General features: G+C 34.3%; 8 protein-coding genes and 1 long non-coding RNA gene across 14 annotated transcripts; 5 read left to right on the top strand and 4 right to left on the bottom strand.

The window, feature by feature from the left end:
• The first annotated feature begins 6905 nt into the window (after positions 1-6905).
• On the top strand, positions 6906-11027 carry LOC112049006 (uncharacterized). Its single transcript, XM_052887809.1, has 3 exons — positions 6906-7032; positions 8164-8347; positions 9841-11027. The coding sequence occupies exons 1-3, from the start codon at positions 7027-7029 to the stop codon at positions 10170-10172; spliced, it is 522 nt and encodes a 173-aa protein (XP_052743769.1). The 5' UTR covers positions 6906-7026; the 3' UTR covers positions 10173-11027.
• A 2804-nt stretch (positions 11028-13831) lies between these two features.
• On the top strand, positions 13832-17903 carry LOC112049039 (uncharacterized). The gene is made up of 4 exons (XM_024086774.2): positions 13832-14357; positions 15425-15460; positions 15538-15664; positions 17609-17903. Exons 1-4 carry the CDS (start codon positions 13914-13916, stop codon positions 17704-17706), a joined length of 705 nt encoding a protein of 234 aa, XP_023942542.2. The 5' UTR covers positions 13832-13913; the 3' UTR covers positions 17707-17903.
• Positions 17904-22465: 4562 nt separating this feature from the next.
• Positions 22466-24373, bottom strand: LOC112049025 (uncharacterized). Of its 2 annotated transcripts, XM_052887697.1 has the most exons (5): positions 24036-24373; positions 23766-23951; positions 23639-23665; positions 23218-23313; positions 22466-22718 (listed from the first exon to the last, which is right to left on the bottom strand). In XM_052887697.1, the coding sequence occupies exons 1-5, from the start codon at positions 24105-24107 to the stop codon at positions 22569-22571; spliced, it is 531 nt and encodes a 176-aa protein (XP_052743657.1). In that variant the 5' UTR covers positions 24108-24373; the 3' UTR covers positions 22466-22568. The 2 variants fall into 2 exon arrangements, with proteins under 2 accessions (XP_052743657.1, XP_023942526.2); XM_024086758.2 differs by lacking the exon at positions 23639-23665 and having other exon boundaries at positions 24036-24369.
• A 453-nt stretch (positions 24374-24826) lies between these two features.
• On the top strand, positions 24827-42064 carry LOC112049040 (solute carrier family 35 member F5). 2 transcript variants are annotated; one of them, XM_052887695.1, is made up of 11 exons: positions 24827-25441; positions 26605-26739; positions 27764-27829; positions 28244-28303; positions 29375-29467; positions 31197-31349; positions 31871-32053; positions 32935-33082; positions 33491-33650; positions 37604-37831; positions 38908-42064. In XM_052887695.1, the coding sequence occupies exons 1-11, from the start codon at positions 25286-25288 to the stop codon at positions 38975-38977; spliced, it is 1452 nt and encodes a 483-aa protein (XP_052743655.1). In that variant the 5' UTR covers positions 24827-25285; the 3' UTR covers positions 38978-42064. The 2 variants fall into 2 exon arrangements, with proteins under 2 accessions (XP_052743655.1, XP_052743656.1); XM_052887696.1 differs by lacking the exon at positions 28244-28303.
• LOC128199209 (uncharacterized) lies at positions 28152-32636 on the bottom strand. The gene is made up of 3 exons (XR_008251874.1): positions 32366-32636; positions 31155-31308; positions 28152-28300 (listed from the first exon to the last, which is right to left on the bottom strand). It is a non-coding gene; the product is annotated as an uncharacterized LOC128199209 (long non-coding RNA).
• A 4257-nt stretch (positions 42065-46321) lies between the features above and the next one.
• Positions 46322-47775, top strand: LOC112046712 (28S ribosomal protein S9, mitochondrial). The gene has a single exon (XM_024083461.2). It carries the CDS (start codon positions 46445-46447, stop codon positions 47681-47683), a length of 1239 nt encoding a protein of 412 aa, XP_023939229.2. The 5' UTR covers positions 46322-46444; the 3' UTR covers positions 47684-47775.
• On the bottom strand, positions 47742-53642 carry LOC112046711 (nucleolar protein 8). The gene is made up of 8 exons (XM_024083460.2): positions 53301-53642; positions 52594-52718; positions 51237-51614; positions 50739-50927; positions 49732-49946; positions 49048-49334; positions 48403-48627; positions 47742-47954 (listed from the first exon to the last, which is right to left on the bottom strand). The coding sequence occupies exons 1-8, from the start codon at positions 53491-53493 to the stop codon at positions 47785-47787; spliced, it is 1782 nt and encodes a 593-aa protein (XP_023939228.2). The 5' UTR covers positions 53494-53642; the 3' UTR covers positions 47742-47784.
• Positions 53643-56419: 2777 nt separating this feature from the next.
• LOC112046745 (ankyrin repeat domain-containing protein 12) lies at positions 56420-60284 on the top strand. Its single transcript, XM_024083511.2, has 5 exons — positions 56420-56558; positions 56948-57182; positions 57307-59004; positions 59097-59210; positions 59296-60284. Exons 1-5 carry the CDS (start codon positions 56496-56498, stop codon positions 59838-59840), a joined length of 2655 nt encoding a protein of 884 aa, XP_023939279.2. The 5' UTR covers positions 56420-56495; the 3' UTR covers positions 59841-60284.
• Positions 60285-61762: 1478 nt separating this feature from the next.
• LOC112046714 (microtubule-associated protein RP/EB family member 1) lies at positions 61763-70580 on the bottom strand. Of its 4 annotated transcripts, none has more exons than XM_024083469.2 (6): positions 70395-70580; positions 69767-70051; positions 69026-69260; positions 66369-66472; positions 64489-64653; positions 61763-64180 (listed from the first exon to the last, which is right to left on the bottom strand). In XM_024083469.2, the coding sequence occupies exons 2-6, from the start codon at positions 70031-70033 to the stop codon at positions 64112-64114; spliced, it is 840 nt and encodes a 279-aa protein (XP_023939237.1). In that variant the 5' UTR covers positions 70034-70051; positions 70395-70580; the 3' UTR covers positions 61763-64111. The 4 variants fall into 4 exon arrangements, with proteins under 4 accessions (XP_023939237.1, XP_023939239.1, XP_023939235.1 ...); XM_024083471.2 differs by having other exon boundaries at positions 64498-64653; positions 70395-70568; XM_024083467.2 differs by lacking the exon at positions 69026-69260 and adding an exon at positions 68362-68599 and having other exon boundaries at positions 70395-70552.
• Positions 70581-71292: the final 712 nt, after the last annotated feature.

Below are 71292 nucleotides of genomic sequence, written 5' to 3'. Positions count from 1 at the left end.
TTCAATTTGATAAGTTCAATGAACTTTTTATTTTCTGCATTTAATTTTGATGTTCCACGGTTATTCAGTAATGCTTTTTGTGTATATGACCAATGCCACGCTTTATAATTTGGTTCCATTATGGCCGTAGTTTGAGTTTTACCCGCTCGCATTCTAAATCGCTGTAGAACATCGTATTCGACAAAGATTAAGAATACATCAGTAACAATTTAATAAGTACATCTGTACTGTAGTACCGAAACCGAAAAGGGGTGTACTTTAGTACAGATGTACTTATCATAATTATATTTAAATTGATTGAACTGCTGAACCAGCTAACCACGGGACCAATGAGGAAGGTCCTGTAGTCAGCTGGTTCAGCTACGGACAATGAGGTTCAGGTTTCGAATCCCGGGTCAGGCCAACAAAAACAAAATAGGTTATTGGGATTTTTTTACAAGGAAAATCTTAATAGCAGCCTGGAGTTGGGAAGTTGGCGGTGTTAGTACACCCCTGTGCCTCGGAGAGCTCCTAAAGCCGTCGGTCCTGCGCCTGATCTCTCACCGATCGTATCGGTCTGCCGTCCTATCGAGACAGTGCACCTGTGCTTGCGCATACACTTGTGCACTATAATATCTTCTGCGTACATGGTTAATCTCACCATGAGATTAGCCGCCGTGAGCGAAAAGTCGGTCGGGAGCATATTATTTATATTGATGCATATATAATGGTTTTAATCGATGCCGAAATATATTACTCAGAAATGAAACTAACCTAAAAATTATATCGACTCTTACCAGACTCCAACACAGGCGCTATAGAATCCAGTTAACACGGCTTTAAAATCATTACTAACAGTTTTTGAAAGTTCTTTGATAAACGTTTTCATAATTATTGAACACCACGACTATTTTTATCAATAAGTTACTGCTAGTTGGATATCTCTCGCCTAAAACTTTAAGTTTAACTTGCTTATCATAATATGTAACAACAAATAGGTACCTTTGCAGTTACTATCTTGATATCATAAAAAAAAACTAAAGCAAATTGTTCTGTACTCAACTGAAAATAATGGAAAAAAAATCAACTAATAAGTAAGCCATTTTAAATGGCGCAAGAGTTAGAACGTGCCGTTGATGTTAAAAGAATAAATGAAATAGGCCGGTCTTTTTATATACATCAATACACACTTAGATACTCAGATAAATCAACAAGAAAACCCACAAAAATCCAAAGGACTCTTATACTTCTATGTAAGCAAATTGAACATATAAGTGTGTATATTAGCTAAAATTGATCTTACGCCAGGTTATTTACCTGACTACATAATTATACTATATACTTATTTTTTGTCAATTATTATGTGTCATCTATTAGTCACAACTCTTCAGCTAAGAGATGTACATAGCCAAAGACCTGTATAAATAGCTTGGAACTTCGAATCCAGCAACACTATTTTTGCTGCAATCATGAATTCAGTAAGTACATTCCATCATTAAAATTAAAATATCGATAAGAAATATACTACGTAGTCTTGTCACCATTTTATCCATTAATTCCATTTATTCATTTCGTTATCAACCCATATTCGGCTCACTGCTGAGCTCGAGTCTCCTCTCAGAATGAGAGGGTTAGGCCAATAGTCCACCACGCTGGCCCTATGCGGATTGGCAGAATTCACACACGCAGGGAATTAGGAAAATTCTCTGGTATGCAGGTTTCCTCACGATGTTTTCCTTCACCGTTTGAAACACGTGATATATAATTTCTTAAAATGCACACAACTGAAAAGTTGGAGGTGCATGCCCCTGACCGGATTCGTACCCGCACCCTCCGGAATCGGAGGCACAGGTCATATCCGCTGGGCTATCACGGCTATTTGCTTATTCATAAAGGCTTATCTATAAAATGACAATAACAATTAATTACCCACAGGTAAGGTGCCCAATATGTTGGTGTTATTACCCCTCTGGATGGCAAGGGTACCTATATATCAAATAGCACCAACTCTTGAGTCACCTGACGGATAGAAAAGTTTAACACATATAATATCAATAAATCATTATCATTGTTTATTATAAAATTTATAATCTTTATAAGTCATAAATAAAATTCTAATAACTTGAATAGATACTATATTATGTTGTTATGATAAACCTACTTCAGTGAAATCTGAATAACGTTTGAATTCATAATTGAAAGTATTTAGAATTTCACGAATATATACGTTGACGTCTACATTTGTTATTCTGTCCATCACAATCAAAGGATATTTTCTTTACTATCTTCTATAAGTAATGTAAAAATATATTTTTAAATTACAGTTACTGTACGTCTTTGGCGTTATTGCATGTGTGGCCTACGCCACAGCTCTCCCGTACCCTGAAGAGCAAGTACTAAGTACTAAGTTAAACACTGATCTAGCAACTGAGCAAGTACTAAGTACTAAGTTAAGCACTGATCCAGCAACAGAGCAAGTACTAAGTACCAAATTAAACACTGAGACAGAGAGCTTAGAACCCGCAGAGTCTAGATACGGTCATCGAGGTTGGGGCGGCGGCGGTGGATTTGGTGGTGGTGGCGGTTTTGGACGTCGCCCAGGTTTTGGAGGCGGGGGTGGATTTGGAGGCGGAGGTGGATTTGGCGGCGGTGGTGGTTTTGGAGGCGGCGGTGGTTTTGGCGGCGGCGGTGGATTTGGTGGTGGCTTCGGTGGCGGGTTTGGCAGAGGACGATGATCCTAAAACTTTTAAGTTTACATTGTTACTTTCAAGTTGCGCGTTTTGATTATTGTCCTATGAGATTGCTTTGAATTTGTGCAATAAACGTCTATACGTAAAACTTGTTATCTTATTTATTTACATCATTTACATCACTAACTTCGTTTAAGTAATGTCATTATTAAAAGTAAATTGGAGCCTATATAATCAATAGAGATGACGACAGTTTTTAAAATTGTATATAAAAATTAGGAGTATGCTAATAGTAAAGCAATTTTGTAAAAGTAACAGGGTATCTGTGATCATTACATTCGGAACTACAGGGATTTAAAGGGTCAGATTTGCGGCACTACCACGGATCCCTGGAGAAACGCCCCATACAAAATGGTACGATTTAATGACGTCGTAGGTCCCAATGATCGTTGGATTAGTATGGGCGTTTAAACCAAATTACTAATATCATTGTTATTTGTGCATTTATGTTTATAGTTAAATGTTAATATTTTAAGGAAGCTAAAACTGTATGAATTTTCATCTAATTACGATAAAAGATTTTTAATAGTCTTATTTATTTTGCAAATATCCAGACAATCTTTGTTTTTTATGTATAAATTAGTTAACATTGACCTTATTTACCCGAATATATCATAAAAATCTACATATTCAAACCTAGTCATCATCCTCATTATGGATTTATTATTCATTTGATAACGATTGCTTAATAGGGTTTTGTAAAACTCCAATTAAGCTTTATTTGTACTATACGGTAGTTTAGGTATTTTGCAATAAATATAAACTAGCATAGTTATTACGAGTATATAATATCATAAAAAAAATTTATTTACATTATGTATAGCTACACCTATTTAAATCACCAACCATCCATTATTAATCTATTTCAACGGTCTACTCTATAGTAGGCCGTTGAAAACCTGGTCTTGTGGCTAGTTTTCCTTCCTTATAGGAGAAGGGATATGGAGGGATATGGAGAGACACGGGCGTAAGTTAGTTATTTCTGCATATCGTCTCCAAAGAGTAAAAAATTTTTTTGTAGTTTTGGGTGTACTCTTCTATAACAAGATCCCCAAGACTGTGATGGACCTGCCAATGCATAGCTTTAAACAATGTGTTAAAAAAAATACTTAGTCGAGGTTACTACACCATTGTTGAGTTCCTTAATGATAAAGATCAGCTTCCTCCTTAACAGGTAGTAAAACTATAAGAAATTGTAATGTTGTCATCAATTGTAAATTATAAAATTGTATGATTTGCAATTGTTGAGTTTCTTGCCGGTTTCTTCTCAGCAGAACCTGCCTTCCGAACCGGTGATAGAATCTTTACAAATAGTCAAAATATTGTATCTACCTATAATAATTTGAAACCTTTCAAGTTTCAAAGGCGCAAGGCGTTCAGATCATACGAGTAAACTCGTGCTAGGCGCAAAAAATCTGCTATTTTTTGCTAACCAACGGATGTCTGTCCAAAAATATCAATTTTCTAAATAAATATATCGAGTTTAACATATTCATTTAAGCCACAATAATTTAAGAGCTGTCATTTATATGCTCGTTCGAATTACCAAACCATTTATGCTTATTATTCTGATTGTTTTACAACCGAGAAATCCTGGGTTCGATTCCCAAAGCTTCATTTAATTGCTAATTTATATATTTACTAGCGGACCCGGTCAAGCTTCGTTTTGACTTAATTATGTGCACTTCTTCCCTACCCTACTCCTATCCTATAGTGGATTTAATAATCTCATTAGTCACTCGTATAGTGGGATGCAATCTTTATGAAATAAGGTGCGGATGCCATTACGCGCATTTCATACAAAAATAAAGCCGCGTGAGGCGACTTCGGGTTAGTGGGAGGCGCGACCGGGGTTATGGCCTGCCGCTGCGCTCCTGCGTTACCGGTGATACCTAAAATATTTTATTGCGCAGCTTAACGCACGATTTTCGGAAATGTCAAAATCAAGATTTCATCCGACTATACCTACTACTTGTGACTAGTAAACTGTGTATAGCGTGAAAACAATACATTTTTTTGGACAGTCGTGTAGTATATATACTAAGTTTAGATACGAAATTTTCCATTATTTACCTGTTAAAAACCAATTTATAAACGATAGATATGAATGATAAAGGTGAAATATAAATAAACGTTGCATTGGTATGGCATCATTGGAAAAACATTGTAATAGATTGTAGAACATTATTTTTTTTAATGTTAGATTGAAATAAAACAATTACCTACCTTAATTTACCGATATCTTAATTATTATATGTAATTATGCCAATGAGTTTATATTATTAGATATGGCACTAGTGTGTTTAAACTGAGCGCGAACAATTAACTTAATATCATTTAGTCACATAGTAAAAAATTAAAGTTCTTAAGCATAATAAACGGAAATGTATGACGGCCTCCGTGGCGCAGTGGTATGCGCAATGGGCTTACAAGATGGAGGTCCTGGTTCGATCCCCGGCTGGACCGATTGAGGTTTTCTTAATTGGTCCAGGTCTGGCTGGTGGGAGGCTTTGGCCGTGGCTAGTTACTACCCTACCGGTTCCGGTACGACGTTGTGTAGAAACCGAAAAGGGTGTGGATTTCATCCTCCTCCTAACAAGTTAGCCTGATTCCATCATAGATTGCATCATCACTTACCATCAGGTGAAATTGTAGTCAAGGGCTAACTTGTAAAGAATAAAAAAATACCTTAGTATTGTCTTCAAAGTATACTCAAAGTTATAATGCACACCTTTTTTGTGGTTATTTTATATGTAACGTATCTAACAGTATAAAATCATTGACTTTGCATATTATTGTTCAGAGTTATTTTAGTTTGTATGGAATATAACGCATGATAATATATTTTAAAAATATATTATTTGTATACTTAATATACTCATATTATTTGATATGCAATTTTGAAGATTATTATTTGTCTCTCCAATGACAAAAACTAAAATACAAGTACTGTAAACGTCCTCAGTATTTCTGTTATCCAAGCTCTTTTTTTTTATTAGTTATCTTATCCCTTGGGCTCAACTTTGACAGGACTTGTGCGCTCGCATACACTACTGAGATTCTATTACAGAAACTACAACAAAAACACAACCCAAAAAGCTCCATGTGTGTAAGTCAAAACATACAAGACAAAAGTTAAGTCCGATGAGTTTTTACGGCACTGTAGTCTACTTTCCGAAGGTAGGTCGAAGGAATCTACTGCTGATTGATTTGTAAGACGATTAGCTTTAACAGTTCAGTTAACTTATTTTATTATCTTATTTCAGGTGGTGTACATTATTCTACTATGTATAAACTTTATGTACGTCTACTCTTTGGTAATTCTTAAACCTGAAACATATGTTTCAGGTTTAAGAATTACCAACCCAAATTATGAAGAACCCAAACGTGTTCGCAGTTGGGGAGACCTTTCTGGTATGTGGGGTTAAATCTGCGCTGTATCTATATTTAAAATCAGGGGCGTAGCTACCTTATCAATGATACGGGGCCGCCGCATTACAGGGGCCACTTACGTGTGAAAGCAGAAATTGGTAAAATGTAAGTCACAATTTCATTTTTTCGCTGGATGCAGGTGGCTCAGAATCGTGATGTTTGGAAGTCCCTACAAAAGGCCTATGTCCTGCAATGGACATCTATCGGCTGACATGATGATGATGATGATGAATCTCACTTAATCTGATGTTTGACGAAATAAAAACATATGAAAAACTGCCAGTATCACTTCAAATGACAAAAAGAAAAAGCAGTCTCTTTTTTTCTGGATTATGCGTGTGCCCAAAAGCTGGAAACATCTTACATAGATCACTACTAGTTATTTTAATCAACATTTTTTCTTTTATAAGTTTTTACCCTTCATTTGGAGCTCCAACTAATATTGACACAGGGTCCTTTCAAGGCAAGCTACGTCACTGTTTCAAATGAAAATATCGACGATGTCAATATCGTTGCGAATAACATCAAAAGGTCATAATATTAAATTAAATTTTGAGATTATGTACTGACACTTGAAAATAAATGTTATAATAAAATTTTTAAAAAAAAATTTACTTATAATAAAATACTTGCGTTTAATTTTCACCTCGTATCTAATAGAACCTTGTATCCATTGACCTTTGACTACCGTTTTTATGATAGCAAGGCGTCCTTGAATTACGTTGAAATACCAAACTGGAGAAAGTAGAAAGGGCATTCCTTCATCCCGAAACACATATGCCATAGGATTTGTGTTAGTATCGTTCCCCATTTGTATCGAATAACACGGTTTTTAAAAGTGAAGTGACTCGTGGTCTACCTCATTATGAACGTAAGTTTTTTTTTTTTAAATAGAAATAATTTTTTTGATTGTATAATTATTACACAAGGTGTTTATGTACTTCTTGTGTAATAATTATACAATCAAAACAAAAGAAAATCTTTATAAAATTTGGCATTTTTTGTATTCTATGTCAAGTTAGTTCTTGACTACTATTCAGCGATGAAATCAAAAAAATCAAAATCAAAAATCATTTATTTCAAGTAGGCTCAGTTTACAAGCACTTTTGACACGTCAGTTGACTATTTGTAAAGATTCTACCACCGGATTCTACCACGATGCAGTCTAGTCTCTGTGGCGCAGTGGCATGCACGGTGGATTTACAAGACGGAGGTCCTGGATTCGCTCCTCGGCTGGGTCAATTAATGTTTTGTTAATTATTGGTTGGCTAGTTACCACCCTACCGGCAAAAACGTACCGTCAAGCGAATTATTGTTCCGGTACTATGTCGTGTAGAAACCGAAATAGATGTATATTTTCATCCTACGCCTAAAAAATAGCCTGCTTCTATCTTAGATTGCATCATCACTCGCCATCGGGTGAGATTGAGTACCTAACTTGTAAACAAAAATAAAGAACGTTTTCATAATAAAAGTGTTTTGTATTAAACAAACATTGTTAAAAATTTTAAAAATAAATAAATAAGAGTAAAATACGGCATGGGCCTCATAAGAAGGCTCAGAGTCACACAGCGGGCGATGGAACGAGCTATGCTCGGAGAATCTCTGCGTGATTGAATCAGAAATGAGGAGATCCGCAGAAGTACCAAAGTCTCCGACATAGCTCAACGAGTCGCGAAGCTGAAGTGGCAATGGGCGGGGCACATAGTTCGAAAAGCCGCTAGACGTTGGGGTCCCAAGGTGCTGGAATGGCGACCCCGCACTACAAAGCGCAGTGTTGGTCGTCCCCCCACCAGGTGGACTGACGATATCAAGCGAGTCGCAGGTATTCGCTTAATGCAGATGGCTCAGTATCGTGATGTTTGGAAGTCCCTACAAAAGGCCTATGTCCTGCAGTGGACGTCCATCGGCTGACATGATGATGATGATGATGAAAATACGACAAGGTCCTAATGCAACTTACTTTACTTAACTCAAATTCGTACCCTATATTACTTTACAGATAATCTTGTGTTTAGTTGGAGTAATAAGTATTATCGAAGGAGTTGTACTCGATCCAGCTCTATACTTGTCCCCTAGTCCGCCGCTCACTACCACTCACAACAACAAAGCCGAGGAGATATGGTCACAAACTGTTCAATCAAAAATCCAAGAGGCGAAGAAAACGACGTCGTCCATCGAAGAGAGTATGTAACCAATAAGTAACGTATAATTTTTGGACCTTAACTAAATCGGCAGTTGTACGTTTATAAGACTGCCTAGAAGCTATATTTAATAAAAAATAATTGATTTTAATTAAATTATATTCATATAACACTACTTATTAAAAAAGTTCAGTCTATGTTTCGAAAGGCCATAAATATAGCTTTATATATCGGCTCAATTAATAAAAATATATCCAAATTGGTTTTGGAACTAAAGTTTCTTTCGTAGAAGAAAATTTTATTAATTATATTAAAAGTACAATAATAGTATAAAATGTCGTTGAATTACTATTGAAACCAGAGATCATCGACAGTGATACTTTGTATATCTATATACTATATCTATACAAAGATAATGATGAAAGATGTGTGCATTTTAAGAAATTAAATATTACGTGTCTCAAACGGTGAAGAAAAAACATTGTGAGGAAACCTGCACACCCGAAAATTTTCTTAATTCTCTGCGTGTGTGAAGTCTGCCAACCCGCATTGGGCCAGCGTGGTAGAATAATGGTCTAACCCCTTTGAATCTGAGAGGTAAGGTTTGCGGTATTTTACCCCCGTATTCTTACGGGAACAGAAACTATGCGGCTGAAACCGCAGAGCGTCGGCTAATCGATTATATAAACAATATATTCACTACCCATTGCAATAAATGTCTAATATTAAATTCAAATAAAATTGTCGTAATTATAAAAATTGACATAGATGTTGATGGATTACAATTTGTGTGTGATTGATGAGACCATGATTCTGAAATAAAAACACTATTAGCAGACAGGTTCTGTACCTTGCACGCGAATACAATAATCCAAGCGGAATAAAAAACCGTTCGTCGAGAGGGCATTACCTCGGTATAACACAAAGTAGTTGTTACAAAAAATGCGGTAGGTAAATAACACAAAACTTTACATGCTCTGTGGTTTAAAAAGAAACTGCCAGCAATTAATTAACCAATCGCATTAACATAACAAGTAAACAGAATAAAACTCGCCATGCGAAGCCAAAATCTAACTTCTAAGAATTTTTTAGAAGATATTTTAACAATCTTTGTGTCTTCAATGCAATGATACTCGCCACGGATCTTTATGTTTGTGAAGTTAGCTGCGGAATGAGCATGCGCATTCGTACAGACGCGAACACTCCCGTTTGTACCGTTATTGATTCATTGCTCAGTCATTTGTTGCTTACTTCACAAACACAATATCTCGTGGCGGGCACTGTACAATACAAATGATACAAAAAAAGACATACCGATCAACTTGATAACCTCCTTCTTTTTGAAGTCGGTTAATGGATCAATACAATCGTTGCTAAAATACTATTCTCTCGGCACATGTCATTTATCCTAATAATTCTTAACCCAGTTCCAATTTTAAAATTAAAACACAGTTTAATAAGAAATACACCGCTATTTCGGAGCCTGTATATTTTGAAATGCATTAAATGAATTTCATAATATAATATTTTTTCAGATACAGACAAAACTTCAACGGAACCATCTGAAGCTATGGAACCGGCCGAGACATTTTGGCGTAGCTATCGTCCGACAAGTCTAAAAGGAATCCATATACCCTTAACGTTTCATCTCACTGGGGCTTATGGGGGAAACTCTGGCACCGGAGTACTTACTAGTGGATATATGAGCTTAGCTGACAGTAACGGGAACCGTGGAAACGCAGGTCTAGCTGGCAGTGGTTACAGAAGCTATGGAACTCGCCCTGGGGTAAGGGTTTATGGCAATGATGCAAAACCAGCATGGGGCGGATGGGGTAATGGAAAATGGGGGCATTATGGTAAAGGATAAAAATAACCCATTCTATGAGATTTTAGCTTTGAAGTTGTGTAGTACTTCAAGGCGTAGGTACTGACATCAGGTTTGCCAATTTTAACCCTTTCATCGATAATGTTAACAGTTACAAATTAGGTACTCATAGGTGCTTAAGTGTATGTATAATCTGTATTAGCACCCTAGCAATGTTTGTTTTATTTTTTATTTTATTTATTTATTTGCTTCACCAGTGATTGTTACAGCATTTATACAATTACAATATAAAAAAAAACACAAACACAAGGCTCTGCACAATCAAATAAAGGTAGATACGGCATGCTATACATGTTTGTAATATAAGTTCTACTACTTTTTTTTTCAATAAAAATTTAAAATTGCTTGCAGAAAAAGCTTGCTTGAAGAAAATAGAATATATAATATCTCCATCAGCATTTTATTCCTCATCCATGCATTTTCATTCAATTCTAACGATTTATCTCAAGAATCTGATGTTTTTCATAGACTTAGTAGTACTGAAGTTTCTATTATTGTTAGGTTATATTATGCTTTTCTCTCCGAATATGCAAAATGACTGAAAAAAAAAGTTAATCTTGCATATTATTTTCAAATATAATTCAATAGAGTTTTGAATTGAAACATTTCTACTTGATCATGGTAACTACATGCATTTTTTATAGTGATACTTACCTAATTATAATGTGCCTATATCTATTCGTACTTGAAAATTAGGTACGTTTATTATTTTTTATATTTTCATTTATTAGTTCATATTATAATAATTATTAAGTGTTTATATATCCACCCGTACTCCAAAATTACGTTTAGTAACTATGCTGTATATTTTTAATAAAGACTAGTGGGAAGCGTGTATACTTTTTTTTATTACATTTGGTACACCTATATGATAAAAGTTTGTGCGTGAGTGTGACCTATACGTTTTTCCGGGATGGAAATAGCATATATTCTGCTGCATGATCCAATTTAATATTTATACAAAATTAATTTGTTAATTACGAGTATTTTAGAATTTGAACTATCGTGAGTGTTATTTATATTAATTGATTATGAAACACGGCTAAAACTCACGTGTTATTAAGTCGGAGTATGCCCGACTAGTTTCGAACACATACGGGACCCATAGTCATGAGCTGGTTTTTGCATCGCGGCACGATTCAAACTGATTCAAGAAGAGTATATCAAAATTCATTCAAATCGTTTTAGTGGTCTAGCCGTGAAAGGTAACAGACAGAAAGAACAACAAACTTTCGCATTTATAATATTAGTAGACGTACGATTGAGTATCAAGTTACTTCAGTAATCAAACCTGGGATCTCCCACTACAAAGGCCACATTACGCTAAAGAGGTCGTCAAACAACCTACTCGTGAGTGCAGACTTAATTTACTTTTAATGACTCATTTAACAATTTTATATTACTTAGCCGATTGATGACTTCAATTTGTACGGAAATTCCACACATTATGCACATACCACTAAGTACTTATATCATTGAGTTCATCCTATTACTTATGTAGGTACATAGATGGATAAATTCTTTGCTCAGACACAACAGTCAACAGTTTAACAGTCAGAACAAAAGAATGCGCCAAAATATTTTCGCTAAAAAGCGATCACCTCCATACAACCACAACAAGAATTATGTCCAGGTACATAACAGCTAATAGGTATTTGTATGTAACAAGACATGTCTGTTTTTGTTTATGGTACATACTAAAAATGCGGTTTTTAGTGTCTATTTTTAAGTAAGTATATTTATTTAAAATAAAAAAGTAAAACATCAATATAATTTTTAAATATTTTACCTATCATGAATCCATAAAAATATGTTACCACTGAGCCGAAGAGATTGTTATAAATATAAATCGTTTAAACGAATAGAAAAATCCTCCACAATTTAAAAGAAAGATCACTGTGTCACTTTATCATTCTTTCTGCTCTCGATTATCCTGATTCCTCCAACCTATACCTATTGGTCAAAGCTTCTGATCAAATGAAACCGTAACACAGAAAATTTTAGCAGACTCTGAATTGATTACAAAAATAAGAAAACTAATGTCGAACAAAGGTTATGATTCACAACATTTGTCAGGACAACTTAATTAACAAATAAAACTGTAACCAAAATAAGACCCTAGAATGGTAGAGAATGACCTTGAGTGAAGTCACGCACTTGTGAACGTTGTGTGTAGGGTTAAAGGTACCTTTGACTGGTAACAAACACTCCCCTTTTCCACTCAAGTCACTCTCCCCGCCTATCTTAAGTACCTAACCCATAAAGAGTTACACAACAAGAGATGTGGACGGCTCGAACGCCACAATCACACTGAAGCCGTACCGCAAGTTGTTGCAACGCGGCGATAACACTAATAAAAATATAACAGTAAGTAAAGATACTAAGTAACTCTCTAAATATTTTCCTCTAGTAAATAACAGGGGCGTAGTCCCTTACGTGTGACCACGGGCAAAAAAAAAACAAAAACATGCATAAGTGACAAAAGTAAAAAAAGCAATACATTGAGTTGAAAGACTTAGAGAGGCTTTTCGGGTTTTGCCGCTCGTGTATGGGTTCCCCTAACAAATTTTGATATAGGGCCCCTGTACGGCACGCTACGCCACTGGTAAAAAACTTGAATTATTGTATCGTCGACATCCATTCTTTTCCGATCTAGTATCTAGATTCCTTGAAGACTCAAATAATAAGTACCTACTCAATAACAAATTGCACCTACTTATTATTATTATAAGTTATTGTTGTGCAGTCTGCGTTGACAGAGGTCATCTACGAACACTTAGTAGTGATTAGTAACAATACCTAGTCAATTATTGTAACACGTGTTTTTATTTACGTAATTTAGTATTGTATTTTATGCACATTTTTAAGCAAATTATCATCGGTAGACTTTGAAGGTACCTACCTACTAATATCGATAATTTACTACAATCGACATAATAATATATCTACACGTATGTTGAGATTAGAACAAATTATAGTGACATCCATTGTACCGCCTCTACTACGTTCTATACTAGTATAATTATGTAGGTACCTACGGGAATTAAATGAAGGGATATACTGCAACCCAATGAGATGTAGCTAAATAAATAAACTTGATGTTAGTAAAACGTTATTTCAATTTTCGCAGTTTTAAGCCACATTGCTGATAATAATGTATTGCAGCTTCCCGCTATTTCTTAGCAAGTCCTTTCGTCAGGGGACACATGTACTAGTACAAGTACAGTAGTAGTTACTACAAGTAATCTCTACCAGGCGGTTGCCTGGTAGAGATTACTTGTAGTAAGTAATAAGGCCGCCTTTGCATGCTAAGCTAGCTAGCTAGCTAATGCTAATTTATTATGGTATTTTTGTGTGCAATTAAGTATTTCTTCTTCTTCTTCGATTCGAGGTCGAAAAATGGAATAGATGGTTCCGTTATTTATTTAATTTATTATTAAAGTAAATAAATAACGGTATTAGTCCAGCACAAAACTCAGAATAGACGACCTAATAGAGATAATAATCCGATCCATAAAAATTAAATAGCATCTCAATGTACTCTGTGGGAAATATATCTATAACAATCATAGAATACAGTTGCACTTGGCAGCGACTTAATTACCTAATTACATCAAATGCAATTCATATCCTGCCAACCTGTCAGCCTAAATAACCACGCATCCTGTTCGGTCCCAATTTAAGCACTGCCATGCCGTTTTTGACATCAATAGTATTGTAGATATGGCGGCAGTACTGCTTTTAGTTCTACCAGTTTTAGCGTCATGTTCAAACGATGGCAACATACATTTGTTGGAGGAAGATATAGCGATAGCCTTGCGTAATTGTTACTTGAACCACGAAGTGAAACAAACAAAGGAAGCAAAACGCCAGCGTAGAACAAGTGACGATTATGAAGACCCATTACCACGCATCGATTCTCAAATAAACCCAGAAATTAATCAATACGATCATGAAAGACGTAACACAACATATAAAATGCATGTTCTAAATAACTCATCTGGATACCCTGACTACGGAATCAGAGATGGCGAGGAAAAGCTTATCAATTTAAAACCTACTAGCCATGGAAATAAAATGCATAATGCAAGCACTTATAATAGGTATATAAATTCTACAAGAGTTAAAAGAAATGAACCTCTAATGAACAAGGATGATAATGATCAAGTTAGTAAATTATGTTTTGAAGGTCAACGTTAAAATATACTTCATACATATAGTATATGATGTATATACTCGTAGTAGTAGAAGTAAAGGAGCAAAATAATTTAATAAGCTATTTCTTTAGTGAGCAATAAACCGTATTAGTTACTAGCAGACTTTTGATAGGTAATTGGTAAACAAAAAAATACTGAAGCATCTCAACAATGATTGTAATTGAAAATTGTCATGAATTAAAAATGGACCACTACTATAGAAGTGGGTTTTGGATTTTCAGTCCACCACGCTAGCCCAGTGAGGGTTTGCGGGTTTAAGCTTTACGTTTGACTTTGTAGCTGTCACTGTCAGATGTTAATGAGAATGATTGATTTAAAGAGTAATCTCAGAAGCATGTCGAATCTCCACCAACTTCCTATCTGTCTAACAACAGAGATTTAGATGGAAAGACGACCAATCATCAATCAAAATGAATATTTCACAACCAAAGCCAGAACTCGACCCTAGAGTCTTAAGATCAACAACTTTAAGATCAAAACTAACCGCGAAACCAACGAGGCAGTAAAAGAAACACATTTACCAAGTAAATTATTTTTGAAGAAGAAATAGTTAAGAAGTTTTGTTTCAAAGTTCTTGTAAACGAAGCCTACTCATCAATTATCATATACGTTTTTTTTTATTCTTTACAAGTTAGCCCTTGATTACATTGTCGGTTTTTACACGACGTCGTACCGGAACGCTAACTCGCTAAGCGGTACGTCTTTGTCGGTAGGGTGGTAACTAGCCACGGCCAAAGCCTCTCACCAACCAGACCTGGACCAATTAAGAAAACCTCAATCGGTCCAGCCGGGGATCGAACCCAGGACCTCCGTCTTGTAAGTCCACTGCGCATGCAGTAAAATATGTTTGTCAATCTAGGTATGTAGGTAGGTACTAATTAAAAAACCTACCAATCGGACGTTACAGTGCATACTTAAATAGCTACAAAGTTATATATTCATAGATTGTTACAATCATAACACTTTTTTGCAAGTCCATCTATTTTGCAAGTTGGATAAAAATATAATTCGTTTCAGTGCCTCAGCCAGTGTGTGTTCGCCAATTTACAAGTGGTAAGTAAAAACTGTTATTGCGTATAAATAATCAAGTAGTTATTTGAGTAATAACCTATTATGGTAATTCCACACAGGTGGACTCGAGGGGTATTCCCCGAGAGGCGGAACTTTGGAACAAGATACAAACAGCGGTGACATCGCAGCAGTCTCGGACCTTGCTAAAAGATCAGATACATTCATGCTTTCAAGAACTACAATCTGGTAAATTAACCTGATAACTTTATTTTGTATATCTCTTTGGCATGGCAATGCTTTGGGGTTTTTTTTAAGTTTTTTTTTTTATTCTTTACAAGTTAGCCCTTGACTACAATCTCACTTGATGGTAAGATGATGCAGTCTAAGATGGAAGCGGGCTAACTTGTTAGGAGGAGGATGAAAATCCACACCCCTTTCGGTTTCTACACGGCATCGGAACGCTAAATCGCTTAGCGGTACGTCTTTGCCGGTAGGTTGGCCACGCCACGGCCGAAGCCTCCCACCAGCCAGACCTGGACAAATTAAGAAAATCTCAATCTGCCCAGCCGGGGATCGAACCCAGGACCTCCGTCTTGTAATTCCATCGCGCATACCACTGCGCCACGGAGGCCGTCAAATGTAATATAGGCCAGCGCTTGACTACAATTAAGCCTGATTAAGCATTAATGCGATCTAAGTTGGAGCGCGCTTACCTAGAAGATGCCTATTCACTCTTGGTTTCTATACAGACGTTCGTGGAAGCGATTTCCAGTTCGAGACAATTTAGTATTTTATATTTTCTAAGCCGTGATAGCCCAGTGGGTATGAGTATAACCTCTGCCTACGATGCCGGAGGGTGTGGGTTCGATCCGGTCCAGGGCATGCACCTCCAACTTTTCCTTAAAAATCACGTGTCTTAAACGATGAAGGAAAAACATCGTGAGGAAACCTACATACCAGAGAATTTTCTTAATTCTCTGCATGTGGGAAGTTTGCCAATCCGTATTGGGCCAGCGTGGTGGGCTATTGGCCTAATCCCTCTGATTATAAGAGGAGAGTCGAGCTCAGCAGTGAGCCGAATATGGGTTGATATTGATGATTATGATATTTTCTAAATTCGATCCAGATCTTGTCAATTTCACCCACTTGAGGTATCAATTGTATAGTCGGGAGCATGCAGAATACGTCAAGTGCTCGTCTACCTACCAGCGGCGAAATGTTCATACAGGCCGATTACCGCCTATTAAAAATCCATACATCATCATCATCATCATCATCATCATCATCATCATCATCATCATCATCATCATCATCATCATCATCATCATCATCATTGTAATGAATATGTATCGATGATTGAGAAACCGGAGTTTGTATCAAGCGTATTAATTTCCTTTTGTTTGGGACGGCTTACCTTCGTCAATTCCATCCTTCGCCACTAGTAAGCCACCCCTGATGATCTGTTAGCGTGAAAATATAGGTAAGTATCAAACATCAAATTCAAATAATAAGTACGAGTTATTAAGTACGAGGGTACGAGTAATTGAATTATTAATTTACTAGCGGACGCCCTCGACTTCGTCCGCTTGGAAATCAATGTAAACTTTTAAGCCCTATTTCTACTTTAGGGGTTGAATTTTAAAAATTTTTGAATTACATTGTATTTCGTATTTTTTTGTGATTTATGAACAAATGGAGAAATTTTTAAAACTGTAATTCTAAAAATGAAGGACTTTCCATACAAACTTTCAACCCCTATTTCACCCCCTTCTCATTTTATTTTCGCCATAAAAAGTATCCTAAAACCTTTTCCGTATTATGATCTTAAACCGTGCCAAGTTTCATTTGAATTCATTCAGCAGTTGGCATGATGCCCGAATAACAAAAATATACGGACAGACAGACAGACGGACGGACAAAAAATCGAATAAAAATATTTTTAGCTTCAGTATAGATTATATAATGCCCCCAACAAAGATTTTCAAAATAACTTCAATTTACAGAATTCGTATTAAAAGTATAGATTCTAGATGGCGCTAGTAGTACTCTATGCCACGGACCACGGTAACGTTTGATGTTACAAATGGTATAAGTAAAATCTCATAAATGTATAGAATTCGATCAGTTTTATTATGAGTATAGATTACTAAGTTAATAAAGTAAATTAAGCTTTTATTTTATTTATTTCAGAATCTGAAGACAACGGTTGCTACTACTCAAGCAAACTGGAGAGTTGTCTAATGCTACGATTTTCAGATAGAATTAGAAACACAGAACCGCGTTCCTAATAGGAACAAAAAATAATGAACCGAGCTCGTATTAACTAATAGATAAGCATCGTTTGCGTTTTTCTCGCTCTATAAAAACGTTTATTTTATCTTTAGTTTGATTTTATGCAAAACAGAATAAAGTCTGTAATATTGTATACGCAGTTTCTTTTTATTATCCCTGAAAATGTAGAGATATCCATAAAATAATATTTTAGATATCCAGTAAATAAATTATTATTTTGCGATCGTCGGTTCAGTGGTTATCCTATGTGGTATGTGGTGTTGGATTACGGGTCTTGGGTTCGTTCCTAGATCCGCTTACGAGTAGATGAGATAATGAGTTTTTCTTCCTTCTAAGAAATTTTCAATTAAAAATTCGTAAAAATTTCACGATACGAGTTTATACTACAAAGAAGGTCTTATATATTTACGATATTACTTAGTCGTAGTATGCTTTTCTGAGTCCCAAACCAAAACTGTAAACAGAATGTGGTCCTGGATTTTTGTATACTCACTTCCTCGCAGAACCACATTTGACGACCTCCATGGCGCAGATTTACAAGACGGAGGTCCTGGGTTCGATCCACAGCTGGGCTGGTTAAGGTTTTCTTAATAGGTCTGGTTCTGGCTGGTTGGAAGTTTTGGCCGTGGCAAGTTACCATCTACCGCCACGCAATTTAGCGTTCCGGTACGATGTCGTGTAGAAACCGAAAGGGGTGTGGTTATTCATCCTACTCCTTACTAGTTAGTCCGCTTCCATCTTATATTGCATCATCACTTACCATCAGATGAGATTGTAGTCAAGAGCTAGCTTTTAGCAAGAATAAAAAACAAAAACATTTCCAAAATTGTGGACTAACCTCTCTTATAATGGCCAGACCTTTTTTCTATCTATACCTACTTATAATAAATCTGTAGAGAGTTCAATTCTTTACATGAAATATATTTCCAAAATAACTATCAGCGGGTGATTAGTGATCGATACTGGTGCCAAAAATGCAATCAGTAAAATTTTTGTCTGTCTGTATGATCGTCATAGAAACAAAAACTACTCCCGTCGAGTAGTTTTTGTTTTAACGAAACTTGGTACAATTATTCTTCATACTCCTGGGCAGGTTAAAGTATACTTTTCATCACGCTACGATCAATAGGAGCAGAGCAGTCAAGGGAAACGTCGGGAAAACGGGAAAAGTTACTCCATGTTTACAGCGATACTACCTTCTGTAAGGGATGGATACTGGTATTAGTTAGGTCTAAGGGCTGACGAAGTCGCGAGCGTCCGCTAGTTAAAAATAAAAGCTTGAGAAAATCTATTATAAATATATATTTTTTTATTATTTCAGTAGGTACATACTGTTTCAGCTACAAATATAAAATAACTGGGTATCCAGGAAATGAGAACGGTTGTGGAAAATACACGACTGGTTTGCTCAAGTCGACATTTTTCAGCTCGTGGGGGTACAGTTGTTTGGGTAATGGTTCCTTTCCCCATGGCGGTACAGGGTTCGATGCCTGAAATAAATGACTGCATTATTGACTGCTCCGTTGGTGTCGTGGTTAGCCTTTGTGACTTCAGATCACGAGGTACTGGGTTCGAATCCCAGGTTGTGTATTTTTTTTCTTTATTCCGAAGGTTTGCACACCCGCTCCTTAATGAGCATTGAGCATGTTAAGCCTCCGGTGTTATTAACTCTTGAAGGTGATCATATAGCCACTCATCATCCGATAAAACTGATCGTGTGTTGCTCGCGACCACACGATCAGTTTTATCGGACGTCAAGCTGTTAACGCTGCAGGCATGTGGACTTTATCGGATGATGGGTGGTTAGCATTACAGAAATTAACATTATCGCCCACCAACTAGCATTCAAACAACGTGGCTTCGTAACTTTTTCTATAAAAATCCTTTCTTATAGCCTGGCCTGTTAGTGGTCCATTAAGCTGATAATGATGGTAAGTTTTTATATCTTAAGCGACTTGCGTAATGTAGTACCTAAGCTTTAGGTACGATGCTGATTTAGGCTCGATTTCCAGCATGAAACTTTCGAATTTATATTGTCTAAATTGCTCAGGTCTGGAAGAAACCATGATAACTACTGTGATTCTGCGTTTGATTAGCGAAGCTATAAGATGATGCCTACCCTACTAGTTGAAAAACCTTATGCATGCCATTTTCGACGACCTCCGTGGCGCAGTGGTATGCGCGGTGGATTTACAAGACGGAGATCCTGGGTTCGATCCCCGGCTGGACCGATTGAGTTTTACTTAATTGTTCCAGGTCTGACTGGTGGGAGGCTTCGGCCGTGGCTAGTTACCACCCTACCGATAAAGACGTACCGCTAAGCAATTTAGCGTTCCGGTACGATGTCGTGTAGAAACCGAATGGGGTTTAGATTTTCGTCTTCCCCCTAACAAGTTAGCCCGCTTCCATCTTAGATTGCATCATCGCTTACCATAAGGTGAGATTGCAGTCAAGGGCTAACTTAAAAAAATAAAAAAAAAATTGGTCAGGTTTCTTTAAATCTTAAAAACCCCCTAACACTTTGATCTAAAACTGAGGCATCTATTCCATACACAAAGTTGTAGATCGGGTTAGAACCAGTCGTAATAAAATTAAGATGAACTCGAACAAAGGCAGGTTTAACAACTGATTTTAACTTAAACTTTAGAGGATAATCAAAAACCAGTTCTATAGTACTCGTAAGTCAGTAAGTTTGTGCTATACCATTTTTTGTTGTCAATAAAAACGAATTATGTTGTAGCTCAACGTATTTATTTCCACATATTTAGTGTCTTGAGTTTTTTTTTGAGTGAAATATACCTATATTAGGTACCTATACATGCATAATTTCATATTGTGTTTATAAATCTCGCTAGGTACCTACCAACTATAACTATAAACATTTCCCTTAGATTAAACTAATCTGCCACTTCTTGTTTAATTTCTTCAAATTCAATGAAGTGGCAATGGGCAGGCCACATAGTTCGAAGAGCCGATAGACGTTGGGGTCCCAAGGTGCTGGAATGGCGACCCCGCACCGGAAAGTGCAGCGTTGGTCGAGCCCCCACAAGGACCGACAGGGAGCCGCTGGATGCTCGCGGCTCGAGACCGTTTGTTTGAACGTCCATGAAAAAGGCCTATGTCCAGCACAGGACGCGCATCGGCTGATAATGATGATGATGTATGATGATGAAACTTATCTGTCTTTAGACTAAGTATAAGAACGTACTTATACTACAGGCTGTCTGGCTACCTAATTATAATCGGGTAGGTATGTATAATCATCATTATCAACCCATATTCGGCTCACTGCTGAGCTCGAGTCTCCTCTCAGAATAAAAGGGGTTAGGCCAATAGTCCACCACGCTGGCCCAATGCGAGCCACCAGAGAATTAAGAAAATTCTCAGGTGTGCAGGTTTCCTCACGATGTTTTTCCTTCACCGTTTGAGACAAGTGATATTTATTTTTTTAAAATGCACACAACTGAAAAGTTGGAGGTGCATGCCCCGGAATGGGTTTTTTAATCAGTAGAGAGAACTAATTGAACTAGTTTCTTTTTCTACTTCTGAAACTTCTAGATACTAAGTAGATACCAGCTAGCTTGTGAAACTAATGCGAGCGTCAGTGAAGTAATATGAGAGTAATTAAGCAACGGTTTTTTGGTAAACGGGTGTCGATTGCATACGCCTTTCCCGTGTTTTCATTCGTTTTCACTATAAATAACTAGATAATTTTTTTGACAACCTCTGGCGCAGTTACCTGTGCAGCGGTTATCTACGGAGAGGTAATGGAAACGAATGGATGAACTTTTTCCCTGATCACACGTTTTTTTTTTCAATCTTCAGAGTTAACACTGATTTGAGTGGTATTACATCGTGATAACGGCCCCTAAATTATTTCTTGTTTCTTTTTCTCTTCCTTTTCCCTGTCTTTCCTTCTCATCATTATATTCCGGAGCGTTCGTCCGTATGGCTGGCAATTCCAATTGAGTGCGATAAGATAAGAGATGATGATGATGATTGCTATTTATTTTTACTAGGCGTTTTTATTCACTGCGCCACCAACCACCAACTGAGAGCGGCAAATGATGATAAACCTTAATATCTCAACAGTTAAGGCATCCAACTCAAACGTATTTATTTATATATTTATAGCATTCATGCACTTATATACTAATACACTCTTATTTTTTTTTTATTCTTTACTAATTGGCAATCTCACAATCTCACCTGGTGGTAAGTGATGATGCATAATGTTAATAGTACGGTTGTTACATGAGGACCTGACGTATGGTCTAGAGTTCGATCTCTGCCTCTTAAACTGTTGTTGTACACAATCATAGCATAGCTTTTTTGCTTAATATGTGTAAAAAGAGAATATTGAGTCAAGTTTCAAAAAGTCTAATTTAATGAAAAAAGTATTGATTTTGATTACTGAATACAGCAAAACCAAAAAAAAACCATTTTAGCATTCTATTGATGTATGTTTGTATTCCCAATTTACATATCTCCATACAGCCTAAACCATTGATTTCCAGTATGGTCAAAGGGATACATCATGAAAAACTTTCTATGGAAATATAGAAATAAAATGTGGTTTCTACCTTCATTTTATATTTTTTGTTGATAAACATTCCACATCAAGTTTGGCTTTAGTTTAGCAGTATAGTTCCTAACAAAGAATCAAATTGTACTTACACACATAGCAACACAGGTCACTAATATGAAAAGTACTGAAAATGACAATTTGGACAACAATTGAAACATCTGTAAAAATAAAGTGAAAATTACTAAATAAAAAGTTTATTGTTTTCAATATTAGTTCAATAATAATTAAGTAACAAATAGGTAATTAAAATCAGTAGTTAATTTATTATGATTAATGCAATGCTGGTGCCAGAATTGATAAGTTTAATGTATTTAACGATAATGGAGTTTTCTTGCCACACACTCTGGGCTGGGATTGGACGTGCTTCATCCACCTACAAACATGTACTAGAGATTCTTGCTCCAAAAATGAAAGACGTTCCTGAAATAAAGTTACATTTTATTCATTTTATAAAAACAAACATGTAGAATTGTAGATATTTAAGAATATTATAAAGGGAACTTAATATTATTTTAAACACAAAAGAATTTGTGGATGTTTATTACTGTTTATCATTGCAAATGATGAACAGATTCTGCTGAAATTTTGAATAGAGATAGGTAATATCCTGGATTATATAGGTTCCTGCGAGATTTGCGAAAAACTGATTGTATGATGGAATGACCTCTATAACTCAAAAACTATTGACTGAATTTGGCAGTTATTTAGAAAAGAATTTGTGAAAACTCTAATTTTACATAGACAAAGTCACAGGTAACAGCTAGTAGTTATATATTGTAGATTTGTTACGATAAAAGATTTTTCAAATTGGTCCAGTAGTTTTTGAGTCTATTCATTACATACAAAAATACATATATCTTTCCTCTTTAGTTATCTTTTATATTTAAATGTTTATAAAACTTAGATTAAATTTACATACCATCATAGGATAAATAGTGTGATATGCTGCAACGTCAGCTATTGTCATGTGATTTCCTGTCAAAAAAGTATTTGTCTGCAAACTTCTGTTTAATCCCTGTAAAAAAAATGCCTTATACTTTAAATTTTTAATAAAATAGTCAATCATCTAGGAAGAAGACTAAACCTCCTTGATTAGAGTTCAGTGCTTAAACCATGGAATTATTAAGGCTGAGCTAATTGTTATAAACAGTCTAGCCACCATGCAATAGTGCCCCCTTGAAAATGTCCCAAGCCCAAGTCTCAGAGGAGACACACTTAGAGAGATGTTTCGCCGATCTGGACTGTTTCTGCCTTTAAACCCCATCAGGTGACGCTTCTACATTCACTCATAGCCCCTAGTGACGCCGCTGAGGTCCCATTAAGGAACCTATGGCACTTACTACTTGAAAAACAATGGTGCAGTCTTTCTGAAAGTAATTTTAGTAATTACCTACTAATTAATTATTAGATGTATAAAATATAGACAAGATTTATTATGCTGATAACAGAAATGAAAATCTTAAATACCTGGAGAAATGTTTTGGCAAATATTGGGTTTGTATGTGTCTGGTTTGCATACATGGATAAATGTTCTAACCATTGGTAACTGAGTAAAGTTTGTAATTGACTCATAGATCCAATCTTCGCTGCCAGTCTTAATATGATGGTGGCGAAACCTTCGACATTTTCTTTATCTAACACTGTTGTTAAGACCTGTAAATGTAAAAAGGTTTAATAATTATAATAGAAATGTATTGTATATTCAAGATAGCTAATACATTTTATTGGCATACGTACTCTATCGGTGTTATAGCACACGGTACCAATAGGTGTGTTTAAATATTCACCAATAACTTTAACTACATCCATTATAGATTGTATTCAATTATTTGATTGCTTTGAAATAAGTTCGTCTAGGTTATGTTATGAATTATGATTTAGAAACGTAGTATCCTTTAAGTGAGAGCACTATGAGCAAATGAGTTAAATACAATGAACACAGTTAAATGCTCGGTTTTTAATGAAACATTTCAATCACATCTCATTTCATTGTTTTGAAAAGTTGAAAACTTAGAATTTTTATTTTAATCGACGACGGCTGACGTCAGCATATTTTTAAAGGGCTAAAACTAGAACTCAGAGCCATAAAACCAGTTTAAAAAAAAAACCAAAGTTCAAAAGAGAAGAACTTTCCCCTCAGACCAATTATAGAAGGACCTATATCGCACTCATAGTCACAAACAAAATTGTCTGTCATTTTCTGAGGAAAACGAGCTTGAATTTAGTATATATTGTACACTAAACTAGAAGTTTTTGTCCGTTTTTTTCTCCATTCAACTACACAAAAAGGTTTTTTTCGGAGCTCTGTAACCAACGAACACGATTACAACTATTTAACATCGATTCTATAAGGACAGCTTTTAAAATCGCATTAGATCGTCGATCATTTACTTTCACAGAAAAGTAACACCTAGCGAGGCAGGTCCTATACAATAGTTGGTCTGAGACTTTCCCCGGCCTAGTTTGGACTACTTTAGTATTTTAGTCGAATACGAACAATTTTAACGCCCGAAAATAATTCGTACTCGACTAAAATACTAAAGTAGTCCGAACTAGGCCTTAGTTCTAGTCTTTTTGACTATAGGTCCTTTTTATTTGACATCTGTGGTCGCGTTCACGTCGGAGCACAGATTATTTAAAAGAATAAATGACAAAGTCAGTAGTTGATTTTTCAAGTAAGAATTTATCTCGGTGATTTATTGTGTTTCGAGTTTCGGATTCCGATTTTGTTTTCGGCAAACAAATTGCTAAATGCTAATAAAACTGATCATCCGTGTCGGTATACCAAAACTATTGCAGATACATCTATAATTCTACAATTCGATTTTGAAAACTTGCAAGGATAATGCGTTTCCGTGTGTGGATATTTTAAAGATTAAGCTAGCTAAAAGCTAGTCTTTCCAGCAAAATAAAATCTCTAATGGGCTCAAGCTGGCACTGCTAACCAACTATTATTCATAACATTAATGTTAAATAACTAAGTCTTAATGTTGACTTTATGCCATAACTATTTTCGAGTGACATCAAATAACAAAAACCCTAAAGATGAAGTGCAGAACTTTAGTAAAAGGAAATTTGCCTTTGGATTGTTTATTTTATTTCTCGTCAGTGTGCTGTGGGTAGTTTCATCAGAACTAACAAAGGTAAAGCATTTTTACAACTTGTGTAGGATGCCTAAGTTGTTAAATTGAAGATCATGTAGCATTAACATAATGTACACACATATTTACACACCATGTCCATACTTATGGATAGTGAAACTAACGTTGGAAAGCTGCTCAAATTATGTGCTCAAACAACACTCAAATTTTCATCATCAATAACAGCTCATATTCAACTCACTGTTAAACATTTTTTTTTTTTATTTAATTTCTATTGTGCAATCAGCTGCATCAGCTATAAGCAAATTGCTTGAGAGTACTTTATGGCATGTGCAGCTGACCTTCCATTGAGGGTCATGCTGGCTAATAAACATGAGTCTCCTTTCAGAATGAGAGGTGTTAGGCTAATAGTACACTACACTGACTTAGTGAGGATTAGCAGACTTCTCTCACATATAGAATTCAAAAAACTCAGGCATGCAGTTTTCCTCATTATGATTTCCTTCGCCGTTATAAGACATATTGTAATATTAAACTTCTTAAACTGCACTTAACTGAAAAGTTTGAGGTCCAAGCATTGGACCGAATTCAAACCTACAACCTCTAAACTAAAGGCAGAGTTTATATCCACTAGGGTATCAAGTTTTCTTATCAAGTATAAATATGTCAGGACATGGAATTTTATAATATCTAAATTGGCTCAGGTCTGCAGGCTTATTCACTATCTTTGATGTATGCTAGTTGACATATTCAAAACTGAAATGCTATGTAAAGATGTCATCCGGTGCTTACTAGATATCACACAGTGGGTAAATGATATTTTGTCAATTGATTTGATTGCTAATAAAGACCAAAATAGTGAATAGGCCAGCTGGTCTGGCAGTAGACATTGTCCATGACTAGTTACCATCCATAATAACAAAGATGTACTGCCAAGCAATTTATAATTAGATTTAGCATTAAAAGTGTATCTCTTTCAAATAAACATCACAACCTAATTTTATTACTAGACTAAAGTCCAGCCCCTCAGAGCCTGTGTTTCTGACAAGTTGTGATTGAATGGGACAAACATATATTCAATTACAATTGCCTTGTTATTTTGTCTCATCACTACAAATACAAACAGTTGGCATAACCTGTCAGAAACACAATTTCTGAGCGGCCAAACTTCAGTATTTTGCTACATTTACTGTGATCATTTTCAGTATATTTATGTAGAGAAGAAGCTGGAAAGGCCATTCCTAGTGACATATGTCAGGAGTTCATTGCTCTTTGTCTATCTACTAGTATTATGCTTCACTCCGCCTACAAGAGACCCATGTCAGCCAGCAGACTACACAGTAAGTTTCATTTATATTACTACTGCAGTAAGCTTGAGATGAGCATCACATCATATGTCAACACTAAAGAAAGACAAATGTGGCCCAATACATAGACTTATAAAATAGGCAGACAGTATCTGGCTTTTTAATAGTGAGTGTGAATTGTACTGCCAGATATAGGAAATTAATCGTGGTCTGGCTTAATATGTGCATGTGCCAGCGTGTATGTATATGTGAGAACTGCCAGAATTGGGGTGCTTCTTTTTTTAGTTCCAGACTTTTATTACGTCTATGACCCAATAGCAGTCTAATAAAAAATATTGCTCTCTTGCGGAGATAACAATATTTCAACTCGACCACTTTTAGTTGACAATATGTATTTTTCTCTTCACAGGAGTTGAGGATGCATGCTAGGCCTGTATGTGTGTGTGTGTGTGCTCTTTTAAATATTAAAATATGAAATCTATAGTGCATGTTATATGCTGTCTTGTGTGCATAAAAAAGGCTTGCTAAATGCTTCCATTAATCTCTGTAATCAGTCATAACTATAGAAAATATATATATTTAATCATAAAACAAAATGAAAATCTATTATATATATATTAGACTAGCTAACGCCGCGCGGTTACACTCGCGTGGTTCCCTTTCCTGTAGGAACACAGGGATAATATATAGCCTATAGCCTTCCTCGAGGCTATCTAACACTGAAAGAATTTTTCAAATTGGACCAGTAGTTCCTGAGATTAGCGCATTCAATCAAACAAACAAACTCTTCAGCTTTATAATATTAGTATAGATTAACAAAAATTTATACTAATATTATAAAGACGAAAGATTTGATTGTTTGTTTGTTTGCATTAAATAGGCTACAAACTACTGAACCAATTTGAAAAAATCTTTCACAGTTGGGAAGCTACACTATATTGCAGTGCTATAGGCTATATTTTATCCCCATATTCCTATGGTAACAGGAACCACTTGAGTAAAACCGCGCGGCGTCTGCCAGTTATCTACAAAAGTAAATGGTATTTTTGTTTTTCAGCAACTTAAAGAACCTACAGCAGAAACAGACGATGAAAACTTCTACACAGAAGCTAACAATAGCTTGGTAAGTAGTACTAATATCTGTAAAGATAATAAAACATGCTCTGATAATAGAAAACCTAAAAATGTATTGATAATAGAAAACTACATTACCTGTACTTGTGTTGCTATGAAAATGGGCATTTCTCAAACATAACGCTACGTTTAGACTAACCCAGTGCTGGCTTTTACTGTTCTTTATACAGTTTTTAACCGACTTCAAAAAGGAGAAGGTTCTCTATTTGATTTCAAGACAACTAAACTGTTAGTTTAGTTTTAAATAATTTGAGATTTTTTAATTATTTGAATACAACTGTTTTTTTTTAGTTGACTATTAAAACACATAAAAGTGTACTTGAATGTCCATTAGTTCAGAATGCAAAATTGAGATAGAAGAAAATAGAACTACTATCACTCTATATAACTTAAATATTTTTAGGAGTCTTCCAGTCAAGCAGGTTATTCATCCCAAGTAGAAGGCCAAACAGCGCGCGATCTGGTACATAAGAATATTTTTACTCAATTAATAATTAAAAAATAAAACCTATATCATTTAATATCTAATAATACTAATATTAAGTATTATCTAATAATACTTAATAGATAGATCCATTATGCTTCACTGAGAGATACAGTATGACTGGTATTAATAAATAACTAAGCATGTCATTAGTTTTCTTTACCATGAAATTGTCATGTTAAATGAGTTTGATGAAAAACTGTAAAGTAAAATCACTCCCAATTCAAGCATTAATTTTTAAGTTATTTACTTGTAGAATGATCTTACATACTGTAATTAATTAAGTATTGATTGCTTTCGTTGGAATAGTAATAAAGCTTTGAGCAAAACAAGCTAGCTTGAGGCTACCGGTGGCTCATTTGGGTAGAGCCTAAAACTAGACTTGTCCTTCAAAATCATAGAAATAGTAATAACAAGGCTATAGACACAGCATGTACTTGACAAATTAGATCTATTCTACAGCCTTTCATGATGAATACTGGTTACCAACAAATAAATTAAATGATGAAGATAGAAAACGCATGTCATTTCATAAATTATATATTTTAAATTATGTATGGTTTGTTTATAAAATGTTATATGAAATATATTAACCATATCTAACTGTTCTAAGCTTATTAATCTAATTTATATTCAATAATTTAAGAACAAGTTCATTATAATTGTTATTAGGTGTGAAATTACTAGTGATTTATACCCTCATTTCTAATTTATTTGTTGGTAAACAGTATTCATCAAGAAAGGCTGTAACATAGAGAGTCGAGTGTCTAAACACTACACAGTGGGAGACACATTTCTTTATATGCAATGACACACTCCAAATGTCCAATGTACAAGTAAGATGCAAACTAGCTAAAAGTTACAATACAGTCTGTTAAAGTTATTGCATTTTTCTTGATTATTATTTGAGGAGAGGTACTGTTAACTCAAATACCGTTGAGTTTACCTATGCAGTGACAAATTCCTTCACATTGATTTTATTGCCTTGTTATTATGATTTCTATGGTTGAAAGTGTTTATATACATTTAGTGGTTTTCTATCTGTTTTAGGGTGATTCAACATTCATCCCCGTGCGTGCTGGAGAAACTACAGACAGTGATGATGCTACACCCAGGGCTGTGCGCTTTAATAAAGTGGCCGAGGTATTTGTTTCAAGCCATATAGACTAATGAATCAGCCATTAAGCTATGATGAGACTTAAACATGTAATTATTAGCACAGGTTAGGCCAGCGTCGTGGACTACTGGCCTAACCCCTCTTATACTGAGAGAAGACTCGAGCTCAGCGGTGAGCCGAATATGGGTTGATAATGATGAAAATATTAAAATCTTTTCTATTTATAAATCTGTAAGTTAACAGCAGTTACTACATGCTTATGTTTAAATTCTAATCAATAATATTTAAGAAGCAATAGTCTTAACAAAGACAATTAATAAATATTATTCAACAAAGCTGTTAAAGATAAAACATCACAAATGTATGAAATAGGTAAAGAGCAAAAGATAAACCAATATTTGTATTGTCCTTATCTACCCATAATAATCAATACATTCAGAATTTACCTACCTAACTGATTAGCTCACAATAATTTGTATAATACAGTTTGAAACTGATAACTTTTTTCAATTAAATTCATACATTGAAAGTTATAGGATATAACATACTTTATTCTATTTGGACAAGAGTAGTGGGGCAGGGATCGAACCACCACCAATAATGATAAGTCAGGTCACTTTATTGTTGGACTGTTGAGGCTCTTATAAAAATGTTTTAATACATATTGTACAGTACATATTGTTCAGGGCCAAAAATTCCATAACTTTATTGTAATAATAAATTGAATATTCAACCTTTCGGCGATGCTCTAAATTTGTAGTTTAGTGTTCGTTGTTAACGTTTGTTTTTATTTTCTCCAAACTACCAAAGCAAGCTTCGTCGATCCGTTGGTTAGTCTCTAAGGCTTCAGATCACAAGGTCCTGAATAGAGTAGAGAGTGCCTTGGAGAGCACTTTAAGCTGTCACTCCCAGTTATTATCATTAACATCTGTATTCGTTAAACAACTTAGCATAAGCCCGCCAATCCGCAATGGAGCATGGTGGGTCTAAGCTCCATATTCCCCCTCATATGAGAGAGAGAGAGGCCAGACTCTATAGTGAAAGAAAGAAAATAAATTTATTGAAAGGGGAATATCCACCGGCCCATCCAACGTCGGCACAGAAAATTTAGGTATAATCCCGTATAAAAGTATATGGAGGTGATGGTTGGTGGAAATAAGGTGATGATTTTATGTATGTAATAAAAGTATGTTTCTTGAAGAAAATACATTTTTTTATCACTCTTCTAGGGCAAAATGTTCGCTGGTGTACCAAATCGGCGAACTAACACTTAAAGCTGTATTTTTTTTTCTTTTACCAACAAGCTTAACAAACTACCAAACGTCTAGAAGGTAGGAGGGGTTTTTAGCCGGGTAAGAGTCCGGCACTACCCAACATGGGTGTCCATGAGGATTTTCCCCCCTACGAAAAAAGAAAAAAAAAAAAAAAAAGCTTAACAAACTAGAAAACGAACAAAAACACCAATCATAGGTCTACAAAAAATGTCGTAAAACTCAGGCTGTTTGGTCAACGGTCTTAGCTTGTCCCGGTTTTGGACAAAATGGTGTTTTCGTTACTAAAGTAGAATTACCAAGATTTTTTTAGATATAAGTTAATTGCTGTGTGGTTAGGGTAGGCCTGGGGCGGGGATGGCCAATTCCTTTAAAGCGTTACAAACAATCTTACACTAAAGACAGCATAGTGTGCTATCGAAATAGGGTAACAATGATCTACTGCTAAAGCGTGCCATGTTCACTCCTTTTGGACTGTTTGCAGGTGCGGGTGATGTCTGCGGCGATGGCCGGCGAGGCGTTGCTGGCGCGTCTGTCGTGGTCCGCCTCGCTGCGGGCGACCGAGTACGCACAACGCCGCGCAGCCGCCGCTGCAACTAGGAGACATCTCAAGCTTGCGCTAGTGTTTTGTATACCAGTAAGTGTGTTTATCCTTTACTAGCCGACGCCTTGCGGTTTCAACCGCATAGTTCCCGTTCCCGTGGGAATATGGTGATAAAATATAGCCCATGACTCACAAGTAACGGCTTTATATTGGTAAAAGAATTTTTGAAATTGGTTTACTAGATCCAGAGAGGATCTAGTAAACCAATTTCAAACATTACCGCCTACAATATCACGAACTTTACCTCTTTATATATTAGTATAGACAAGTATGTTCCATCTTTCATAAAATGTACATTTGGCTGGTGGGAGGCTTCGGCCGTGGCTAGTTACCACCCTACCGGCAAAGACGTACCGCCAAGCGATTTAGCGGTCCGGTACGATGCCGTGTAGAAACCGTGTGATGTGAACCAAGAGAGGTGTGGATTTTCATCCTCCTACCAAGTTAGCCCGCTTCCATCTTAGACTGCATCATCACTTACCATCAGGTGAGATTGTAGTCAAGGGCTAACTTGTACAGAATTTTAAAAAAAAAAAACATTATTTCATTTCCAGTGGTTCGTGTCAAACTATCTGTATCGGCTGAGCCTATTGCACACGACGCCGTGTTCGGCCACTCTGTACACGTCGACCACGGGGGCCTTCGCTCTGTCCATCGGAGCTATATTCGCTCAGGTGCCGCACGACCGGTTCTCGCTCTCCAAATGTGTTGCCATCCTGCTCACTACCGCTGGACTGGTGAGTGTTAGAAAGAGAGCAATCTACTTTGATAAATAACTTTTTTTAAGAAACTAAAATGATGCTTGCATCAAACAAATATCTGGGGAATATTTAAATTATAATGGCTTCTGAGTGATTAAATATTATACAATCAAATGAAAGATATAAGCGAAAGGCATTTTACCTACTATTTGAGTAGATTAGTGAAGTAACTATAGGGTGGCAGGGATGGCAAAATGTCACAGGCCCATGGAAGGACCCTCGCCCCCCAAGGTCTGTTAACTGAGTTGTAATCTAACATTAACAAAAAAATACTTAATACTTACTTACTTTTCTAGGGCCTCATCCAATGAATTTGTATATTTACACCTCTGTAGACCTAATACGCTCGCCATCCACGACATATATCTCGAGAAGATAAATAGACCAATAGCGAAAACCAAACTAGGATATATACTATATTGCTCTCTCTTTCGTCCGACTAGGACAACTACACATTGGGACATTTGTCTTTTGTTCTGTATGTTTTTGACGTGACAACGTCTTATAATTCGATGAAGCCAGATGCAAACTCGAAAAAAGATGACGTCATGCGCCGTTCCCTCACTCTAGGGTTGCCAACTTTTTTTTTATAAGAAATAAAGGATATTTCGTTCAAGGGTTGCCAACTTTTTTTACAAGAAATAAAATATATTCTGATCTATGAAGATTAATAAATAGTATTTTAGAAAAACGAACAGTATTTTATTGAAACGAAAGTTCCTTATCGCGCGTTACGAAAGGGGGCGGAAAGAATTAAGACAAAAAGTTGTAACGACACTTATTTTCTGACGCTGTCACGTTCAACTATCGTAGGTAAACCGACTTCACAGACAAACAATTTTTTTTTGTTATTGTAGGTGGTTTTAGGGGTGACTGAAAGCCACCAAAGCAACTGGACGGCGGTGCTGGCGGCTATAGGCTCTGCCGTCTGCTACGCCGTGCATCTCATATTGTTCCGGCAAGAATTGAGAAAAGGGGACGGCATCAATTCATTTTTGCTAGTGGGTAAGTAAGACAAACACGTTCAAGCCGCCATCCTTCCTTGTGTGTATAAAAAAGAATTCTGCTATATATATATACATATAGGCTACTCGCCTGTTGTAGAAAACTAAGACGAATTTTTGCATATAGGCAGTTTAGATGCCTAGAAACTCTAATCACATTTTTATTTGTGAAAATAATCTTGTAATTGTAATATTTTTATAAAACAAAATTGTATTTTTATCACGGCGCGCAAACGCCAATCATAAACTGTGACGTCATTCGCTACAAGGCATGTTGTGGGGCAGGTTTGTGATTGGCGCTTGCAGTGACGTGATATAATATCACGTCACTGCAAGCGCCAATCACAAGTTCTTTAAGCCTAATTGAAATAAATGAATTTTGATTTTTGAATTTTTTAAATTTTTATAGGTGTGGTGGGATGCGCTTGTGGTTGCCTCGCGTGGGTGTTTGGCGGAGTCCTAGCGCTGGGCGGCGTGGAGAAGGCCGAGCTGCCCTCGCCGCGGCTGTGGAGCTGGCTCCTGCTGGACGGCGCGATAGGCCCACTGCTGATCGAATCTCTGTGGCTGTGGTATGTGCACCAGACCAAACCGAATTCATTCATGTAAAGTAAAGCTTTAATACGTAGCAGCGGCGAAGAGTTAATGCAAGCCGATTCCCGTCGGTTACCTTTAAAAATTCTAGCATATTCATTGTTGTACTGTGTCAGTGTGTCTAGATATATACAATAATAATTGACTTTTAATTCCTCGTACTGAACGACGTACGGTGCTATTAAGACATCATAATTTCGTAATATCGTTAGATTTGTCGGGGCATTCATAGAAAATATCAATATCTTAACTTCATTTTTCAGTAAACTACAAGTTGTTGACCGTTTTTTAATACCATTTAGCTACACAAACCGGCATTTTTAGAGAGCTCTTTACACACACGAATCCAAAAACGATTGCAACAATGAAACTAATTATAAACGTCAAAATTTGTATGGATGTTAGTTACTCTTTAAAGCCACAACTACTGAAGCGGTTTGGTTGAAATTTGGAAAACACATAGATCTTACTCTTGATTAACACAGAGGCTACTTTCATTCCGGAAAAATCCATGAAACCCGCGCGATTTGTGAATCGATTTGGCTGAAATTTGGATTGGACATAGATTTTACTCTGAATTACCACTAAGCTACTTTTCATTTTGGAAAAATCGATGGTTCCGCGGGGTTTGTGAATTGTGAATAACTGAATTCCAAGTCGCGGGTGTCCGCTAGTCGATTATATAGAAACAGTTTTTATAAACGCGATAGATCGTTAATTTTGGATCTTTGACAGAAGGGTAACGTCTAGCGAGACAGGTCCATATATAATTCCTCTGAATATAAGATACCTATAGTCCACAACTTTAGGCTTTTTACACAACAATATCACTACTCAAAAAGGTTCTTTTAGGCGACACTTTTCGTTTCGATTCACATACATTTTATTTTTAATAATAAGCTTTACGGCTCTGGGTTCTAGCTCTTTTGAGCCCGGATTCACATACAATTAATTAATTATCTTGGACTAATTATAGAAGGACCTGCCTCGCAAGACGTTACCTCTCTGTCAATCAATCAACGATCTAACGCGTGTATACTTATATCGTATCGATGTTTCATTGTTGTAATCGTTTTCGTCGACTGAAAAAACTCCCTAATCATTCCTGTTTGTGTAGTAAGTAGTTCAATGGCATGAAAAATGGTCAACAACTTCTAATTCACTAAAAGATGACGTGACGTTCGATTTCAGTTTCACCTGATGGTAAGCGATGATGCAATCTAAGATTTTTTTTTTATTGTTTACAAGTTAGCCCTTGACTACAATCTCACCTGATGGTAAGTGATGATGTAGTCTTAGATGGAAGCGGGCTAACTTGTAAGGAGGAGGATGAAAATCCACACCCCTTTCGGTTACGGCATCGTACCGGAACGCTAAATCGCTCGGCGGTACGTCTTTGCCGGTAGGGTGGTAACTAGCCACGGCCGAAGCCTTCCACCAGCCAGACCTGGTCCAATTAAGAAAACCTCAATCAGCCCAGTCGGGAATCCAACCCAGGACCTCCTTCTTGTAAATCCACCGCGCATACCACTGCGCCACGGAGGTCATCAAAAACATAATTATAATAAATAATAAATTTGTAATAAAAACAATATCTAAAAGAAAAATAGATACTATTCTTCTAACGAACGAACAAACAGCAAAACATCGATCCATTAATTTAATATTCTGTGTACAGATTATATTATTCTTGTTAAATATTTTAATATTTATTTTTGTTAAATATTATCGATGACTGAGTTTACCTCGTACCCTTCAAAAAACGACAGACAATTTTGTTGCTGCATTTGGGTGCGATCCATTTCCATTTCTAATTCCTCTATGTTAAATATATAGAGTTTGCACAAAAACAATACAAACGACATAAAAAGAACCCAAGCAGACATGAGTCACAAACCATTATGAAAAATAAAGATATTGAGTTTTATGGGTATTAAATGTGCATTTATAAAATTAAATTATAACTTTATATATTTTATAAATGTCGTATTTTCATATCAAAAGAAGAAAGAAGTTGTAATTAAAACGATGATTTCTTTTATTTTAATGTGAATTTAACCTTTCATTTATTGCAGAATTACCATATACTATGATAATTTTTTTGATTTTGTATTAATAAGTGAAAGAAGATTTGACATTTGACAGTTCACACTTCACAGCACAGAACAGTAATTTATTTGCTGTCTATGACTAATACTACTACTTATATATCAGTATTCGTTAATGATTCGGTAAATAAATCCAGTCTGTCGTGCGTATTTTCTTCCCTTGTAATTTTTGTTATTTCGTTTTGTTCTCGTTTCGTTGTTATTGTTAATTATAGTTTATTTGTTGTTTGTTTACTGTTTTTACCCGACTGCAAGAAGGGTTATGTTTTTCGCGCGTATCTTGTATGTATGTATGTAATATTCTTTATTACCTCATATCTTCCAAACCGTTGAACGGATTTACGTAATTCAGATAACGTTAGATTTGTTTTAATAACCCAAGTGTTCTTAGATAGGTGAAATTAGAAAAAAAAAACCAACAAGACGACTGTGAGACGCTATAGAATCGGGGTGAAGTTTTTTTTTGTGAATATTGCAACATGCGAATCAAATTCAAGGGATTTTTGTGAGAATTTCAAAACAGTATATCATGGCCATGTTAAAAAAACTACAATTAGGAAAACGTTATTTATTAATTCTAATATTAATTAAGTCTATACATAATACGCGAGGCGGACGACTATAAGGTGCGAGGTTTATGAAGTGTAGTTATAAAACACCTAAAATAGACTAAAATAAATATATTGATTATAAAAATCGGACAAGTGCGAGTCGGATTCGGCCACCGAGGGTTGCGTAGATTTTTTGAATATTTACTTAATTTCGGTTGGACTTAGGTATACATTATCGCACTTTGTAACAAACGTAACCAATAAATCCGAAATTCACTATCTATCGTAACTAAAAAGTGTGAAATAAATAAATTAATTAAACAAATATAAAAACCCGGCATAAATGATATAAAAATTGATCAAAACTAAAGTCGGGACCTAATAAAAAATGTAGACGAAAATCATTCTATTCAATATAATAGGTCCCGACTGTTTTCTAATTGTTTTCTACACTTCTGGACTGAGCTTTTTTTTCTTTTCAGTTTTTTTATCATGCAGTCGGGTTTTTTATCAGTTTAATTAATTAATTTTATTTAGTTTAGTACGAAAATTAGTGAACCGGAGCCTGGTACTAGCCGGAGCAGTTATTCCGCGTTGCTATTGTTTCCGTCACCAAAAAAGAAACGTACGAATCAATCACCCTTATCGTCCTCCGAGAAAACCGTTTTGATCAATGTGTTTAAATATGTCGAGGAAACCTTATGCTTGCTTCTACATAATAAAGAAACAAAACTATAAGAGTTCTTTATTGCCTACGGAACCCTTAATATAAGTGAAGCATTATCTGTTTGATAAATAACAGGATATATTATATAGGAATATAGAATTAAAAAAATATTTGTTTATCACAGGAAGTTTTATTTCATGATAATATTCGTAAATAATGATAAAATGTTGAGCACCCCTGAGTCAGCTGTTTTTGTTTGTTTACATAGTTTAAAATACCTACTCAATTTGACTATATATCAATTGCTTTTGAAATTTTATAACCTTGTTTTTTTTACAAACATTCCTTATAATCTTTGCCTTTTTGAAATTTTTGTCTTTTAAGAAAGGGGTAACGTCTAGCAAGGTAGGTTCATATATAATTTGCCTGAGTATAAGATATATCAATTGCTTTTGAAATTTCATAAACATTCCCAAAATCTTTGACTTTTAAGAAAATTATTAACTTTGTCTTTTAATAAAATTAATACCCTTTTGGAAAAAGTCTTTTAATAAAATTTCCACGAAAGTTTAAAAAAAATCAATGTATCATGTGTCTACCCTCAGGGGCCGCTGGCTGACGTCGTCGCAGACGGCGACGGCGGCGCTGGCGCTGACGCTGCCGCTGGGCGCGCTGGCGGAGGCGTGGCGCGGCGCGGGCGGCGGCGCGGGCGCGTGGCGCGCGGCGGCGTGCGCGCTGGCGGGCGCGGGCTGGCTGGCCGCCGCGCTGCCGGCTGCCGTGCCCTCGCCCGCCGCCTGGCTCACCGCGCGACTGCGCGCCGCCGACGGGTTCACGTCAGTACTCTGTTCACGTCTCTCCTTTGTTTCACTTGCCCTGTTCTTTTTATTTTTTATTCTTTATAAGTAAGCCCTTGACTACAATCTCACCTGATGGTAAGTGATGATGCAATCTAAGATGGAAGCGGGCTAACTTGTTGGGAGGAGGATGAAAATCCACACCCCTTTCGGTTTCTACACGACATTGTACCGGAACGCTAAATCGCTTGGCGGTATGTCTTTGTCGGTAGGGTGGTAACTAGCCACGGCCAAAGCCTCCCACCAGCCCGACCTGGACCAATTAAGAAAACCTCAGTCGGCCCAGCCGGCGATCGAACCCAGGACCTCCGTCTTGTAAATCCACCGCGCATACCACTGCGCCACGGAGGCCGTCAGAATCAGGCCCTGTTCATCATTATCAACCCATTTTCGTTTCGTCACGATGTTTGTCCTTCACCGTATGAGACACGTGATATTTAATTTCATAAAATGCACACAACTGAAAAGTTGGAGGTGCATGCTCCGGACCGGATTTGAACCCACACCCTCCGGAATTAGAGGCAGAGGACCTGTCACTGTCACTGTAAATTCATTGAACTATCTTTTTAACCAGTGCTTCATTGAATAAGTTATTAAAGTTACACCACAGATAAATAACTTTATATTGGGTGTGATTATTCGTTTTTGTGTTATTTATTGTTGAATGTTCGATTACTTGATCGATTTTTTGCTGTTCCGTCAAAAGAATCGATTCTTTTTAGAAATCGTTTTTATTACAAATTTGATAAAATTATGGTAGAAATACTTACAAATGAAACGAAACTCCATCTTACAAATAAAACTCCATCTTTTACTAAACTACAAGTTATTGGCCGTTTTTTATGCCATTCAATACACAAACCGGCATTTTTAGGGAGCTCTTTACACGACGAAAACGATTACAACAATGAAACATCGATTCTATAGCAACAGATTTTATAAACGCGTTAGATCATTGATTCTTGATCTTTGACAGAGGGGTAACGGTTTGCGAGGCAGGTCCTTTCTTTTTAATGGTCTATGTTTAATTATAACTTTGCATATTCCTATTACAGGGCAATAAGAAATATATCAGAACTGGACGAGCAGTCAGAAGCGCTGATGTCTTCAGACGAACCGACGTAGCGCACACCACGGCAGCGTCTGGACATCGCTTCTGTTACGTGAATTGTACAGCACGGGGTTATGTGTGAACACACCCTTACTCCTAGTCTTTATTACTGTGTATAGCATTTACCTCACTAAGGATAATACGCACTACCATCTTGAATAATCTATGGATCGTATCAACAAAAAAAACATAATAGAAGGTGAACTGTATAGCACGGGGTTATGTGTGAACACACCCTTACTCCTAGTCTATAATACTGTGTATAGCATTTACCTCACTTAGGATATTACACACTACCATCTTAAATAATCTATGGATCGTATCAACAAAAAAAAACATAATATAAGGTAAATAGCACTAATGACTTCAGACGACCCTACGTAGCGCACACCACAGCAGCGTCTGAAAATCGCTTCTGTTATGTGAACTGTACAGCACGGGGTTATGTGTGAACACACCCTTACTCCTAGTCTATATCACTGTGTATAGCATTTACCTCAGGATATCTTGAATAGTCTATGGATTGTATGAACAAAAAAAACACACAATTTAAGGTAAATAGAACCATGTGTAAGAATTTAGCGAAAAAAAGTTTGCGCTTATAAAATATTGTTTTCGCTTGATTTGATATTAGCAATAGAACGCTCCTTTGGTTTAGTGATTAGTCTATGACATTGGAGTCAGGTCCAGGTCCGAGCTCTGGGTCGAGCTACGAGTATTTTTTTTAAGAATATTTGCCATATCTTCTAAATATGACCAATATCGCCATTCCCCTCCAACTAGTCGGGAAAGACCAACGGAGCGGAGATCGAACCACCACCCCTCGGTGATGAGTTCAACCGCTCTTACCGTTGAGCTATTGAGGCTACAAAATATGAAATATTTAGCTATTTTTCGTCGAAGAAATTCTCAAAATGAACTCGTAAGCTCGGATTTTGGAATAAGCACTTGTCACTTTCTTAAAAGGGTCTATTTGCGTTGTACTAAATTGAAAAAAAAAATATATTTTTTGTAACATGAATACATAAAAATTATAATTTTTAAATATTTTTTGACAATAAGAGCCAAAACGTGACACAAACAATGTAACTTTCATGACGTCACGTTAACACTAAACCTAAATTATTACAATTGTTTGACAAAATCATTAGTTAATAACTTCGATTCCTTTATGGCTAATAATTAGTTTGTCATTTATTCCTTTAGTGACATCTAGTAACATTGTGAAGTCACAAAATGAACGACATCTTTTTTGACGTTTGGAAAAATTTATTAAATATGTACATGATTTTTACATTAAGTTTTGATATCGATATATGTCGGACCCTTATTACACGTACTACACGAAATTAGTATTATTTATATTAAGTTTTATATGGACTCAACTATCCTATAGGTGGTGTTACAACCTTTAATGAGAGCATGTTAAGCCATTGGTCCGGTTATGAAGTCAAATATTATCTATAGTATCTATACAGTAAGGACCTGGAGACAGTGGTGTGCACAAAGCTTTCAACTAGGGTATGCACTTAATATACAAATTGTGGAAACGGGAAATTCTGAACTCTATTTCAAGAACTGTTAAAATTGCAACGGACAATATTTTATCTTAAAAGAACATAAAATATAGGGCTTAAAACCCAATATAAAAAAAAATTTGGAGCCCGCATTTTTTTAAATTAATTAATTAAAATGTATTTTTTTCAATGCCATAAATTGAGAATTTTATCATGGCAACATGCTTGTAACTCACACCCCGACAGATGTCAGTGATCTTTGCTTAGTAGCGTTCGTACTATGGCGTTTTTAAAACAATTTATGGAATTTTTTTGTTTAATGCTTTTCTGTCTACGATTTAATGTTTCTTTAGAACTTGTGTCTTATTGACATTGCACATGACATCGGTTAGGAATTAAATTCCAGGTGTTTTTATTGGCTGTTTTGAACACTTACTGTATTGTCTATGTTTAATTTATAGACAAGGGAGCGAAACAAAAAAAAAATATTTATCTAATTAATGCGGGTTCCAAAAATTCTGAAAATCATTTTCTCAACAGTCAATAGCAATTTGTAAACAATAAAGGCCCATTTTGGGACATGTCCTTCTATTTTCTACAATTCTTACAAACCAATAATTATGTTAACATCATTAGAGCTGTAGAAACAAAGATAATTGCGTTATAACAAAGATAATTGAGTTATAACAAAGATAATTGAGTTATAACAAAGATAATTGAGTTATAACTATTTTTGTGACCTTTGACCTTGAAAAACTTAGACTCAGACAAGAGATTTTATGAGAATTGAGACAACTATTACAATGAAGGTGTACGAATTTACAGCTTAGTATCTCTCATTTCGAGTTGAAATACTTTTTTGGGTAAAAATAAAAAAAAAAATTGTATTGAGTCTATTATAACAGATCTGTATCTTTTAGAATATAAAACCACTGAATGACATATTAGAACATAATAAAATATGACCTTCATAAATTACATCACACGAATTTCATGATTTTTGAAGATGATCTCATATTGTGTGCATGTTCCTCTTTTTCATACTTGTAGGTACATATATTAGAATAAAATATAAAGTGAATGTATGTAAATTAAAATAAATACCAAACATTGAGAGGAATGGTCTTAGAATTATTTTCACATTAACAATTTAAAAAAATATATTATTTACTGAAACTTCTAAACGGATTTTGATGCGGTTTTCACACATATTTTACTTAGGTAAAGTTTTGTGCATTTGTTTCGAGATCTATTTTTGTCTTTTATTATTTAAATAGCTGACACCGCGCGGTTTTACCCTCGTGGTTCTCGTTCCCGTAGGAATACGGGGATAGCCTATAGCCTTCCTCGATAGATGGGCTATCTTACACTAAAATAATTTTTCAAATCAGACCAGTAGTTCCTGAGATTAGCGCGTTCAATGAAACAAACAAACTCTTCAGCTTTATAATATTAGTATAGATGACGAGGCTAAACCATTCCATTCATTAAATAGTTTCAGAAAAATGTAAAATATAACATATAAGTACTTAAATGTGTTGTAAAACTAGAAAAATATTATGTAAATAAAATGTTTCAACAGTGTTTTCCTTTTCAATTACCTGAAATGGCTGATGGTATTGAATACTTATCAAAATGGATATTTCTTGACGTTAAAGAAAAGGCCCGTTTAACATTTTTTTATGAGGCTCATGATCCGACAAATGCCGACCAATAGCGGCGTAGTGGAAAATATCGCTATCTCTTTCTTCGCTTTGCTTCGCTGATCGGTGCGAGTGCACAGAAGCTATATGAGTTCGTACCACTGTCGCCATTTTTCCATTGCAATGCAAGAGTTTTCATCCCTATGTCATTGACATCCCTAGAACTCGTACGAAGCGATTTGCTTCTTCGTTTTTCGTTTTAATACTTTTCTAGGATATGGAACTCTCCCGAAGTCAGTGTTTCCTAATTCTTACAATCTGGGCTGGATCTGGGATCATTATGATCTTCTTTCATCTTTTACGATTACACGCTATTTGTTATATTTTTTAATATTCATTATTTTTCTTTTGCAGAATTTTGTTAAATTTTAACATTGTTGATTTTTTTTCTTGTGTGATATACCTACATATACATTGAATGCTCAAGGATTTTGTTGTTGGTAGCCACACATTTTTCGCAGAATTATTTCCAGAATAAATTGGTTCATTATCAATAGCTGTAACTAGTATAGTTTATTATTCTCTAGTGGACGCCGCGGCTTTGTCCGCGTGGAAATCAATGTAAACTTTCAAGCTCTATTTCACCACTTTAGGGGTTGAATTAAAAAAATTCTTGAATCACATTATATTTCGTATTTTTTGAATGATCTATGAAAAAACATTTGAAAACTAACTCAAAAAATGAAGGACTCCATACAAACTTTCAACCCATATTTCACCTCCTTATTATTTTATTTTCGCAATGAAAAGTATCCTTTATCATTCTCCGTGTTATGGTCTCAAACCGTGCCAAGTTTCATTTGAATTCATTCAGTAATTTCAGCGTCCCGGTCAACTAAAAATACGGACAGACAGACAGACAAGAAATCTAAAAAAAATATTTTTGGCTTCAGTATCGATTGTATAATGCCCTCCAATAAAAATTTCAAAATATCTTCTATACTAATATTATAAAGAGGTAAAGTTTGTAAGTTTGTAAGTTTGTCACATTTTTTAAATGGGGTAATCTTCGGAACTACTGGTCCGATTTTAAAAATTCTTTCACCAGTAGAATGATACATTATCGGGGAGTGCTATAGGCTATATTTTATATTAATATCATATATATTAGCCGAGTTATCACAGTTTTTGTCATACAGGTCGGACTGAAAATCCTCTTAAACAGACTTATTCGCATGCGCTGCCTTAACTATTGTGTAAAATTGAAATTAATGTATGGAGACTTTATGTATCTTTAAAAGTTCTACAAAAAAGTCCGCGACACCATATATCTATCTTCTATATATTAGCAGATATAGAACCTTTTGTGTTTTAAAAATTATTAATTTTATATACTTAGGTTTACGTCATTATTTATACAACTAAACTTTAATCCTTATTAAAATAAATTATTTAATAATCACAAGGATATTATGGAGATAAGATTTGCCCTTTACAGTATGTTAATTACTTAAATAGTTTCGGAGATAATACAAAATTTCTAAAAGACGCAGAAATTCCGCTATATGACGCCCGGCGCTTTCATTTACGTAGTTCCCGTTCCCGTGTGAATATGGGGATCAAACATAGCCTATGACACTCGCAAATAACGTAGCTTTCTATTGGTAAAACAATTTTCCAAATCGGTCCAGTAGATCCAGAGATTACCTCCTACAACCACACGAACTTTACCTCTTTATATTATTAGCATAGAAGTCTCTATTTCTCTTGGTCATACCACCACTCTCGAAGGTCTGGACCGATTTTGCTAAGGGTAGGAGTAAGATAGAGAAGTTACAGGGTAGGGTAGGGTACGGGTATTGAAGCGTAGGGGTAGGGTAGGTTTAGGGCCGGGTTTAGGGTAGTGGTAGGGTAGGGGTAGAGGTAGGGTAATGGTAGGGTAGAGGTACAGGTAGGATAGGGAAGTGGTAGGGTAGGGGTAGGGTAGGCGTGAGATAGGGGTACGGGTGGGATAGGGGTAAGAAAGGGATAGGGTACGGGGAGGGTAGGGGTAGGATGGGGGTATGGTGTAGGTAAGGTAGGGGTAGGGTAGGGGTAGGTTTGGGGTAGGGTAGGGGTAGGGTGGGGGTAGGGTAGGGGTAGGGTGGGGGTAGGGGTAGTGTAGGCTAGGGTAGGGGTAGGGTAGATTTAGGGGTTGGGTAGGGTACGGGTGGGGTAGTGGTAGGGTAGGTGTAGGGTAGGGGTAGGGTAGGGGTAGGGGTAGGGTAGGGTAGGGGTAGGGTAGGGGTAGTAGTAAAGTTGACATCGAAATTTACGCGGACGAAGTCGCGGGCGTCCGCTAGTCAATATACAAAATTTGACCTGTTACAGTTTTATTATAAGTATAGATTGTACCTACATCAAGATCGTCCTAGTACCTATACTTATTCAGTAGATAGGTATCACCGGACGCCTCGCGATTTCAACCGCCTTTTTCCCGATCACAATCCCGGGGTTATGATATAGACTGAGTTTTTCTTTAGACATCAGCTATCTGCTAGCGACAGTGCTGTCAAAATCGGTCCAGCCGTTTCAGATATTTGCCGCAACAGACAGACAATCGTTTTTTTTTAATTGAACTTCCGTAAGCATTTAGTAAAAAGCTTCTAATTTAAAATTACAAACACACACTTAAATTTTATTTATACAGATACGAGTATATCAAAATATATTTATAACGTGCATAAATAATACAAAAATGGAAATTGCTCGTCTATCCGTATTTTATACTTTTTACTTTAGTTTGTCTTGTTTATTATTGTAATTATATGTTTGATGGTACATTGAAATGTTTACAATACACTTTGTTTTGTTATAGTTTATTATACATATTAAATATTTTATCGTATGTGTGCATTGTATGTATTGTAGCCCGCCTACCCACATTGGAGCAGCGTGGTTGGTCTAAGCTCCACATCTATACTAATAATATAAAGCTGAAGAGTTTGTTTGATTGAACGCACTAATCTCAGGAACTACTGGTCCGATTTGAAAAATTCTTTCAGTGTTAGATAGCCCATTTATCGAGGAAGGCTATAGAATATATATTTATCCCCATATTCCTACGGGGACGGGAACCACGCGGGTGAAACCGCGCGGCGTCTACTAGTGTCCTATAAGGCTTCCAGTCCACTAAAACGGAGCGATGCAGCAGAGCCGAGAAACGGAGAAATATTAACCAATAGAATTGCACGAAATCAGTTTATATCGATGCTATAGAATCGATGTTTCATTGTTGTAATCGTTTACAACAATGAAACGTTGTAAAGAGCTCCCTAAAAACGCCGGTTTGTATAGTTAAATGGCATAAACGGCCAAAAACTTTACCTAGTTTAGTAAAAGATGGAGTAACGTTTCATTTGAAAGTATTTAAACCTTAATTTTATTAAATTTACCTCGTCCTCAAAAAACGACAGACGATTTTGTTCGTGAATTTGAGTGCGATGCATCTCCATTCTCTAATTCCTCTATGGTTCATCGAGCTCTTAGACTATTTAAATAAAACAGGACCTGCCTCGCTAACCGTTTCCCCTTCTGGCAAAGATAAAAAAATCTAACGCGTTTATAAAAACTGTTGCTATAGAATCGATGTTTCATTGTTGTAATCGTTTTCTTCGTGTAAAGAGCTCCCTAAAAATGCCGATTTGTGTAGTTAAATGGCATAAAAAAACGGCCAAAAACTTGTACTTAGTTTAGTAAAAGATGAAGTAACGTTTCATTTGTAAGGAATTAGAAAATGGAGATGCATTGCACTCAAATTTACGAACAAAATTGTCTGTCGTTTTTTGAGGGGGACGAGATAAACTCCCACATCCAAAATATTTAAAACCATTAAAAATATTCTACGTCCATACACTACACAAAACTATAAATTTGACTCGCAATACACACACGCGTAATTTTTACACCTACTAACAAACACATTGCTTAGACTATCCACAGATTAAATACATAGAATATTCGATTACTGATCGATGTTTGGCTGTTTCGTCAAAAGAATCGATTATTTTTGTAAATTGTTTTATTACAAAGATAAAATTAAGGTTTAAATACTTTCAAACTTTTTCAGGTCCTGTTATTTAAATGGTCTAAGCCTAAAAAGTACTCTGTGAATTTACCTATTCAATCGTCAATATAATATACATCACTAATACTGATATACATACATATTAATCTGTGGTGTGGTAATAAAATTAAGGTTTTAGGTTAGTTCGTTTGTAGATAATAATATTGTATTTGTTAAAAATACGATAAAGCCTATATGAATAAATAAAGGCAATGTATGAAAATGTATCTTAATAGCAGTAAAATGTTACTGCTTACCAGGATTGCCTTGAAACATGCGTTTCCCAAGACTGGGCTTTCAAGCTACTTCACTAAAAAGTCCACTTTTCGTATACAAAATGTTTACATGTACAGTTCTAAAGCATCTTCCTCCACGGAAAATGTATACAACAACTTTACAGACTGGGAGACACTGAGCAGGAAAAAGAAGGTAAGCAAAGCCATGAAAGCATATCTTGAACGAGCCAAAGAACACGATGAGTTTATGAAAAGGCAACAATTTGAATTCAACATCGGTAAAAGACACCTCGCTAATATGATGGGAGAAGATCCAGAAACTTTCACACAGAAAGACGTAGATCGTGCTATCGAGTATTTATTCCCCAGTGGTATTTACGATCCCGCTGCCCGTCCATTGATGAAACCCCCGGAGGAAGTGTTTCCAGCAAGAAAAGCTGCAGAATTTGACGAAGCGGGCCGCCCACATCACTTCTTATTTTACACTGGAAAACCAAACTTCTTCAAATTGTTGTATGATGCAGCTGAAAATATACAACTGTTACACAAATATGAGGATAAGGTTATCCGTAAAAAAGAAACGCCAGATCCAAATGCAAGTCTCGATTTGAATGCTAGTGTTTGGTTGACCAAAGACCAACTTGAGCAAATGTTAGTAGAGGCCATAAATGATTTAGAATATGATAACTTTAAATTAGTCATGGACAGACTTGTATCGCTACCATATTCATATAGATGTAAGGAGTTCATTGAAAAATACAGAAAAACATTATCTACACAAAGATTTGCTTTAGAAATCCCCAAACCGAGCTACGATGAAAATGGTTGTGCATTTGTAACTACCTATGAATGCCTACGGAAAAAGGCTCGGGGTGATGTAACAATCAAATGTCCAGGCTCTGGTAAAATTACCATAAATGGACAAGATTTAACTTATTTTGAGGATACACAATCTAGAGAACAAGTTATATTTCCATTAATTTTCACAGGAATGGAAAATAAAGTTGATGTGGTAGCCAATATAGAAGGTGGTGGTCCATCAGGTCAATCAGGAGCAATTAGATGGGGCATTGCTTGGGGTTTACGCAGCTTTGTAGACAAAAGTATGCTCGAAGCCATGCAGGTTGCAGGCTTGCTGACACGAGATCACAGGAGACGTGAGCGCAAGAAGCCTGGCCAGCCAGGTGCTAGGAAAAAGCCAACTTGGAAGAAAAGATAAACTTTGTGTTTTAGAAAATTTGTCTGCTTAGTCTGTAATAAATAAAACTACTTGAAAATTTACATTCAGTATCATTTTAATAAATTTAAAAATAAATAAACTTAATTCTTTCTGAATTTCCCCCTCATTGGCTTCTTTTTTCCACCAATCTTCTTCTGGAACATTGTATTCTTCCTTTCGTTGTTGTGAATTCTCTTTTTCATTACAGACTTTAACTCCCGTCTTTCCTTTTGTGTCTCTTCATTAGCTTCCACAAAGAACATCAACCCTTCTGTAAAATAATAATTGGCAAAAATGTAATAAAACAATGAAAAATTAAAACAACTCTAAAATGTAAATTTTATCTTGAAACAAATCATAAATTTAGATATTATGTAACCAGGAAACTGCTACCAACAACTGCAGTCATCGGTAGCAGTTGCAGCTCGTGTAAATGAAAACTTCTTTTCCTGGGCCTTTTCCGCACTTGGCCACTGAGGTTTGGCCGTTGTTTGCAACACGTGTACATATACATCACAAACAACTATGCCCTTAGAACCAGAATACAACATTGTTACTAGGTGGCTAAAATAAACATGGCGGTATAACTTATTGCCTTGCATGAGCTCTATCACAAAAAGATCTGGTAATAGGATTAATACTAAAATTATAACTTATTGACATTAAGCAAATTTTAGCAGTTTTGTTTGCAATGAAAACGAGAAATAAGTAAAAAGTACCTTTTAACCTGTGGTCAGTTATTGACAAAAATAAATTTTCTCTCCAAACTGTTTTTATGTCATTATTTTCTGGTACAATTGTTGTATTATCATTTTTCTCATCTTCACTTTCAGACTCAGAAGAGTCATATACAAATGGATTTTTTTCTCCAGGATCCAGAGGGTTTTTTACTTTGTTATCCTTTTTAGTTTTTAAAGGAATATAATTTACATCTTCATTTGCACCTGAGGGGAAAATGTATTTATTTATTTTTATTCTTTCCAAGTTAGCCCTTGACTATAATCTATAACTATAGCCCTTGACTAAATATCTCATCTGATGGTAAGTAATGATGCAATCTAAGATGGAAGCGGGCTAACTTGTTATTAGGAGGAGGATCAAAATCTACACCGCTTTTGGTTTCTACACGACATCATACCAGAACATTAAATCGCTTGGTGGTACGTCTTTGCTGGTAGGTAACCAGCCACGGCCGAAGCCTTCCACTAGTCAGACATGGACCAATTCAGCAAACCTCGATCGGCCCAGCCAGATATAGAACCTAAAATCTGTCTTGTAAACCACGCATACCACTGCACCACAGAGGCCGTCAAAATTTTCAAAGATCAAGATTTTACCAATTAAAATTAATTGGTTAAAAATACCTTCTTGCTGGTTATCATCCTCCTTCTGAAATAAACTTCTTAAACTGAATGTGGTTGACTGTGCCATGGCATTATGGTCTTTAAGACTGTCACTTATTTTGTAAAATTGTTCTTTAGACACTTCTACTTTCTCCACAATATGCTCCGGTTCCTTTTGGTTTTCCTCAGTTTTACTTTCTTTAGATTTTTTCTTTTTCGATTTTGTATGTTCTTCTGTAGTCACTGGAACTAAATACTTGGCATGGTCTGGTTGAGTGGGATCAAAACGCAACATCCCCAGTTTTGCTCTAAAATTTTATATTCACATAATTTTAAGAATACTTTGCCACTTTAAGCTGCTTGAAACATCAATCTCCTATTAAAAAGTGGATGCACAATCAGCAACCAAAAAACATCCTCACCCAATAAGTGCCAAACACAACTTCTTGGGACTCAATTCAAGTATGCGCATTTGGGATTTTATTAAATATTGGACAGTGAACTATAAAAGGCCTTTAGGTATAATTTTCTTTACCAATAATTCTAAAAATGTCAAAGCAAAATTGGCCAGTTTTTAAGTGAAATTTTCTATATGATACTGCATCCTTTTATTATAAGAGGTCAATGGCTTATAATTTAAAAGATGTTACATCTAATATATATAATAAGAGTTTGAGAAATATTTAGACAGTTAAATGAACTTACTTAGTTTTCATTGTGGTATCAGAAGATTTTGATTTAATAGCAACACCCAGTACATCTTGCAATATATTCAACTGTTTGGATTTTTCATCTGCCTGATTTAAATCTACTTCCTCCTGCTCAACTTCTGCATCTTTATCACTTTCTGAGTCTTCAACGAACCTCTCATCTAAGGTGAAACGTTTGTCAGATTTGTACCTAGATTGTAAATCTAAAACCTACGAAATACATTACTATAAGATAAAAATCTGATCAAACTGCTTATAACCATGTGATATTTAAGCAATAACCAAAGCGTAACAAAAGCAAACTTTGTGGGAGGTCATGCATCTTGGACACCAGATAAAATCAGTGCCTTAAAACCACAGATAAAAGAGTAATAGGCAGATAGAGTGCACGAAAAGCGAAAGTGTCATAGCCGTTCCAAATACAAAATTCAAAAACGAATACATTCTCGAGTCAGTACGACAATCAATAATAAAAGAGTAATAGGCGGATTGAGTGCACGAAACGCGACAGTGTCGTAGCCGTTCCAAATACAAAATTCAAAAACGAATACATTCTCGAGTCAGTACAATCAATAATTTTCATTATTATTAAAGAAAAATGGCATCTTATGTTAAATATTTAAAAAACTGTTCACAAAAATTAAAGAAATAAGATGGAGTATTTTTTATTGGTAATTATTGATTGTTTCGTTCGTGTTCAAATTTTAAAATACAAATTATGAAAAAAGTTATATTATCCGCATATATATTGGAGATGTCAAGGAGATGCATGACATTTGGTTTTTTATGGGTTACACCAGCTTCAACAAGCTGCATGTAAAGACTCATTCTGAATTTTAAAATAATATAAAATTTAACCTGTGCTTAAAACAGTAAAATACAGTGTAAACTACAACCAATTTCACAGTGACAGACATTGTCATCAATAAACACTTTACAAATAATTCAAACTATTAAAGTTTAACTATTAAAGCTTTACAAGTGATAAAAATAATATTATACCTTTTGACCTTTCTTCCCTTCATATTGTTTTTTGACTTGAAAATTTATCTCATCATCACTGGCCCCATCATCAAATAAAACTGATTTATAAGTGTTCTGTTTGGCATGTCCATTTGTCAATGAACTATCTTGAGCTGTGTTATCAACTTCAGAATCAGAAAATATAATTTTTTTATTTGATTTTTTGTCCTGGAATGTAAAAATTTTAAACAAGAAATCCCATATTTTCTATAATTATTATACAACAAATCCCATTTTTTCTATTATAAACGCGAAAGTTTGTAAGGATGTTTGTTACTCTTTAACGCTGCAACTACTAAACCTATTTGACTGAAATTTAAAACTAATATAGATAAGACCCTGGATTAAAACATAGGCTACTTTTTATCCTGTAACCATGGATTGGTTTTTGCAAGATATGCAAAATACTAAATTCCACGTGAAGTAGCTAGTATTTCATAAAATATTGATATGTACATTTCTTGTTTTGCTACTTACAATACTGACTAACCCAGTCTTGATAATGTTTTTCTTTTCATTAAACTCTTGTCTCTTTTTTTTCATTGACTCCTGCCTTTTCATATCTGAGTTCTGTTTCTTGTCATCATGTTGGAGCACATTACCATCTCTTTTATCGCTTTCTAAAAGTTTTGCTGTTTGTTTAACTGGAAATGCATTACCAAAATCTTGCCCATTGGTGATAGTATGAGGTTTTAGGTGGGAATCTGTTTGTTTCTCTGGAACCCTCAAATTTCCTTTCACTTTTGACTTCTTGGTATGTTCATTTGTTGGATCTTCATCATTTTCAAATTTCCTTTTGTGTGTATTATGGTGGTTATCTGTATTTTTCTGTTTGATTGTCAAATGTACTTGATTCTTAAACAAAAAATACTATGCTTTGAATTTCAGCCTGATAAAACAAAATTTAAAAAAAATGTAAAATTAAATTAAAACAATATAAAGTTAACAATTCTTTTAAGAAAGTCTATAAATAACACAAATGCGAGAGAGGGGCATACTTTAAAAATTTACACAAGTCATATATGTATACATATATTATACAATCTATTGGGACAACCAGACGGGTGGTCAGTCCTAACTATACTAAAGCCATACTCGAATACTGTTTACCAACAAACAAATTTAAAATGAGAGTATAAATCGCTAGTCATTTCACACCTAATAATAATTATAATGAACTTGTTCTTAAATTAATGAAAATAAATTTGATTAATAAGCTTAAAACAATTAGATATAGTTAATATGTTTTGAATAATATTTTATAAAAAAACAATACATAATTTTAAATGAAAAAGTTACGAAATGACATCCGTTTTCTACCCTCATTTCTAATTTGTATGTTAGTATAAATTCCTCCTCCTCCTTTTTATTTTTATTCTTTATACTCCTTGAGTATAAAAAATAAAAAAAAAATAAAAAAATATGGCTTTAGTATAATAGTAGTAATACTGGACTATACTTTAACCATAGCAATACCATTTATTGTGTAGTACAATGAGTATGACAATCGCAATAACTTCTCTAACAATGAGATAAAAAATATTACTTTGGTAAGAACTTAAAGAAGTAGATACACTGTCATTCGCTTTGCAATAACATTTATAATGTGTTTTAAAAGAGAATAAACTAAATATCTACTATTTACACACAAGTTACATCAGCATTTTATATAAGCATTTTATATTTGATTGTTTAACTTAATTGTAAAAGTTGATTTAGACTTGCTATTTTGCTAAGTATAAGGTATGTTTTTATAACCAACTGATTTCTTTCAAAATAACATGTATACTGAATTGGATAGTGGTTAATGAATTTAGAAAATTTTAATGATTACCTTTTCAGCATTTGCATTCTGTGTCTGTTCTCTTTCTCTTTGCAATCTCTCCAAAAAGCTTTCACGAGCTCTGGTGACATATAGTCTATTTCCATCAAAATTTTCATTTGTAAAGTACTTTATACCTACAGAAACATATCTCATAAATTTATTGAAAAATAACAGCAAGATATACAAATATAATCACAAACTCTCAGTGAGTTTTCAATTCTATTTGTACAGTACAAAACTAAATTAAATAAATAAATATAAGTATATTTATTATTAGCAATACACACATCACTACTTTGCCTCAAAGTGTATTGAGTACAAAGATAGTGGATTTTATCATATAATATTTAAATACACCCAGACACTAGAAAACACCCATGCTCATCGCTCAAATATGTTCCTGTTGTGGACTTCAAACCAACGGCTGTGAATGCAGAGAGCAGGGTCACTACTCACTGCGCCACGCGACCTTCCCTAATGTTAACACGCAGCATGCTTAATGGGTGGAAGGATGTCAGTGAAATTACAGTAATTTGAAGGTTTAACACCTGTTGTGAATGAATAGGTACAAACGGACAAATTGTATGCTCGTAAAGTACATACCTCGTATGTGATACTCTTTTAAACCAATCAACAGGTGAAGCATCTGCTTCTTGAATTATTTAAATTTACTTGTATGGAAAGAAAACAACTATTTATTTGGTGATTATACTTACATGACTCCACGTTGAAATTTGATGCCGATAAAGTTATAAAGGCAAATCGTTTTTTGTTATCATTTTCTATACCAGGTTTACACTTTAGATCGAAATTGGTTATTTCTCCATACGAAGAAAATGCTTCTCTTAGAGAATGTTCATTGAAATTGTCTGGCAAATTACCGACAAATAAGCGGGTGTTTAGAGCCATTTTACTAATCACATGAAATATTAAACAGACAACTTAATTTACAAATGGAAAATGCGTCTTGGATTGATAAAAAATAACTTAAAAGCATCCAAAAAATTCAAAAGCATTGCAATCCAATCACATTATCCACAACCACAGCACAAACGTCAAATGAAGAGCCCACAGAGTATTACTATTAGTGTTCTGTGCCACAGATTTGTAGATACTACCATAGAGTAGAATGCATAGATGTACGTATGAAGCTTAGATACATAGATAATAGAGGATATGTGACAAGTAATTATTTTTGAGGCTTCCGGTAACGATGTTTGGTCTCTAAATTGAGCTAGGGCTGTTTTATCGATAATAATTAAGCACTCGATATAAAATTGTACAAAATATTATGTTTACTAAAATGAAACATTTTAAATTCTATCTTACATTATTATAATATAAAATTCCATACAATTGATTTTCTCATTAAAGTGTTTTGTATTTAACACAGATTAATCAATAATATACAGTTGGAGCGTACGGAACATGACGGTGTCGTACCCGCTACGAATATGAAATTCGAAAGCGAATACGTCCTCTTGTCAGTACGATACGAACCGTCGCATCAGTAATTTTCAATATTATTCAAGAAAAATGACGTTAATTGTTTCTAAATATTTTAAAAACTAAAGAAATAAGATGGAGTATTTTTTTATTGATTATTATATTAATTTACGTAATTGTTTTTATAAGCAAATGTCAAGGAGACGCGTGACTTTTGTTTTTTTATTGGTTGCACGCAGTTTGTAAAGACTCTCTGGTTACTCTGTGGTATTTAGTAAACATTGTGTAGTATAAATTATTTAAACTATACAATGTTTTGTATTGGCACTCACTAACGTTGGCCTGTGTTTGTCTTGATTGTGTAACGATTACTATCTGATGAATATGATTTTGTCCTAGACTACCAGCCTAATACTAAACCAAGGCAATAGGAAACAAAAATCGTAATTCATCAACAAAATTTATTTATAGAAGTTGCAAAACTTACAATTTTTGATACAACGTTATACGTTATACATAACAAAATTGACACTTTTTTATAAAATATTTTAAAATTTGATTATCGTTCTACTAGACAAATTTTTTTTTAAATATTTTTTTCGAGACGTTGTTACAAGAAAATTTTAGTTTTTAGATATGTTTTTGACAATACAATACAATACTAATTATATTCCATTTTGGGAAACAGCATTGTCATGAGTCTCTAATAACAGATTAAGGTTCACTTCTTGCAAGGGTTGTCTTACTTGTTGCTTAGGTGATAAATTCTGCAATAGGTAATTTTTATTCTTTGGTTACATCTACTTAAATATTACTATAAAGGCAACATTAGTATTTATATAAGTAGGTACATAAAGCAACCAACCAGCAAAATCTTTTTTTCAAATTTGTGAATGATATCTTTCTCTTACACTATTTGACACAATAAAAAAAATTATATAAATAAATGTTAAAATTAGAATTTGCTATTATTCAGATATTTTAAAATGAGGGAATTCCTATATTATCACAAACAAGAATAAATACTATAAAAAAGGATTCTCACCGGGATAGATGGGCAGGCATTGTCTTTGAGGCGCGGAAAGCATAATGTTAAATTAATGTAATCCTTCTTAAAATGATCACTACATATGCAGCTGTATCGTGATGGAAATTAGGCCTGTTAATGCTGTTTAACCATTTTTGTCTTAAATCATGATTTTTTGGAAATCTGAAAAATATAAAATAACTATACATATAGAACATAAAATAATGTATTAATTTATACGTTTTCGCTTATTTCGGTGACATAGCGAAACAAATCAATTGTTCACTATTCATCGATAATGTAAACAATACTTTCAAAACACTACGTATACGGTCAAACCAAAACTTGTGAAATAATTCGATTCTTTAAAGAATTGCCCATAAAACCACCTATTGTAAAGCTTTGAATTAGTCAATGGGCCTAATTAAAAAAAAATAGATAGTTTTAACTACCAATAAAACTTACCTATTATTTTTTCATCAATGTCCGGAATCCATCTTGAGAGAAGCACTCATCTTTCCTTGCCGGATGTCAGCTTAAATCACCTCTCCGATGGTGGCGCCCCCTTGCCGCAACAATTAAAGAATTGCCTATAAAACCACTTATTGTAAAGCTTTGAATTAGTCAATGGGCCTAATTAAAAAAAAATACTCAATATCAACAGAAAAATCAAAGATTTTAATACTTACTTGTGAAATGAAATTCCCGCTAGTTATGTTTGGGTTTTGTTGGTGCAGGCAACAACTACACACTTCACTATTGTATAATATTTAATTTATTTTGCAATTCACAAGCTATTGGTTATTATTTTCGTAATATTTAGAATACCGTTACACCGGAACCACAACAATAACCATTTTGGGTCGACAAAAACAAAAGATAATTTAGTCACAATTGACATAATTGATGTTGTCATGTAAAATATGTCTAACCTCTTTACGCAATTACTAAAAAAATATCTATCTCGCTCCATTAAGGTAGCTTTCTTTAAGTTAGAGAGGTTACGAAAAAATTTCGTTTATTTAAAAAATTTAATCCTTGACCAAATTTGACGTAAATTTGTCACAGGTCCATTATATATAGATGTCAAAGGTTAAAAATCATCAAATCTACTCTACAAGAATGCCAACCACGTACAAAAAAAGTGGCACTAAAATTCTGTCTATGATTGACCACTATTAATCTGTGGTCTATGACTGAGTTGGACTGAGAGTCCCAGTTACTATTAATCTGTGGAGAGTCCGTTATTTTAATCACTGTCATTCAAATTTAAATAAAGTGGACGCGGCTTTCTTGTTGTGTTTGTGACTTGTGAAAAATACTTGAAATTGAAAGATTTTACTAAATTAATGTTTAATTAGAAGAATGTTATTAGGTCGTGAAATGTGTGAATTATTTATTTGACTTTTAAGTAGCTTAGTAAAATTTTTTGTAGAAAATGTCTGACACTGACGAAGATTTGGTTCCAAATAGTTTTCATAGGATTCCTTACCAAAAATCTGTGAGTATAATACGTTCAACAATTACCTATTTGTAGCACGGAGAAACTGCTAATGTAAAATTGATTAATTTTATGATTGTTTGATTGATTCGTATTATTGAGAACCTGGTTTCTTTTTGTGATTGGTTTGTTTGGTAGAGAATGATAGGGATATATTTGCTCTCGTGTAGATTAAAAACAAGACAAGTGCGAGTGATAGCATGAAGAGGGTTCCGAATGAAGTTAATCTATCATAATTTTTGGGTTCTAACCTTCATTTACTATGTAGTTATACATGTATAATATTTGAAATATTTTCAAAAATAGTCAAAGACTTATATGTTAGGCTACGAACTTTTCCAATGACCCTATGTTAGGTATATTAACTGAAGGAATTAAACTTTTTACAGGTCATTCATGGCACATACGGTAACATGACAACTTCAAGGTTCAACCAACCAAATCAATTCTTGGGCTTTGATCAAAGGAGTATGTATACTATGAGAGAGACTTCACCAGTTTCTCTTCAAAGTTTCCCGAGCTCTAGAATGCATTTGCAGCAGTCATATACTAGAGGTACAATGAGCTCTCGAGGGTCAGTTTATAATGCAAGATGTAGATCACCTATGTCAGTTAGAAGTATTGGTAAGTTGCACCTATTTATTCATTAAGCTATTTATAGTATGCATTTTGAAGGTTGATCTATTATTTATTAATGTAATTACCCCCTAAAAGTATTAATATTACATTTATTTTCAACTAATTTCAGACACAAATGCAAGTGTGAGTGCATCAGATATAGCCATGGCATTCAAAACTATGAAATTCAATAAATATGATTTACGAATAATACAAGAAGCTTACAATGCTCATATGAAAAATCGTATGCGGAGAAGGATTGGTAAGAAAAGAAATTTAAAATCATTCATAAAACAATGTAGAAGAAAATCAGGTGGGGATTCTGGTGATGAAGGAAGTAACTCTTCAATAAGCAGTGATGATTGTCGATCAACTAGATCAGCATTTCATACAGAAAGTATATCAAGAGTAAGAAGCAGACCACCAAAAATGGATTTAAGAAAGTTCACTACACAAATAAAAGAAAATGATATTTACAAAGACTGCACTGAAAACTTCAAAAAAAATTCATTTCGAAATTTGTTATCTGGTAATAACAGAACAGTTAATCACACTTTTATGCCTTATCATGACCAACTAAATGTGCAAAAAAATCATACATTCACTAATATACCAGAAACTTGCAGAGATCAAAGCAGTAAACAAATTCCTCCAAGTGTTACCTTAAAAGATCGCTTAGCAAAAGACAATTCTACGCTTTTGCCATTCCAAAGGTTTAATAAATCTGGTTTGAATCAGATGCATGAAATGTCTTACAAAGAAAAATCAAGTATCCAACAAAAAGAGTCAGCCAGCAACAGAAGATATGAAGATACTGATAATAGAAGTGATGATGACATTTTCCCACAAAGTACAAGTAGACTCCAATTGCAATCCACTTTGCAGAAAAAAAGAGTACTTGAAAATGACAATACACCTGAGAAAAAAAGGAAAAAACTATCAACGTCACCTGACAACCAAAACAAACTTCCAGTTAATAAACAAAAATCCGTTACTAATAATAATGATTTTAATTTTAAGAAACCTCAATTGCCTGTGAGAAAGATTGGCCCTGGTATGAAAAGCAAAGAACCAGAAATATTGATTTCAAAGTCATCTCAACCTCTGTTTGGAAACTTGGATCCTATACCTATTCAATTAAAAGAAAAACCTCAAATAGTTATTAATAAAGGAGATAAACAAGATAGCATTCAATCAAGTAAATCAGTGACACAAAATCATATAGACTCTATGAATAGCAATGCTGACACTACTCAAAACTCTACTGATGTATCAATGAAACCTAGCTTTATAAAGAGGAAGTTATTTACACAGAAGCTGGATATCGCCGAAAATAAGAATGTAAGCAGTGACAATTTAAATAGTCCCCAAACAAAGGTGTTGAGGACATGCAGAGAGAAGAATAAAGTAAGAAAGCTGACATCACAGTCGTGTTTGAGCAACGACATTCTCGGCGATAGTAGTCACCTAGATTTAATACACAAAATTGTACCCCCTGACCAAATCAAAAATCAAAATTTAAATGTCACAAAAGCAACAAATAAGAAGGAAACCAGTAAAAATTGCCTAGACAAGAAAGGCAAGTGGGATGTTACTTTAGCAGTATCTGCAAGCAAACTTGATAATAACAGTGATACTTACACTGATGAAGAAATATTCAATTTACCACAAGAAAAGAAAAAGAAATCACCGACTAACAAAAATACTGACAAAAGGCCTAAAACTGTTTCTTCGCTAGAAAAGAAAAGTAAAGTTGTATCAAAATGTACAGTTGTTGTACAAAAACTGCCAGAATCTTTTAAAGACATCACTGAACTAAGAGAAGAATGTAAGCATAATTTAAAAATTACTTGTTAATCACAACAATGACATCAGAAGTCTTAAAAATTAAATGTTAACTATTTTTTTTCTATTTTACAGGTCCAAAAAAGAGAACAAACTTGAGTTGTGCAAAATCATTTTGGGACACTGACTATGAAACTGACATGGACGATGCGATAACTCTATCTTCAAGGACATTTAAAACAAACCAAAGTATGACAATTTTCAAATCATAATTATTTATACTCTTATTTTAATCATATTAACATTTAACATGAATGTTTATTTTTTTTTTTAGTAACAAAGCCTCAAATAACAGAAAAAAATAACAACACAAATGTTTTCAAGTCAAGTGGCACCATATTATCTACAACAAGTCCTCATAAACTGAATATGAACCAAAGCTTAAGATCATGTCGCTTGAGAGCAAATCTTACCAAAAACAATACTCTTCACAATTTTCATGCAGATAAAGAAAACAACAGTAATACTATGAACAGAAGTACAAGATCACGTTCCAAAAATAAAGACACTGTGGTCAAGAATAAAACTGAAGCAAATAAACCTAAACCAAGAAACCAAAAAACTAAACCCAAAGATAAAACACCTGGTAAAATTAATAAAATACAATCTGAATCCATATTTAACATATCAAGAGAAAGTTTAAGACAGAAAACACAAAGTGTCAGTCCATTGCCTAAAGATAGCAACCAAAATAATAAGACATTAAATAAATCTGGTAACACATCCAGAGAAAGTATGAGACTTAAGCAAAAAAGGGAAGTTAAATTAAATTGTAAGAAAAATATTGTTGCTAATAAAAAGAGAGCAAATGTAAAATAAGTTAAAGCGGTCATATTCATTTAAAAAAAATATATTACAAAGGTAATTGTCTGCGATCCCATTGCAAATCTTAGCATCATCATTAACAACCCTTATTCGGTTCACTGTTGAGCACAAGTCTCCACTCAGAATTACAGGGGACTCGTGCAGTGCAATGTTGCGTAGAAAACAAGTTAGCTTGCTTCCATCTTAGATTGCATCATCACTTACCATCAGGTGAGATTGTAGTCAAGGGCTACTATCTCACCTGATGGTAAATAACTTAAAAAAAAACCGTGTACTTTATATTAAATGACTAAACTTTTTTTATATCATATCGGCGGGACCGCTTAAACTTGATTTTATTTCTCTTTTATTTAAATTTATTATGTAAATAATTATGTATTTTTAATACTTTGTAAATATTTTTTAATCGGAAATCACTTGCTCGGGAAATTTCTCATTTTATTGAAATTAAATTATAATAGGCATATAGAGCGCACGGAACACGACGGTGTCGTAGCCGCTCCAAATACAAAATTAAAAAACGAATACATTCTCGAGTCGTACGACACGAAGCATCACATCAGTAATTTTCAATATTATTCAAAAAAAATGTCGTCTTATGTTTTCAAATATTTAAAAAACTGTTCACAAAAACTAAAGAAGTAAGATGAGAGTATTTTGTTATTGATAATTATATTCATTCACGTAATTGTTAGTGAAATTTTGAAATACAATTTATGATAAGTTTGTTTATGTGGATGTCAGGGAGACGCGTGACGTTTGTATTTTTATGGGTTTCATCGGCTTCACCACACTGCTTGTAAAGACTCATTCTGGAACATCGTTATTCATAATAAAAAATATTGTTGCTTAATTAATAGTTATACAACTTAACAACCATAATGTCCTACAAATTGCATGGTACATTATCTCGATCCGACGCTCAGATTTTTTTTTGTTACCTGGTAACCCAGTTTGCTACCAGAATCAAAAATTTTCGTAAATAAAAAAGTTGGGCGTCTCATTAAGATGAAGCTACTTACGGAAAATTAACTTGATAGGATAGTAATCAATTGTTAAAATGTTCCACGGATTCTGGGCTATATGACGTATGTATTGCCAAATTGCGATTTTTTATACTTCGCTGTGGTGATCTGGAATACTTTGTGCCAAGCAATAAATAAATAATAAAGCAATAAATAAAAATAAATACTTAGTGCTTGAATACTTCGCGACGTTCAGGATTCTTTTTTCGAACTCCTCGCTTTGCTTCTGGTTCAACTTTCCTGTCCTTCGCTTGCTTCATTATATCCCGAGCAAGTGATATCAAAATAACTACTTTTTTACGTAAGCTTACGTGTGTGAGCCACTTGAGTTTTATGTATTGACATTTTATTCTGTTTTTTTCTAATTAGGAACGGGTTTTAATTATTAATATGTAGGCATGTACACAAAAATTAAGTATTAATTAAAAATAACATGATGGATTTTAATTTAAGTAATTATGAATTTTTATTTTCAAGAATTATACATAATAGAATAGTTTTATCACATACTTACTTGTTTTATTTTTGTCCCATAATTATATTCCGACATGTTGGTCTAAAATCCGACATAAGGAATATATACTCTCATCTGGTAATTATTTGGGATAAGAAATAGAAAATATTCACACTGACACATTCCAAATAGGTTGCCTAGTTAAATTGCAGTCAATTTTTTACAAAATCTAACCATGAACTAGAGCAAAGGCAACAATACAATAAAATAAGCTTATATTAGACGACTAAATAACTCAGAGGGTATTTGTTTAAGTTTAATTAACAAGTTATATCTGGCAACTCTACCGTTGCAATGTGTACGTCAGTCAGAATCTTACTTTGATTATAATTATTTATGTTTATATTATAAGAAGAATAATAAAAAAATAAGACTAATAATATTAATTAGTTATTTATTTGATAAGACTTCCACAATCTTGAAATCTGGCTTTAATGTTTTGTAGTTAAGGCAATTATGAACGCTTAAAGTAAATAAATTAATTATCTATTATGTTTAACCAGCGATAACATCTTTACCTGCCAATAAGTCGTTAACACTTAAAAGATTACCGCTATACTTTCTAATATTATCAAATTATATTTTGATCATTAAAATATTTTCTATGGTTAGTTAATAGTTACTATTAGTGCATTAAACATAAATCGCATAATTTTAAATCACGATAAAAATGCAGTCACATTTAGTAGTCCACTATGTTTATTGTTTACAATAGTTTACATATTACATATTTAGAAACAAATTAATTAACCAATTTTACTACTATTCAAAGTATATTCAGATCTAAATAACTGCAATTTTGTTTAAGGGCAGTAATGTAACGAATATATATCCAGTGGCACAATTGTCCGCCCACTTTAATATACTCGCGTCATATTGAAGTAGGCTGATAATTGTGCCTGTGAGTATATATTTCAGTGATTCAATTACAAACAGTGTTTCTAGCACCGTACTTGAAATTGTCGCTACACTACATTCGTTTGACCACAAAAGATCACATGTATATATTCACTTTACTACTCATAATACGGTCATATGTTACATCAATAAAGATAACAATATTACGAGGGTCGTCATTAAAAACAAAAGCAATAAAATTACATAAAAAAAAAATTTTAATCCAAAATGTGTGGGGAGAATGGTGTAATTTTTAATACCAAATACGAACATTCGTTACGTCATTATACGACATTTTATTAATATAATATTTTTTCGACCAAAGTACAGTATTACAACATTTATAATATCCCTTATCGAGTAGGTTTGCAAATTGTCGATCCACACCGAAAAATTAGCTCGGCCTAACCGAAGAAACTAATTAAAGTGGTAATACTGTAAGTTAAATTTTGAGTAAATTTAGATATAACACAAACAAGTAACAGTAAATCTCTTCCATTTATAACAACCTATTAAATGCACACACAGGCACCGGGGGCCCGCGAAAATGTTGACCGGTTTTTTTTTTTCGGACAATACATAGAAGCACGCTTTTTGCACCATTGCACATTAAAACCCATACAAGTTAGTGATGTAACAAATATTTTTTTTATTATACCCTCATTTTGGTTGTCTGGTGAAAATATTTCCTTATATGAAGCCCACAAGCTCCAACCTTTTGTTAATGAATTTCAGAAAATATTGTTTTATTCATAGTCTCAATAAGGGTAGGGTATTGTACTTAACGAAATTTTCATTTTATAACAATAATATTTCATCTTTAGTTCTACATTTTTAAAAGAATATAATACACAAGGTTAAAATGCTAATAATCTAATTAATAAAACCATAACAGATATCATCAATGACGAACAATGAAATAAGTAGCCACTGGAGAAATTATCCAAATATTTGTTACATCACACAATTTAGAACTTCGTTTACAAAGAAATGTCTACCAAACAAACAAACAAGAATTGAAGAAATCAGTCAAGAATGAACGCTCCTAATTACATAAGGAATGCACTTACGTATGACACAGCCATGTGTTACTCTACTGCTGCAATTAAGTCAACATACAAATATTTAGAGTATATTATTTTTATATATAATTTTTCAAATCCATATAACATAATTGATGCATTATAATCATTGTGATCCAGTAATTTATTTAAATAATGCTTATAGGAACTTTATGAAGCCATTTTGGGCCACTGTCCCAGCTATTATGACCTATTTTGACCATGATTTGACCTTAAAAATAAGCAGTAAACTCTACAAATATGCAATGGGAAATAAAGTTCAAATTAATAAACAATTGGTAATACCTTACTAGTCCACTTGTATTGCCATTTCATATATATAGTTAGCTACATTGCAGAATATATAACATCAATTTCTTGCTAAATATGTACAATTGCCATTGACATATATTAAATGGATCAAAAAGCTTTCAGTATGTGAGGGTATTTATTTATTCCTGTAATTTTCCACACAATGTTACTCACACGTGATATAATTTTCGAGTAACCTATAAATATAACATCAAATTCTTGCTGAAAATGTTGACATATAGAATGGATGAAGAAGCTTTTAGTATGAGAAGTAATTTATATATTCCTGTAATTTTACATACAGTGTTGCCCACACTGGTAATAATAATTATCCTATACCTAAACGACTCATTGGCTGTGAAATACTAAGCACTCAATGCTGTCGATGATTTAAGCGATATAATTTCGAGTTTATAATATACAAAGAGCACTATGATACGCGTACATGTTACACTTTCAATATTCGTCCTCCTCTGGTGGGTGGGGGGTCTCACCGTCCACTTCCTCGGGAGCCGCGAATCCGTCCTGTGACAAGGAAAATTTAATTATTAAAATAATAATTAAAAACCACAAACACAATATTATACCCTATGTACCCATAACTGAGAGAAATAATGTGACATACATTACTTTATCTATTCTTGGAAAACTGACATGACATTAATTTGGTTACTTGAGCTTAGTTTGACCAATATCTCTTTGTTTTATTACCATGTAGTAAACTTTATTCTTATACAGTATTTGACGAGTGAGTAGGTCCAGTTTTTTTTTAAATATATGATACATATACATAATATAATAATAATTTTTGTTAAATCTCAGAAATGACTCACAATATTTACCTCAGTTGCATATAAGATGTCCAATATCTTTTGAACTATGGGAGCATTCTGTTGTTCTTCCATATCCTGACAGATCACTTCTATGTCCCGGAGTTTACCAAAGTAGAAATCTCTTTCTTTTTCAAGTCCATCAACTGTCGCTTTTAATTCATTGACCTGTAGACAAAGAAGCTAATTAATTAACTATGAATAAATTACTGAAGATTGACCGTGATAGCCCAGTGGATATGACCTCTGCCTCTGATTCCTGAAAATCTGTTTTCCATACATGATGACATTTTGATACGCTGGTCATTTTTGCACAGATAACAAAGCACACCAGGGTTTGTTTTTTTAGACAAATGCTAATAAAGTAATTTAATATTTTTGTGTTTTTGATACAGATGAATGATGTTTTTTTAATATATTTTATCTCACAAAATTAAATGATACATTACAATATTGAAATTGGTAAAATAAGCGATACTTTACAAGCAAATGTGTTATAAAACAATTTGTGGACACTCAGATGTTTTCCTGTTTAGTACATTATTCAGTAATAACAGTTATTTATCAATATAGGTACTTATTACTTACCAAGTATTAGGTACTTACATTTATAAATAGTATTTAAATTTTATTCAGTGAATTTTCAATTATTATTCATCTATACTTTAACAAATTCCACCCCATTGCATCTGTCTGTCTATTTGCATTATATTACTGAATGGATTTAACGGTTTTCAAATCAACAAGTGGCATTGATTACGGATTAACAGCAATCTTCCCCTGTGGGCCCCCCTTGGCCCTATCCATAAGTATTGTATTTACAAATATTAAATTTAAAAAATACCTATGTGGCATAGGTACAATATTTATAATAATAATAATAATAATAATAAAAAAACACTTTATTACACCAAAAACAAAATAACAAAATTTTACAAAAATAAACCAAGTAAAATACAAACAATGGTGTAACGGCGGCCTTATCTCTAAAGTGATATCTTCCAGGCAACCGTTATTATAAGGAGTTCACGTTTACAAAGAGAAGTGGTTGGTGCGCAAATATTGACTTAAAATACTGTACAATAAAAAAAATAAATGAAATATACTTACATAAACTAAGAAAATTAAAATACATAAATACCAATATTAACATTAATAATATATATGTATATATATATACAATAAAATAAACTTACTTAAATTGATATTACATACCTAAATATATTACTGTGATAAAAAGTAGTCTTCATTTATGTATGGTTCCTCCAGCACTTATCCCATGCTAGATGGAGTTGGCACAACATTTAATTTTTTTTACTTAATCACCTCTGGTGCCCCCCAGATGAGATTCTCTAAGCAATTACTTATAAATAGTTTATAGGCTAATCCAGTTATCAAGGTTATCAAGGTTTTGTGTAAATTGGTTGAAATATAACAATTGTTGAAGTATTGAAAATAGTCAAGCCACCTGGGAGCTTTCATTGAAAATGCTGTAGCTGCGATGATATCTATTCACTGTACCCTCATTTATCTGTATCGCGAAGTTCTAGCGGACAAAGACGCAAGTGACTACTAGTATAATTACAAACATAGAAGTGCATAATGATACATGTAAACCAATATGTATATTTTATATAGAAATATGTTATACTCTCATCGGGATGTTTGCCGTGGCCTAAAAAGCACATTGCCTTTTTTATAGTATGCATCATTGGTTGCATGTTCATGTAGCAACTGCACACATAATATCAACATCACTTTAGGTATAAAGTTCATATAGATCGTATAGATTTTAATAAAATAGTTATATTTTATTAGTTGAGTCATAATTAGCATCTCAATATTGTACTGCAGTGCAGTAAATTTTATATTATTTTCCTTACCTGGTGATTTAATTCGTCAACTAGTTTTGAGTCTCCTTTCGCGGATTGATTTATTCTGGACAAGTTGACTGGTGGAGAGCGTACTGTGGTGTTTGCCTTGACAACTGCAAAATATGTCCCTATTAATATACTTAAATAGTTTTTCAGATATTATTATAATTCTATCAGCATTCAAAACTGCTAATTGATTGAATTTTATTAAAACAAAAACACGTCATAATTTCATCTATTCTAGAATTAAGTCACTGACAAACATACAATAAACAGTTTTGAATGCCAAACTAGGAAATGCAATTCTGGTGAAATATATACCAAGATACTGAAATACCAATTATTGTTATGGCCATCACAGAAAAACCAATAATATTGTTATAAATTTTGTGCAAATGCTGACCATCTATACTATCCAAACTAATATTATAAATGTAAAAATAAGTTGGTCTGCCTATCTGTCTGTTATATTTTCTCGTCTAAATCGCCAAATTGATTTAGATGGATCTTGATACAATGACAAATGAGACATTGGAGTAGAATATATACTGATTGAATGAAAATGTCAACTGAATTGAAAAATGCATGGTTCCTGTGGGATTTGTAAAAACAGAATTTGTTGAATATTAAAGAAAGCTTTGTTGCCGAGCGAGCAATATAACCTCAACATTCGCTACATTAAAGACACATGCTCAGACAACAAGATAGAAAAAGTAATAAATACAAAAGTTATAAACTGCAATAGATATGGGCATAAAATCAGTTCTGCAATTTAAGTACTTCTTCCTTTTTTTACATGAAAGTATTCAATAACAAATTATGTACATTATTTACTTATAGAAATAAAGAAATTGATTGCCCAAATAAGAATTGTTTTTGGTTTGGTATATGCAACGCAATTTTGAAAGGAAAACTATTAAACTAATCAGGTAGCAAAGTTGATTCATATATTATTGGTTATATGATTCACAAACTATAACTAAAAAGAAGTGTGATTTATAGTATAGATATAGTCAGTCAGATATGATTACAAAATATAATTGGAATTTCAGTATGAATAATTTTGAATTTTGTATTGAAATGTTTTGCTTTAAGTGGAATTAATATCCAAGTTGTATCAAGTATTGTAATGTTTAAAAACTTTAATCAAATTTAATGCAAGCAGTTGATCAATTTTTTTTAAATATTTTGCATGCATAAAATGCATATGCACCCTATTTTTTGTGTTTGATCTAACTTTAAAACAATCCTAATGTCAACATTTATAAGACAATTAATACAAGTTCTATACTCAATGTGCACAGTTTATCAACAAACAAATAAAAAATGAGGGTAGTCGCTAGTCATTTCAAACCTAATAATAAATATACTTCACATGTTTTAAATAAATGAAAATAAATTTGATTAGAACGATTAAGCTTAGAACAACTAGATAATATTTATATATTTTGAATAACATTTTATGATAAAACTATAATTTAATGAATAAAAATTATGAAATGACATGCATTTTCTACCTACATTCCTAATGTTTGTTGGTAAACAGTGCACCACATTGAGTATGGCTTTAGTATAAATATATTCTTGCAATATGCAATATGCAGTGAATGATACAAACAAATACATATATAACAATGAAAATGATGATGTTTTATGAGTATGAATCTACAGACAAAATACAACAGAAAATTAAATGATATACATGCACTAAAAACCATGATTGTGTTTTTAATTTTATATAAAGAATAAAAAATATATAGCAATGGTTCATAATTTATACTTGTACAAATTTATAATAAGTTAGTAGATATTACTAATTAGATACTTAAATTATTTATTGTACTCAAATTTTATATTATAAAAATTATTATATTAACTACTGTAAAAAGACTTTAATAGGATTATTAATATTAATTAGTATTAAAAAGCAATTTGAAAATAATATCAAAAAGTGTTAGAACAAACCAAACCAATAAGAACTAATAAGGAAAGCAAATAGTACTGGTTTGGGGTCTGGCGGCGACTTTAGCCACGGGCGCAGCGGGTTTCCTAACGGCCATAGGCGCAGCCCTGGGAGGCGGAGCACCTGCCGAGCCATGCCCCATGGGTAGCCCCTCACGAGCCTGCATCGGGTCGTAGTCCATGCCGCCGTAGTTGGCATCGAAAAACTTCTTGAACCATTGCAAGAACTCAAAGTTATCTTGGAAACGACCCTTCACCAGTCTGTCAATGGGTACTATCTACGAAAGAAAAAAAATGGAAAGTAAACAAAAAATAAATAGAAATGCAATATGGTATGTGGGCTACCTCGGGGAGTCCAATGTGGGCACCTACAACAGTTAGCTCTGACTGGGTTGAGTACGCTAAATGTGAAGGTGTAGAATATATTCCAATTGCAGTTTCACAGAAGGTCAATAAACTACTGCATTATTTTGTTTGTTGTTTGAATTTATATTCTGTATGAAAAATCATTTCCTTTAGTCAAATTGCATTGTTACATACTACCCTCGGTGAGTTTTTAAGTACATTCAAATGTGTATGAAGAATAAACTTGCAGTAATTAAGCCTTTTATGTAACTTCTATTGAAATGATGTACAATGAGAATGTGGTGGGTCGGTCATGCATAACGTGGCTAAGTGCATGTTACTGTAGGAGGGATGCGTACTGCCCGAGTGATGCACCGGCACGGCGCGGCGCACGCGCGGTGGCGGAGGGGCCGCGGCCGCGCACAGGGGCACCCCGCTGTCGCAGGCGCCAGACCCGATGGTTATACCACCCCGGGCCTCAAAAGCATCATACTCCCTCCCATCATAATTGGCATCAAAAAACTTTTTAAACCACTGTAAAAACTCGAAATTATCTTGAAACCTCCCCTTTATCAGCTTGTCCACCGGTATTACCTACAAAATCACATCTGCTACTGAAAATGTTTATTTTAGGACATAGGACAAACAGTTAAACATGTTTATCCTTATACATGTTAGGTTTTAGCAAACCTTTTTTTATTGACTCAATATTATAAAGGCCTATGTAACTATTTTAATGATGAAAAACTATTCTTTCCAACATTCAACCCAAAGTAAAATTCATCACAACTCAATAAAAAATCTCACTTCTCACATAACAAAAATATTACATGACTTTGTATTGGTTCTTTGGAGAATGTGTTTATAAAGATACAATACAGTACAGAAAGTCAAACTTTGTTCTAGTTTGTTCTGAGATGTCATGCCTGCTTGCGCTACCTTGCAAATTAAATTTGTTTTGTCCTCAGCATATTCTGCAAAATCAGTCCACCATCACTCAGGATGCAGCCTAAGAGAATACATGATGCTAGCAGGATATTAATTATTTAGTACACAATAAATTACAAATTAATTAATTTTTTTCAATTACTTGGCCTTACCTTATCTACAGACATTTTTTTGAAACCAGCTTGTAGAATTTTGAAGTTTTGTATGTACTCATGCTCTAAATTTGTCTTGAACTTTATTCTCTTCATCGGCACACTGCCAGGGAACAGCATGTCCATGAACTGGCAGTATGCGGCGCCCGTGCAAAGCTCCTCAATCTTGCCAAAGTTGGATTGCAAGCAGTCGTTCACCCACGACAGCATATCGTGCCTTGAGAGGTTCTCGGACGTGACATTTGTTGAATACACGTTTACTGCCATCTTAAAATATGTTTAATCCTAAAAAAATAACACGTAATCATAGACTTTAGATGTGAATATGCTTCGGACCGGCTTTTAACCAAACCAGTGTCACAAAAAAAGAAAGCGATTCTAAAAATAGGTCGGAGCGCGTATCACAGGAAAGAGATAATTATCAAAACAAACGGTCATACAGTCTGGAAGCACCTTCACAGGACTTGTAAATCATTGAAAAGTTAACAGGATATGACAAAAAATATTAGAAAAGGAAGCATCGAAATAACGGCGGATGCGGCTATGACAGGCGACGACTCATCAAAATCGTTGAGTTTACTTTCTTTTCGTAATACACTTTATTTAAGCATTCAAGACTATTACATACCTTTATAAATCGAAAATCTTCAACTTTATAAATAGATCGTTCTTCAATTGGTTTGAGCAAAAATGTACTTTTATCACGAAATTATTAATCTCAAACGCTCGCCTTCTTGAAATGTTCCATAGACAAGACAATACATTATTTTTAATAGAGAATTTAACTAAAACATTGCTAGTCGAAAATATAAAATGAAAATATTATGTCAAAAACTGTACAGGCATTTTGTACATTTGTAGCCAATTTGTATTTGACACAGTGAGCTTTTTTAAAAAATAAGTGGAATATTCAAAAAGCCATGAAAACCTATCTACATATCTTGCTCTATCATGCTGTTATAATCTTAGTAATTAACTATAATTCGTCTGAGGTTGTTAGCATGGTTGTAATCATTTTCCAAGAATGTTCCAGATTTAATTAATTTGTAACATCTTTGGACTTTGTAATAAAGTCTTAAACCATTTAAATAACAGGACCTGCCTCGCTAACCGTTACCCCTTTGGCAAAGATCAAATCTATGATCTAACGCATTTATAAAAACTGTTGCTATAGAATCGATGTTTCATTGTTGTAATCGTATTCGTCGTGTAAAGAGCTCCCTAAAAATGCCGGTTTGTGTAATTAAATTGCATAAAAAACGGCCAAAAGTTTAGTAAAAGATGGAGTAACATTTCATTTGAAAGTATTTAAATAATTTTAATTAAATTAATTATTTATTAATTTTATTTAATCGAAGTCGAATTGTAAACGACAAAAGTTTTTTAATCAAATTATACCAATATATTGTCTGCAATGTCGAGTTGTGTGCTTACGAAGTGTAAATACTGTAAATATAAAATGCAAGAAAACACAAAATTGTGTCATCATTATCAACCCATATTCGGCTCACTGCTGAGCTGGAGTC

This window comes from Bicyclus anynana, chromosome 20 (genome assembly GCF_947172395.1).
Source record: "Bicyclus anynana chromosome 20, ilBicAnyn1.1, whole genome shotgun sequence".
NCBI lineage: Eukaryota > Metazoa > Arthropoda > Insecta > Lepidoptera > Nymphalidae > Bicyclus > Bicyclus anynana.
The sequence above is the reverse complement of the archived record's forward strand: the minus strand, read 5'-3'. Positions and strand labels throughout refer to the sequence as shown.

Coding starts and splice junctions, on each gene's coding strand:
- LOC112046714 (XM_024083467.2), bottom strand. CDS start 70,033: ATGGCAGTAAACGTGTATTCAACAAATGTCACGTCCGAGAACCTCTCA. Junction 68,600..69,766: donor AAAAAATGTCTGTAGATAAG/GTAAGGCCAAGT, acceptor TTTCTTTCGTAG/ATAGTACCCATTGACAGACT. Junction 64,181..64,488: donor ATGCAACTGAGGTAAATATT/GTGAGTCATTTC, acceptor TCCTTGTCACAG/GACGGATTCGCGGCTCCCGA.
- LOC112046711 (XM_024083460.2), bottom strand. CDS start 53,493: ATGGCTCTAAACACCCGCTTATTTGTCGGTAATTTGCCAGACAATTTC. Junction 50,928..51,236: donor AGACTGGGTTAGTCAGTATT/GTAAGTAGCAAA, acceptor TTTACATTCCAG/GACAAAAAATCAAATAAAAA. Junction 47,955..48,402: donor AACTGACCACAGGTTAAAAG/GTACTTTTTACT, acceptor ATTATTTTACAG/AAGGGTTGATGTTCTTTGTG.
- LOC112046712 (XM_024083461.2), top strand. CDS start 46,445: ATGAAAATGTATCTTAATAGCAGTAAAATGTTACTGCTTACCAGGATT.
- LOC112049040 (XM_052887695.1), top strand. CDS start 25,286: ATGTTGACTTTATGCCATAACTATTTTCGAGTGACATCAAATAACAAA. Junction 27,830..28,243: donor CAGAAGCTAACAATAGCTTG/GTAAGTAGTACT, acceptor AAATATTTTTAG/GAGTCTTCCAGTCAAGCAGG. Junction 31,350..31,870: donor CGCTAGTGTTTTGTATACCA/GTAAGTGTGTTT, acceptor TTTCATTTCCAG/TGGTTCGTGTCAAACTATCT.
- LOC112049039 (XM_024086774.2), top strand. CDS start 13,914: ATGGCGGCAGTACTGCTTTTAGTTCTACCAGTTTTAGCGTCATGTTCA. Junction 14,358..15,424: donor ACAAGGATGATAATGATCAA/GTTAGTAAATTA, acceptor AATTCGTTTCAG/TGCCTCAGCCAGTGTGTGTT. Junction 15,461..15,537: donor TGTTCGCCAATTTACAAGTG/GTAAGTAAAAAC, acceptor AATTCCACACAG/GTGGACTCGAGGGGTATTCC.
- LOC112046745 (XM_024083511.2), top strand. CDS start 56,496: ATGTCTGACACTGACGAAGATTTGGTTCCAAATAGTTTTCATAGGATT. Junction 59,005..59,096: donor CACTGAACTAAGAGAAGAAT/GTAAGCATAATT, acceptor TCTATTTTACAG/GTCCAAAAAAGAGAACAAAC. Junction 59,211..59,295: donor GACATTTAAAACAAACCAAA/GTATGACAATTT, acceptor TTTTTTTTTTAG/TAACAAAGCCTCAAATAACA.
- LOC112049025 (XM_052887697.1), bottom strand. CDS start 24,107: ATGGATGTAGTTAAAGTTATTGGTGAATATTTAAACACACCTATTGGT. Junction 23,952..24,035: donor TGTGCTATAACACCGATAGA/GTACGTATGCCA, acceptor TTACATTTACAG/GTCTTAACAACAGTGTTAGA. Junction 23,666..23,765: donor TTGCCAAAACATTTCTCCAG/GTATTTAAGATT, acceptor AATTACTTTCAG/AAAGACTGCACCATTGTTTT.
- LOC112049006 (XM_052887809.1), top strand. Junction 8,348..9,840: donor GACGTCGTCCATCGAAGAGA/GTATGTAACCAA, acceptor ATATTTTTTCAG/ATACAGACAAAACTTCAACG.